At 37.3% G+C, this 60,948-nt stretch overlaps 6 protein-coding genes and 1 non-coding gene across 8 annotated transcripts in view; 2 read left to right on the forward strand and 5 right to left on the reverse strand.

Moving 5' to 3' along the window:
• LOC145787337 (transmembrane reductase CYB561D2-like) overlaps positions 1-2,156 on the forward strand; it is a 5,232-nt gene extending 3,076 nt beyond the window's left edge. Inside the window, exons 2-3 of the mRNA XM_082599061.1 lie at positions 379-497; positions 904-2,156. Coding sequence (XP_082455187.1) covers positions 379-497; positions 904-1,338 — 554 coding nt within the window. The 3' untranslated portion in view covers positions 1,339-2,156. The remainder of the gene's footprint in view (positions 1-378; positions 498-903) is intronic.
• A 766-nt stretch (positions 2,157-2,922) lies between these two features.
• On the reverse strand, positions 2,923-7,629 carry LOC145787335 (transmembrane protein 115-like). Its single transcript, XM_082599060.1, has 2 exons — positions 6,728-7,629; positions 2,923-5,961 (listed from the first exon to the last, which is right to left on the reverse strand). The coding sequence occupies exons 1-2, from the start codon at positions 7,582-7,584 to the stop codon at positions 5,739-5,741; spliced, it is 1,080 nt and encodes a 359-aa protein (XP_082455186.1). The 5' UTR covers positions 7,585-7,629; the 3' UTR covers positions 2,923-5,738.
• A 12,205-nt stretch (positions 7,630-19,834) lies between these two features.
• On the reverse strand, positions 19,835-19,941 carry LOC145788010 (U6 spliceosomal RNA). The gene has a single exon (XR_014291472.1). It is a non-coding gene; the product is annotated as a U6 spliceosomal RNA (small nuclear RNA).
• Positions 19,942-21,900: 1,959 nt separating this feature from the next.
• Positions 21,901-25,258, reverse strand: LOC145787923 (NXPE family member 3-like). Its single transcript, XM_082599760.1, has 3 exons — positions 25,190-25,258; positions 24,573-24,700; positions 21,901-23,671 (listed from the first exon to the last, which is right to left on the reverse strand). The coding sequence occupies exons 1-3, from the start codon at positions 25,256-25,258 to the stop codon at positions 22,666-22,668; spliced, it is 1,203 nt and encodes a 400-aa protein (XP_082455886.1). The 3' UTR covers positions 21,901-22,665.
• Positions 25,259-27,972: 2,714 nt separating this feature from the next.
• On the reverse strand, positions 27,973-31,477 carry LOC145787747 (uncharacterized). Of its 2 annotated transcripts, none has more exons than XM_082599557.1 (4): positions 31,343-31,477; positions 30,582-30,722; positions 29,576-29,614; positions 27,973-29,196 (listed from the first exon to the last, which is right to left on the reverse strand). In XM_082599557.1, the coding sequence occupies exons 1-4, from the start codon at positions 31,424-31,426 to the stop codon at positions 29,002-29,004; spliced, it is 459 nt and encodes a 152-aa protein (XP_082455683.1). In that variant the 5' UTR covers positions 31,427-31,477; the 3' UTR covers positions 27,973-29,001. The 2 variants fall into 2 exon arrangements, with proteins under 2 accessions (XP_082455683.1, XP_082455682.1); XM_082599556.1 differs by having other exon boundaries at positions 30,555-30,722.
• A 12,367-nt stretch (positions 31,478-43,844) lies between these two features.
• LOC145787487 (uncharacterized) lies at positions 43,845-47,725 on the forward strand. The gene is made up of 3 exons (XM_082599237.1): positions 43,845-44,034; positions 44,199-44,366; positions 46,484-47,725. Exons 1-3 carry the CDS (start codon positions 43,912-43,914, stop codon positions 46,646-46,648), a joined length of 456 nt encoding a protein of 151 aa, XP_082455363.1. The 5' UTR covers positions 43,845-43,911; the 3' UTR covers positions 46,649-47,725.
• Positions 47,726-48,710: 985 nt separating this feature from the next.
• LOC145787150 (serine hydroxymethyltransferase, mitochondrial-like) lies at positions 48,711-59,652 on the reverse strand. The gene is made up of 13 exons (XM_082598880.1): positions 59,537-59,652; positions 58,861-58,980; positions 56,610-56,682; positions 56,251-56,373; positions 55,872-55,956; positions 55,170-55,251; positions 54,772-54,894; positions 54,051-54,211; positions 53,033-53,177; positions 52,502-52,601; positions 51,875-52,030; positions 51,372-51,479; positions 48,711-50,807 (listed from the first exon to the last, which is right to left on the reverse strand). Exons 1-13 carry the CDS (start codon positions 59,609-59,611, stop codon positions 50,680-50,682), a joined length of 1,479 nt encoding a protein of 492 aa, XP_082455006.1. The 5' UTR covers positions 59,612-59,652; the 3' UTR covers positions 48,711-50,679.
• Between the last annotated feature and the right edge of the window lie 1,296 nt (positions 59,653-60,948).

Consider the following 60,948-nt stretch of genomic DNA (forward strand, 5'->3'; position numbering starts at 1 on the left):
CGTTTTCCAAATCGTAGCCTATAGCCTACATATAAATGAAGAATAAAGCTACTTTCTTAGGTTTTAGGGGGGGCAATCGCCCCAATCGCCCCCCTCTGGATCCGCCCCTGTGTCCACATTACAAAAAAATCAGTGAAACAAGATATTCCACTTTCCGTATTGTTGCAACCATTCAATTATACTTAATTTGATATTACTTGGGTAGAGAGGTTATTTTTTCAACCATAAACAGACATAGCTCAGCAACAATACGACATTTAACATTGTAACACAAAAAATAAAATAGCCTAAAGCAAACGTTTTCGACTATACTTTACATTTATATATATTACTATAATATTCGTTTTAATAAAACTTTGTTTTCTAAATTTTTTTCAGGTTTATTTTCTTGGCATCCAACATTGATGGTTCTTGCATTCAGCTTGTTAATGATGGAGGCTATTCTTGTCTTCAGTCCAGAAAGCAGTCTGTTCCTACGAGCATCAAGAAAAACAAAGGTTTGCACATTTTGTGATGTGATGAACATTGAACTATTATATTTACCTTATTCGAAAAGAATTTGTTAATGTCTGTGCTGTGACATATAAATAATCAACTTCTTTCAAGCTTATCAGAAAGTAAGAGTTCATTTATTTGACAGAATATCTCAGGAGGAATTTATGGTTGCTCAATAATGTATGGCTTGCTTATAGCTTTAGTAAAGTTAGTAACTTATGAGTTTACGTATGTGATGGATATTTGTGACAAATATCATAACCTTTCTAAAGCTTTATTATGGTAATTGGTAGTTAAAGCATGTCTGTGTATTTTACTGAACAACTTATATATCATATTTAGTGACTGACAAGAACATTAACTTCCAAAAGAATGTAACCAAGTAACAGAAGTGATTGTCTTTTCTAGGTCCGTGTTCATTGGATTTTGCAATGCGCTGCCATCACTTGTGCTTTGTTGGGATTTATTATTATCATTATCAACAAAATTCAACACAATAAAGACCATTTTAAGTCCTGGCATGGACTGTTAGGTTTAATTACTGTAATATACATGATGATTCAAACATCTTGTGGAATCCTCTTGCTTTATCCGCAAATTGCTCAGAGGTGGAATTGGAAATTAATTCAGCTGAAAGTCTACCACGCCACGTTTGGCCTTCTTGGGTTTACTTTGGCATGTACTACAATTGGACTTGCCCTGTTTTCAAATTTTATTGCTTCGTCCGTTCATGGATTTGTTTGGGCCTTGTGCCTTTTTTGTCCGTCTTGGTGTGCTTTGATAATAATGAATCAAGTAACTAACGCGTACTTATCCAACGCACGAAGACCAGCACCTTTATAAAGCATGTACTCAGTTTAATATTGTTACCAAGTATATACAATCACCTGGGTTACTAGGGTGTAACAATTCAGCTGGAATGAATAGTGAAATTTGTATGGACCGAAATATCTATACATAGATATGGGTAAAATTTATGTGGCCAACTTTTTATCAAAGCTCTAGAAATCTTACTTATGCACACGCAGTAGCCTACTTGCTAACTGAATAGTTTCAAATCAACCAGTCGTTGCAATTGCATTCTTTCACGGCTATTATCAGCGCAAGGTGCCTATGCTACGATTATATAGTTGAATTCTTACAAAATCTTGATGTACCGTACTGTAATTTGTTTTTGTTTTCTTTGACCGTGTCGACCCGTTATCGTTTTATTCTCATCTTTAATCTCAGCTTGAAGCAAAAGTGTGTTTTCCACCAGAGAATATTTTGTTTGTAGCTATATCGATGTACCGTAGTGTTATTACATGCAGGCCCGGATTTAGGGGGGACAGAGGGTGCAGATGCCCCGGACCCCCGACTTTTGAAGGGCCCCCTACGAGGAAAAAATGTGATTTTGTGTTATTATTTTTTCTTCGTTCAGCCTTTGAAGTTTCTTCAAAATGCTGTGCAGTGCAGGATTGATGCTACTGTAGACGTAGAGGTGTGTTTTCGCGCCGTAGGCGCAAAAACTTTTTTGCACGGGGGCCCCCCATCTAAAAATGTCCCGGGCCCCCCATCAGCTAAATCCGGCCCTGACTACATGGACCACTATTTTTGTTGTCTTCTGTTTTATTGTAATGCGATTTTTCGGGAACGAGAATTGAGAAAACGAAAAGTTGGAACAGTGTTGTCATGTTTCGATAAGATGATAAGCCTACCTCATCATCTTCATCCATATTCAGTTTTGTCCCCTTTGGTAGGGGTGGCCGATTCTTTTCTTGCAGCGTTTCTCTTTACTCCTATTCCCCATCTCGTTCTTTCTTCGGTCCGACTTTGCCCCATTCTTCACCTGTTCTTGTTAGTTGTCCTCGTTTCCTCTTTCATTTTGCAGTGCGGTAAGTCAATGTCTTCCGAAGAAAACTTCCTGATTCCCTCTTTAGTACATGCCTTGGTACGTATACCCTTCCAAGTTGGTATGTGGTCTCCTTCATTTCTAGCATCTCCACTAGTCTTTTTCTCTCCTCGTTTTTACTGCACATAGGCATATTGCACTTTCCGTTCTCAGAATCGCCCGTTCACTTATCTTAGCATCCATGTCTCGCCCCCGTACAACATTGCAGGCCGCACACAACTTCGTAAAAAAACTTTTGTTAACTGGCAACTCCTGTTGTTTTTGTTTTGTAATTTTGTTCGAAACAGGGATTTCTACAAGTGCGATGATGCTAAGCTACCTGGTGCTCAGTAGGGTGCGTGATGAAAAAATGTTGAAGTAAGTCGATGCTTTCTTGTTAAACCTAGTCCAAAAATTTCAAAAGCTTTAAAGATTAGGCGAAGTGGCCTATATGAAATAATTTACAGTCAATAAGTAGAAACAGTGTTTTACCTCGGTGACTGAACTTGCATCAGCGGCTCAATGCCCCCACAAAGGGGAAAATTACCACCAGGATGGAATCCACAATAAGATTCTCTTCTTAAGAGCACAATTTTCACGTCAATAAAAGAAGACACTAAGATTTAGCAATAAAACTTTAATCGTTAAATAGCACAAGTCTTCGCCATCAATATACGATAATCACTCTTTACATTCTGTATTTATAGAGAGTGAATTATCCGGCTTTCCATATATTAAAAAATGACACCTGATACTGTGTGGATCAATAGCCGCTGACAGGAAATAACGCCACTCAAAGCCTAAGCGTATTTGCTTAGTCGAAGTTTTCTCCCATAAATTTAGAGGGCGCAAGTCAACCTGAGAAGTCGTATTGTGATATTATTAAACAAAAAATATGCAATTTTTAATTTGCGATACTGACAGAAAAACACGCTTGTATTATGAGGCCAAAGTTTGAAAAACCCAACTGCAAAGCTTTGCAAGCAATTTGCTCTTAGGATTATACTGTAAGATTGAATTTCCTTCTTACTTACTGCAATTAAAATCAGCACAACAATCAAATAAGGTACACCAAAGCGCGAATATATTTCAGTACAATTGTTAAAGTGAAGGTCTCCAACAAGGTGGCTTTCGTCGCATTTCTAAATAAACTTTTAGATTCTTTTGCTTAAATGAGAAGGTAAAGTACGCTTATCGACAAGTTGGTTGCAATTAGCATTACAAGTTATAAAATGAGGATTTATACAGGGTCGGTATAATCAAAATTGGTTGATAATAATCAGGCATCTGTTTAAGTGTCTGATGTAAATTTAACAAAAGCTTAAAAATACATGTTTTATTAAATGTTGTTTGATTTTATACATTAATTTGAGCCTAAAAAGCATCTCAGTTTTGATGACTTATATTAGGGAAATACGGTATGCAGCCTAATAAATATAAGCCTCTGTCCTTTTCTGAACACTTAGGCGCACTGCTTCACAACTTTTTTCAAGAGACAGGTATAAAAATATCGATGGCACAGATCGACGAAAATTGTAGCTTAATAAAAATATTGGGAGTAAAACAATTCTATAGAATTTAGGTAAGAGATGTTTCTGCTTACCGTACTTTAATAATAAACAATCACAAATCTAACACAAACATTGATAAAATATGAGTTTAGTGAATTTAAGGACTACAAGGAATTGTTCCTAGGAGTTTGTCGTGCCGTGGCACAGCGGTTCTGAACAGTGCTGTTGTAAAAAATTCCAACACATCAGATTTTTTTTGTGAGTCAGTCATCAAATGCATTTGATTGGCTTCAGATGTGTAACTATCAATCTGTCCAGATGTTTAACATTAACAACAATTTATCAGACGCGAATCAAGGACATAAATAAATGAACAAAAAATGCGAGTCTAATTACAATGTTCCAAAATACTGAGCACAAACTGACATCAATATATATCACCATTTTATACAGCAAACGAAGCAATGGTATGTAATTCTTGCCGAATTTACAATGGTATATAATTTACGAATTACAATGTTATGTAATTCTAATAACAACTAACAATGGTAAGTTCTCATTCTCCTTGCATCGTCAGAGGCATACATGCCATACGCGTAGTATTAATCTGATTTTCGTCAGAAGTGGATAGAAAAACAAGAACATTGAAAGCAGAATTGGACCTGCTACTTCAAGTTTAGATTAATTTCCTAGGGAAAATGGAATAAGATGGTATGGGTTGAATTAAGGAGGAAAGAAGGAATTTTTTTCAAAAGTCTTTGACTTTGAAGGAAGATTGGAAGAGGAAACAGAGACGTCCAAAAAGAGTATGTAGATAGAACAGGTGAAGGTTGAGGCAGACAAAGTCGGACTGAAGAAAGATGAGATGGAGAATAGAAGTAAACACAATCACGGCAAGGAAAGGATTGGCCACTTCCACTAGTAGGGACAGAACCAAAGTTGGATGATGATGAAGACGATTTTTTCCGTGCAAATGTGTAATCTTACCAGCCGGCGGTAATGCTTCAAAAATTGTTTGAAACTTAGAAGCTCTATTAGTTTGTGAGAAAAAGATTATCATTTACTACAAGCTGGTCACTTGAAACTAGGCAAGTATATTACCGATGTCCAACTCATAAGCACTTTTTCTGTTATTTGGTGAAAGTATAGTTAACCATTATTTTCAATTCCTTCTGATGAACTTAGCAGCATTATCGCCAATGAAAGTGATCTGTACAACAAATCAAGTACAGCAGAAAGAGAAACGATACAATGCGTCCCAAGGGATAACTTTGCAAGAATCAAAAGATGATATCTAAGTAGCAGAGGGCTGTGGAGACGAAAAGATTTTGGCGTGTCCGGAGTCGGCCAGTTATTAACCGAGGATTCGGAGTCGTATATTTTTCGCCAGGCTCCACAACCTTGCTAATTAAGGACAAATGCGCAAGACTTGTGCATCGTTTACATTACGGACCACTTATAATCTGATTCTTTTCACAACTCGGTTTTAGTACGGTACCTACACTTTGTTTTAGTGGTTTTAGTAAACCTTGTTGCTGTAAGAAATGCATGCGGTTTTTGTTTGTAATTTGGACATTGTCTCAACCAGTTATACAATGGTAGTCAACTGCATGGTAACATATAAAGTTCACTCTTAGCCAGAAAGATCCCAAAACTGACTCTGCAGTCAGCACAGTTAAGTTTGGACTTCGTATAAAGATCACAGATTGTTTCAAATGTCTTCTGTCCAAACAAAGATACGGTACTCAAAAAAGTAGTTACTCTATTCTTTGAATGAAATCTACATAGCATATACTCTCACCACTTTCAGGAATACAAGCTTAAAATATTTGTGTAAAAATAAAGCAAAAATTATTAGGATGTCAGTGCGATGCATTTTCATCAGACGGCGATGATGTTTCCATGTCGATTCTGACAATGTCTGAACGAGAAGATGCAGAGGATGAGGATAAAGCATCATCCACAGGTTTGACTGCATCCGGCTGTTTGTTTTGCTCATCATCCATCTCTGGCCAATCTGTAGTTTCCTCTGCCACTGACTGTGACTTCTGTAGTCGTTCGTCCAAAGCCTTGATAGCTTTATTTCTACAGATGCAAAATTGTATTGAGATTGCCTAATTTATTGTAATGCAGCCAAAATCGGTTAATCATCTCATACACATTAAGAACATGAGCCATTTTATCGTCCATAATTCTTAAATCCTATAAATTAAATGAATATACTGGTTAAGCGCAAAAAGGTTTTGTCTGTACCTACAATGTTAGTTTTACTTCATAAGTTCTTAAAATTGCTTTCTGTAAATACTACTTCTACATAGCTTTAACTTTTCTATGAAACAACTCAGACAACAGTGTATATAAAATAAATACATAAATAAATATTCCAGGCCTACTATCCCTACATATTGACATTTAGTATTAACAACATAAAAATAATATTTTATTTGAAGTAAGTTTTAAAGAATTCTCCAGCATTTGATCAATGTAGCATCCAACACAGTTTTGCATTGCCACTTTGGAGTCAGACCATGTTGACATCAGACCAACAGAAGGATGTCTGATATGAAGCTTGGTTACAATAGCAAAGTCATCTTTTACCAATGCATATTCTATATTAATGAAAATAAAGACTTGCTGCTTTCTAATAACCTTCCAGTGCAGTTGGGAACATTATGAACCTGGGGTGGTAAAAAGATAGACCTGCGGCTCAAGCGAAGAAGAATGTACTGTATATTCTGGTTATTCTGCTGAGCTTTGTCAAATAAACGTCACATCATGTTTTTGTCGCTGAGCTGTGGATCCTAATCAATATACAGACAATATAAAATAAGCATAGAAAACATTCACAAACCTTCGTCTTTCAGCATCAAGAGCATCAACTCCGGATAAGGTGATGGTAATTTTGCTTGGAGCACCCACATCATAACGATAGGAAGTCTTGCGACAAATCTTAAACTTGAGCAGCAAATTAAAGACTGCATTCCCCACAGTCCCAACAGGTGAATCAAGGGGTTTGGGAAAAAAGGTCTTGAAAGCAAAGTTTTCAGCTGAATCTCCTCGACCACGGTTATGGCTTTGATAAAACCGAAGAAAAATCCATGCAACCATTGTTCCTGAAACTGTAAGTGCCAAATAACCCCCACCAACCAGCCCAACTATACGAAGCAAGAAAGATAGCAAAACATTGACCAACGGAAGATGTTTGACATAAAGGCCAATGGAGCCAATAAGCATCTGGTCTCCTCGACATTGCTTCAATGCAACAAGAAATCCACTTGTAAAACCAGCAAAGCCATAGATATTGACATCAAATAAATACGAAATGTTAAAAGTAATCATATAACAAACCAGATAAAACGAGCCGGATAGTAGGCCAGATACAATTGTGACTACCAAGAAAAAGGTTCCCAAACCAACAAATCCCCACAATGGTTCCAGAATGCTAGAAGACTGAACAAGAATAACGAAGCTTAGACACAAAAAGATGAAGTTTATTTCTATTAATTGATGGGTGAAAATGGTCCAAATCCAAAAGTTTGGTGGAATTAGATTCCCAGGAGTGATGCCAAATGGAACTAAAGGATTGAAAACATAAGACAAGGCATAAAAGAGACTTAGAACAACACATCCAAGCTTGGCTACGATGCTGGTCTCATGAACAAAATTGGTAAGAGACAGTTTTGCATTTACAAGCACTCCAGAAGCCATTTTGTCAGCTGTATTTTTATTTATATTATAACCAAACTTTATGAGAAATATCTGCAATGTACGGTAAAATATTGGTATTTAAACTTGTGATTATACAATATTTAACTATATTTACATGTTAACACTAATATACCAAAACCAATAAAAACTATCATCAACTCAAGCTTTGTATAATATGATATATAAAGCATTTTTCATGAGAAAACATTTAGTCTATTATCTATGCAACGTTTAGTCTAGTCTAAAAGGCCTACCAGCTATTTCCTAATCTTTAAACATTACAAAACTAAACACTTCAATCAAGGGTTACCGGTACCTAGGTAGGCTGCATAACATGAAAATAGCAGTATTGAACTGTCAATGTATGCAGTTGATCAACACACTTCAATCAGAGTGCCGTATTCGCTACGGTATGATTTAATTTTTTTTTAAATAACTAGCGATGGAACATTGGAACAACCTTAGCTCTGGCCGTTTTTTCAACTCAGATCTCCAGCTAGAGTTTTGGTAACATCAAGCCTTGAAGCAGCCGGCAGCCATGCCCGCCAAGTAGTGCTTGAATGACCGCCAGTGATACCTCCTCAGTTGGCCAATTTGGCCGCCAGTTTCTTCTAACTAATTATTTAATTTTGCTAATTATTTAATAGAATGATAGTGGATCAACTGTCGAAAATATCTAGTATCAAAGAGTGACGCAGAATTAGGTCAGCACGTCATAATCACCACTGTTGTATTGTGCGGAAAGATTTGTTATTGTATGGAAAATATCCAGCTGCGATCACCAGTCTTGTTTGTAATTCCCGAAGTTTATTTTACCAAAGTGTTAATCCGAAGTGCTAATTTACATCGGCTGGCAATATTGTCGTTTTTATGTAGATTCCATGTTGTCGGACATTGAATCGTTGTTAAAAAGGAGAACTACCCAGACATCAAAATTCATCATTTTTACCCTGATTTAACGACTGCAAACGTAGAATCATTGTAAAAATGATGGATTTTGTTGTCTGGGGTAAGGTTAGTTGACTTGAGAAATGTTTCCTCCGTATGTTAGTGACTTCACACCCTAAATGGTGACATCATTAGGGTATAAATGGTCCGGTTTTATGAAAGGCGGTATGCAGTTGAAACAATTTAGTGTCGTTAGATGGTCCCGCAATACCGGTTTACAATCCCGATAAAGCAGTAAATGCGTGCTACAACGACTTTATAGCATTGTTGCAAGTTGAATTCTATTTATGTACTTGTGCTATCGTTATTGGTATTTTGTCCTCCAAGCAAAGGAGATTTGGCCGCCGAGAAGGAGCTCTCGTTAGGCCACGATGGCTGCCAGGAAAAAAACATGAGTTTTAAGGCCTGTAACATAGGGTATGTTTTTTAAGGAATGCAAATCGAAATTGATATGATATGAAAGGGGTAAAAGTTGGCGGTTTTAACATATATAACAAATTTACACTATATACTGATGATGCTGTTCTGTTTTGGCTGAATCACAAGGAGATCTTCAAGAAATATTGGACAATGTTAACTCAATTGGTAAAAATTTAATATGAAAAGAAATGCTAAAAATACCAAATCAATGATAATCTCAAAATCACCAGACACTCTAAATTATAACTGACAATAAAAATATACTAAAAGTGAATTATTTTTCCTATCTTGGATATTTAATAACTGAAGATGGGAGGTGTGACCATAAAATACTAAGATAGATAGAAATTACAATCTGAACTACATTTGGAAAAATGTTTTAATCAATCATAGTTTAAATTTATCAATGCGCCTAAGGATCTGGCCAACCCTTTTATACATACAATTCTGAAACTTGGACAGTGTCACAAAAAAAGCAGAAACGAATCGATGCCTTCGAGCTCTAGACATACAGGTGTATGTTAAAAATTTCATGGAAACAAAAGATCACTAACGATGAAGTAGCCTATCATCCAAATATAAGCAAACTTCTCAGTACAAATAGTCAAAAGAAGAAAATTGAAGTATTCCGAACATACAATAAAGCAAAACTCGTAACAAAAATCATTAATAGAAAGGAAGATAATCGGTAAAAGAAACAAAGGTAGTCCAAGAATGATTTAGACAACAAACAATTATTAAATGGACAAAATTAAGTTATAAAAGTGCAGTACGAACACGAACAGCCCATGGTCGAGAACAATGGAGCATTGTATCCAATCTTCAATATGAGGAAGAAACATAATGATGATGATGAAATTAAATTGATGACTCACCGTATAGGCATAAGCCATTAAACAATAATAATAAAAGCCATGCTTTTATTGGCACCCATGCGATAACATACAATACACTACGATCACAGATGCGATACAACAGAAAGAAGCAAAGTGACATTTGAGTCAGCTGCTCTCTTTGTTTTGGTTTGCCAATAAGTGTCTTTCAAGGAGACACAGCCGCATGCTTTGGAGTGGTGTGGCACCTACAACCTATGGCTCCTTTCGCACATCGCGAAGATGTTTTCATCACTTGGCTACACAGCCGACTTAAACAAGGCAGGTCTCAAAACATTTTTTTCCGGCAGCCAAACATGTCTAACGGAAGAAAGCTGTTCAGCGGCCAATCACAAGCACATGGCAGCCATGGGATTTATTGCATCAATAAAGTGTATTGTGATGTCACTTGCATCCTGCTTATCGTCATACATCAGTTGCTTGGTCAATCAATAATGTTAACAATTCAAGCATAGACACAGTGTGTATTGTGATTTATCGGGTGCTTTGACTGCTTTCTAATCCTTTGTGATTATAAGTAGGGCAACCAAAAGTCAATAAAGTCAAAATTTTTCTGCCTTGTTCAAAGTTTATAAAACGTCCATAAACTAAATTTCAGGCTGACACGAAGAGAGGTTTCAAAGTTATTAAGTCAAAAAAAAGTCAAATTTCATGGTTAGGTCAAAATTTTCTTTTAGTGTAGTTTTTCTTTTCTTTATTAATATTTTATAAAAGCTACACAGATACTGATTTTTTGTTGCAATTTCTGACGTAATAATCCATTTGTTGCAATTTCTGAGGTAATAATCTTGTTTCGTCCACTACTGACGATTGAATATGGTAGGCGTGGAAGGCAAGTAACGTGGTCTTTGTTCTTGGTTAGATGAATGCTCAAACCACCACTATACATATAGTATTGAGTTTTACCTTCCTGATGTTCTCAAATTTGTCTTTGGCTAAAATTAATACTGCAGAATCCTCTCAATAATTTCGGGATATTTAAAGACACTACATATTTATCTTTTGCAGTTTTTCGAGTTACTTTCATTACCTGTTCGTTAGCTGTGGTGTCGTTGAGTCCTGCACATTTTTCTTTTATTTTATTAGAAAAAGAAGATATCTTTACCTAACAGGTTGATTTCTAATATGCTTTGTATTTCGCATGTGGGTTGCAAACGCAGAAAGTTATTAGTCAAAATTAGGTCAAAATTTGTAAATTATAAAATCAAAATTTCAAGTTTTTAGGTCAAAAAATTGGTTGCCCTAATTATAAGTGCATAAAATTTTCTTGAAACTTCATGGCGGGCAGAGGTGGGTAGTAGCGCGCTACTTTTTTGGTAAAAGTAGCGGTAGAGGCGCTACTTTTTCGTTGGAGTAGCGGCGCTATTTTTATTCCAAAGTAGCGATAGCGGGAGAGGCGCTACTTTTTTTCAGTCGCACTCCCGCTACCCGCTACTTTTTAATTTAAATTGAAAAAAATGCTTGTTTTTTTTGCAATACTGGCGTGGTCAAGCAGCTATATAGGCTAATCGGCTTGGTTGCAAAGTTTCGGTCTTTTCTAGCTGACGTCAACTTCTTCGGCAAAGATCTCCGTGTGATGAAGCCTATCTGCCAGGCTTTAGACATTCTCCAGGGCGAGTTCACGGCATATTACGGAGTCTTGCTTTCAACCATCACAATTTGCGGGAAGAAGTTGACCGTGATCAGTGATTTTGTGACCTGTGAGGAGTTGAAAGTAAAGTCCTTGAAGGGGTGAAAAAAACGATTCAACAAGTGCTTCAACAACATGAAATGCGTTATGGCATCTTGTCTTCATCCCTCCTTCAAGACGTCGTGGCTACAATTTCTGCACTACGTTGAATGATGTATCCGTGGGATGACGCACTGCGAGAAAAAGTCAAGACAGATGTAATTCGACTGTTGCGGGAGACATCAAGCCAGGTTGATACCGATAAGAGTGACACACCAACACTAGTCATGACTCCGAGGATGTATTTTTTAGAGTGTTTGCGCTATCCCATGAAACGTCGGTGCAGAAGGAAGCAACAATTGTGGACGCCTTTATTTCGGACAAGAGCAAGTCCTTGAGCTTTTCGAATACCGAGTTTAAACATCTGTTAATTAAATACAACACCCCCATTCCTTCCAGTGCTGCGGTGGAGAGACTTTTCTCTGTTGGAAAAGATGTGCTTAAGCGAAAGCGGGCAGGACTTAGTGACTCTCATTTTAAAATGCTGTTTGATCGTGTTTTTGAAAGATGCATAACAATAAATTTCCATTAGAATGTGTTTTCTATAATGACGTTAAAATGACAGCGTAAACAAATGAAAACATTTGTTTTCAAGGTCATTTTGTGTCACTAGGGACTTGAGTGTTTCCTAGTGTCATTTTAGACAAAAGTAGCGGAAGAAGTAGCGGTAGAGCGCGCTACTTTGGCCCGAGTAGCGGCAACGGATAGCGCGCTACTTTTGTAAATTGGTAGCGGTAGCGCACGCTACTTTGGCCAAGTAGCGGTAGCGTGCTACTTTTGTAAATTGGTAGCGGGTAGCGGTAGCGCACGCTACCGTACTTTGGCCCAAGTAGCGGTAGCGCGCTACTTTAAAAGTAGCAGGTGCCCACCTCTGATGGCGGGCAAATGCAACCGACGGAAGGGCGAAACCTGGCGGACAAAATGTCAGTTTTTATAGATGGCCGCCTTCAGTTTCGAGGCCTGTAAGGTGTATAGCCTAGCCTATTTAGCCTGAATTATGTGTTAATTGCCTGGTTCATTGTAAAATGAGACCTTTCAATTATGCAAATCACTTTGTAAGTCAGATTTTCTGTGTGCCAGTGTTTTTAGTACCATATCCAATAGCATGTTGTGTAAATGCTCAACTTTTCTTCCAAAACTTTCTACAAAAAATTGCAACCTTGCTCAAGGCTTCATCTAGATAGGCCTTTTGCCTACTTTTTTTCAGTAGAACAAAGGGAACATTTGCTTTTTCAATTTTCAACTGCCAGCATATTCCTAGCGCAACTATCAATTATGTTTGTCGCATACTATCATAGAAAGCTAAAACCTCAATTGCTAAGGTAACAGGGATCAGTTGTCAGTAAATGTTACAAAAAATATATTTCGCACTTATTCAGTGCATCGTCAGTTCTGATCCAGAACCAGATCAGAACTGACGATGCACTGAATAAGTGCGAAATATATTTTCTGTAACATTTACTGACAACTGATCCCTGTTACCTTAGCAATTGAGGTTTTAGCTTTCTAGATATGGAACAGGGATCGTTTCAGAATAAGACTAGGTCAGAAAGCGAGGCAGACTCCGACGCAGCTCAGCATCAGCCAAGAGCAGTTAGCTATACTATCATAGCCTTTCAAAATGGGCCAGGGTAAGGGACTTGATCAAATTTTAATGATTTGATTTTTGGAATAAGGACTATCCTCTTCCGCCGGATTGTAATTTAAGCGGAAAAATCTTGTTCATAATTCTTGTTTAAATCATGTCTAAGCGTTTAAGCATAGATATCTTACATTATAGATATGCAACTCAGCAATCGTGGAATTATCGTCACGCTCGACTGACTTTATGGACACAATCAACAATCAAGGTTGCCAGCTTGGCTAGCGTATCTATGGTAGGCTATTATTGTACGGTTTGGGCTTGGCGAGTGGTGGCTTTTGAGCTCCTTTGGAATATTTTGTTTGGCGTATATTTCAAGTTTTCACAAAATAGCCTACTATGAAAAATCAAGACAATAATCTTTCTTCACGTAGGTTATGCAACTTCCGTTTCATGATCGTTGGAACTATCATTTAAGCTTATTTCTAGTGACTCATTAAAGCTTGTTGTAGGCAGTTTACAAACCTGAGATAGAGGGGCGCCGGAACAATTTTAGGACGAGAGTTTTAGGATGAGATATAGCGATAATGCTGGGCAACTCGTTCGTTTTCCCGCTATTAGCCATGAAAGTCGAAATGTGAGGCAGATGAATAATTGCAATAGCTTGAACAAGAAACGAAAGGTAAATTTCACATTCATAGCATCACAATCTGCTGCAAAGTATAAAATGTGTCCACGGGATAATTTGTGTGGGCCTACTGTAGGCTATAGGCCCTATAATTTGGCTAAAAGCGAATAGCAGAAGTTGTTAGCCTATATTGCAAAATTTGCAGTAGCTTACATGACCTTAAAAGGGCACCATTGCCCCCATCCAGAGAAAATTTGAGGGCAGGGGGCATCCTCCCCCCTGCTGAGACAGCTTCATTAGCATCACGGATCCAACCGCCAAACCAAGACAATTTTAATGTTTGGTACACACCATAACTAGGCAACCAAATGCTATAGCACAGCTTTCGGTAGCCAGCAGTAACTTTCATTTTGGTAACACTCAGTAGATTAATTGAATAAAACTTCAGCTTGTCCTGGAACTACAGCTCCAACAAAGGTCTTTACCTACTTATCAATGGTTGACAGGCTTGTTGTTAGGCATTGTCGGAAATTTTCAAGCATTTTCGGGGGTTGTCAGACATTGTAGAGTAGCTACTTTCAGGCATTGTCTAGGATTTCCAGGCATTGTCGATCATTATCAGTGGTTGACGGGGTTGTTAGGCATTATCGAACATTTTCAGGCATTGCCAAACATTTTCAGGGGTTGTCGAGGATTTTCAGGGGTTGTCAGGCATTGTAGAGTAGCTACTTTCAGGCATTGTTGGGAATTTCTAGGCATTGTCTAGGATTTCCAGGCATTGTCGATCAATATCAGTGGTTGACAGGTTTGGTAGTCATTATGGAACATTTTCAGGGATTGTCGAACATTTTCAGGGATTGTCGAACATTTTCAGGGGTTGTCGAGCATTTTCAGGGGTTGGCAGGCATTGTCGGTAATTTCAAGGCATTGTCTAGGATTTCCAGGCATTGTCGATGCTAGACAACCCCTGAAAATGTTCGACAATGCCTGACAAACCTGTCAACCACTAATAATGATCAACAGTGCCTGGAAATCCTAGACAATGCCTGGAAATTCCCAACAATGCCTGAAAGTAGCTACTCTACAATGCTTGACAACCCCTGAAAATGCTCGACAATCCCTGAAAATGTTCCATAATGACTACCAAACCTGTCAAACACTGATATTGATCGACAATGCCTGGAAATCCTAGACAATGCCTGGAAATTCCCAACAAATGTCTGAAAGTAGCTACTCTACAATGCCTGACAACCCCTGAAAATGCTCGACAATCCCTGAAAATGTTCGACAATCCCTGAAAATGTTCCTTAATGACTACCAAACCTGTCAAACACTGATATTGATCGACAATGCCTGGAAATTCTAGATAATGCCTAGAAATTCCCAACAATGCCTGAAAGTAGCTACTCTACAATGCCTAACAACCCCTGAAAATGCTCGACAATCCCTGAAAATGTTCGACAATGCCTGAAAATGTTCCATAATGACTACCAAACCTGTCAAACACTGATATTGATCGACAATGCCTGGAAATCCTAGACAATGCCTGGAAATTCCCAACAATGCCTGAAAGTAGCTACTCTACAATGCCTGACAACCCCTGAAAATGCTCGACAACCCCTGAATATGTTCAATAGTGCCTGAAAATGTTCGACAATGCCTCACAAGCCTGTCAACCACTGATAATGATCGATAATGCCTGGAAATCCTACACAATGCCTAGAAATTCCCAACAATGCCTGAAAGTAGTTAGCCTACTCTACAATACCTGAAACCCCTGAAAATGTTCGACAACCCCTGAAAATGCTCCACAACCCCCCAAAAAGCCGACAATGCCCGACAATGCCTGACAATGCACGACAATGCCTGACAATGGGTATTTAGAGGTACCCTCTGTGACTGTGATTTGTTTTCAATCGCCAGAATCTCCATAAAGCAGTCCATGCGGAACGAGAATGTGACGTCATCACAAGCAATCCATACGTCAACTTGAAAACGAAGAAAGTTTTATTTAAACAAAATCCAAAAAAATATATTAAAAATAAAGTTGTTTTGCTGTGCCAAGTTTGAAGTCAATTCATACAGCCATAGCTACGCTGTTAGCCTTCAAACATCGTTACGCACCACTGAGTTGCATATCTATATGTAAGATATCTATGGTTTAAGTCAAGTCAATTTATTTAAATTAAAATCTCTTCAATTATTTAAATTTTATTTAATCTCTTATTTAATCTCTTCAATTATTTAAATTTTATTTAAATTTAAATCTCTTCAATGGTTCGTCATGAGTACCCAAAGCTCTCAATCTTTTTGTCTTTGTCTCATTCCTTTTTTAGTGCTCCTAAAGCGGTCGCGGATCCTTAAACAAATTACCCAAAATTTCAATTTAATGCGTTTCCTTACGGAAAGAAATGTTTCATAAGTTACGAAGCGACACACTTAGAAGAATTTGCTGAACGAGCGACGCACTTTTACCGATTGATGACATTGACGAAGTTATGCTGTAAGCTATATGTTGACAGGCATGATCAAACATTAGTAATCTACCCAGACAGCCACTTTACCTAGTCTAGATCTTCACCAGATCTAGGTATCCCTGACCAGATCGGATACGGATTTGACCAGATCTAGGCCCGATAAAGTATCTGTCTTTGGGTATAATCTGATTTAGGCTAATGCTTTACTATTACTTTTTCGAAAAATAATACGAGCTGTATAAAGAATCTTGCTCTTTTTTCATTTAGGCTAGGCTAATTGATAGGCTACTTTGTTGTAATCGCTATCATGGTTGGTTGGTTTTGAATCTTTATCCTCGGACTGACAAAGCCTTGATGATAGGTTATTCCTGGTAGTTTCGCATACTTGTAGAGGCTCTTGACACAGGGCGGTTACCGAGATTGGCAAAGTGAAATTTCCGATTGTTGAAGTGTTGTTTCCGGAGAATTATTCCATTCACTAGGTGCCGCTGAATAGAGAGCTGTCCTGAAATGCGTTGCTCAAGCGCACACCCCGAGAGTCGAACCAGCGCCCCGTGATCTTGAGCCGGCGTGTAACCACTGAGCTAATGGGGCGGACGATCATGGCAAAGCTGTGAGTGCTAATAAAATGTTGACTAACGTTTGCACTTCTAAATTTAGCCTTGATTAAGGCTTAATCTGCCGACACAAAAAAACTTAGTCGAACAATTGAACATGCATAGCCAGGGCTGCGATTTTTGCCTTTTTCGGTGACGAGGTCACTCGACACGCGCCATCACTATTCGACAAACGCCGTGCCTTACGAAAAAAAAAAAAACGAAAAAAAAAAGGAAAATAAAAAGGAAATAAAAAAAAACTGAGAGAGGACTAAACGTAGTCAGGTCGAGGAACAATCGGGGGGGGGGGGGGGAGGGGGGAGGCATCACGTGATGCAATCATAAGAGTGCTGACTTACGCAAACTTTCTTGCACCAGGTACTTCAAAGCAAGGTCTAAAAGTGACGCTTCACACGAGAAACTCCCTAGGCGTCAGCGCCGCCATTTTGAACACTGCGGGAGAATGCTTTGATCGAAGTTCCAACGCCTGGCATCAAACATTTCGCCACACACGTTTTGTGCTATTCGACACAACGGGTTTCTTTTATAGATAAAATAACCGAAGTAGGCTACTTTAATTGTCAACGTGTTTGCAAGTTTGTATTTATGTCTGACTTATGCACTTGTTGTTCCAAGCTTGCAGAAATGTTTTGCAGTGTGAATAAGGAATAGTAGACAGATAAACACGGTTGCAACTTGACTTCCATCCACTAAAAGGGTTTCTGTGATTACGTAATGGGCGATTTTGCATTTGCATTCACAAAAGCACACAACCCAGCTGGCAAAACCCGTCGTTTTTACATTGATTCAACGTCTGCAGACGTTGAATCAAAAAAACGAGAAGCGAAAAATATACTGGAGTAGTCTATCACGAGTCACGACCGCACTGTTTGATTTGTAGTGATGTAATAATACCAAAAGTAGCGATACGCACGCTGTTACGTTAAATAACTCAGAGGGAAAAGTAAGTTAATTTTGGGTTGATTCAACGTTCGAGTCAGCACAAATCTATTTAATTTTCCTGGCGGGTTACATTGCGTACCCAGACAGCAAAAATCATCATTTTTACATTGATTCAACGTCTACAGACGTGAAGTCAATGCAAAAATAACGAATTTTGCTGCCTGCGTAACACTGCCCAAGAAGAAATTTACGTTTGTTTTACATTAATTCGACATCTAGCGACTTTGAATTATCATAAAATAACGTTAATTGTTCAACCAGGTACCGGTAACAAATTAATATCTCACTGCGAGATGATTGCCTCGATTTACGTTTACACTAACATAATTTCGGCACAATTGAGATACTGCGAGCAAACACAACACGAGTCTGTTTGATAAAGAACTAGTTGTCACAATCGGAATCATAAGACGCTGTATGCAAGGATGAAGCTGTCGCATCGTCACTGGAATACTTGAAGACGCAAAACTGCCCGTTCTTGAACGCGCAATGCCATATGATCAAAAGCATTATTTTTCTTTTCTGCCGAAGAACCGTTTATCCAATTTCGTATTACTATTTTAACTTGACCCCGTAGCTTTTCTAATTCCGATTTGTTTCTGTCATAAAATTCTTTACAAATTTTGCAAAATACCACACTAACTTTTCCTTCTGTTTGATAATCTATAGCAGGTAAATTCCACTTTTTAACTGTATCTTCTTTCACGATGATTTATATTCGCAACGACACCGGTAAACAATAAGCATTCGATGAAAAAATAACATTTGCGTAACAATTAAGCCAGTATTCATAAGGTGGCAAACTTTTTACAGTTCACAATTGAGCATTGTCAGCGCATAAAATAGCTTGCGTGATGCTCTGGGCTACCGCCGTGTGACACGCGATGAAGAAGCGCATAAAATTTCGTTTGATTAAACAATAAAGCATAGGGCAATTGTCGCAGCAATCCAACGTGTGTTGATTTGGCGACGGCAATGTTTTTGCCGTCGTAGATGGAATCACTCAACCAGCGTTAAAAACTTAAAGTAAGTGACTCTGATACCACACAACTTGTGCGGTAACTCGCGGCCAAACGCTTATAATCTGACTCTTGTGGTTGTGGCGTCATATTACTATTCGACAAACAAGCGTAGAATTTTTGGTCGTTCGACAAAAAAGAAAAAATCGCAGCCCTGTGCATAGCTTTTAAAAAATATACGCTATAACTCTTTCATATGCATTTGTTTTAGTTCTATTGCAATTGCAAAATTATATTAAGTAGGCTAAAGCGTAGGCTAAATATTATTTTGCGTGTTAACTCTTTCGCGACCACGGACGTATACACACGTCTTGAGATTTTAACCATGATGACCAAGGACGTATCCATACGTCCGAGTTTAAAAGGTGTTTCAAGCAAAAAAAAAGTAAATGATGGCTGATCCATCCATAGTCTTTACCTGTCCTTATTCATTCTGCTGTAGGCTATCTCCTAAAGCAGGGGTCACCAAATGGCGTCCCGCGGGCCGCATGCGGCCCGCCACGCTGTATCGCTGCGGCCCGCGGAAGGTATCAGCGTACAAGTATAACCAAAAATACTTTTCTTGAGGCGTTAAAGAGCACGAAGGCAAAAAATACCTTCCGGGAAGCATATTTTTGCATTGCATACGATTCCACCGACCGACCAATCAGATTGTAGTTCTAGGTGGGGGTTGCTTAAAGTTATTCCAATGCGATGTACAACCACACTGTCCCAGTGGTTGATTAAAACGTCTGTTTTCGAATTTCGAAATTGTCTGTGAGCATAGGGTTGCTTATTTTAAGTTTGCAAATGTCATGTAAACACTATTGCGAGTTTCACCGTTATTGTGTTTCACGAGCAGTGTTCTCTTTATGCAAGTTTTTGTGGGCAACATAGGTCTTTGTGCCAACTCAATTTATAATAAATTGGCAAAATATTATATATAAATTTAGAGACTTTTTCTGATTGTATTATGAAAAAAATTAACTTATCACTGCAAAACGTTTTTTTTTTAAAGAAATATGGAACGCTTCACGATTTTGCGCGTCATCCTTGCGCAGGAGCCATGCTAATCTTCTCCGTATCGTTCCGATTATAGTATATGTACTGCCGAAGCAAGTACTGCAAAATGTTGTTAATCAACAAATTCTTGCCACGCTGATAAGCACCGCAAGTGACAGTTGTCTATAATAAAAGAATGACGGTTTTATAGACTCTCACAAAAAGGATGAAAAACCAACTCATTGCTTTTTTAGAGGGAAGACTGCTCATGAATTACGATAGAATTACGATTTTTCGGTGATTTCCACAAGCGTTTGTTTCATGGTGCCTGGTTTCTTTTTCCCTGTTATTGGAGCCTATTTTTCGCTGATATGCACAAAACTATAAGTGCATATCAGCGATATGCACAAAACTATATGCACAAAACTGTAAGTGCACAAAACAAGTGCCCTCGTTTATTAGGCATTGTTAAAAAAGTCAAAAGCGTTGTAAAAGGAGCTTGGCCTGGCAGTAGCGTTGTTGGTAGGCTATTCTAACATAAATATGAACAACATGTGACGCTGGATACTGGGTACGAAATGCGTTCGTTTCTAGCATAAGAGTCAACCTATCTAACATTTTATTAGTGCGGCCCGCCACAGCTCTCCTTAGTGCCAAAGTGGCCCGCATGCAAAAAGGTTGGTGACCCCTGTCCTAAAGCATTGCGCGCAGAAACAAAATAAAATTTTCTCATGTGCAGAATTGTTTTGGCATTATATTAAACTACATATATTATCATATTATTGTATCATGCTTGGGTAGTAAAGATTATAATGAAGTATACTTTTCTGCCAATTTTTAATTTATTTAGAAATTAGAAAAAATAATTACTGTTTGGAAAGTTGCTAGTTGTATATTGAATGTTTTGAATTTTATTGCAAAACTTTTCATCTTCGAGTAGCTGAAGATGTATGCTTTCATTTGATGTCAAGATTGTGCGTCTACGTCGACCACATGAGATATTATTACGGCGTAAATACAAGTTTTTGTGAAAACTGTCTGGTTATTTAGATTAAAACGTCGTGACCTCGGTGGCTGTGAAAGAGTTAAAAGTATCAAGTGGCAAAAAAATCACACTCCGGCTCCTGTTTATGCCAAGAATTTAAGACTCCGACTCCACTCCAATCAAAAACCGATACTCCGGCTTTTGGCTGGAGAGTTTGGAATAGGCTACTCCAAAATTCCGGCTCCTGGTAGACTTGGCCAACCGGCCCTGTGTCACTGTTGTGATGGTTGAATGACACTTTGATCTAGAGTTGCCACGTTGGCGGCTTTATTCCAATAGAAAAAATATATAATATTACAACTGCGTCAAACTAATTCCGCCCGTTAGATCAGTGGTTACGCGTTCGGCTAAAGATCACGGGGCACAAGTTCGCCTCACGGGGTGTGCGCTTGAGGAATGAATGTTAAAGACTGCTCAGTGCTCTCCATTCAGCGGCACCTAGTGAATAGAATAATTTCCCGGCAACAAGACTTCAACAATCGGAAAACTTCACTCTGCCAATCTCTGTAACCGGCCCTACGTCAAAGCCTCTATAAATATGCGAAACTACCAGGAATAACCAATCAAGGCTTTGTCAGTCCAAAGATAAAGATTCAAAATAAACCAACCAATCGAATTAAAATTCTATTCTAACTAAGTCAAGCACTTGACAAACTACAAGCTGTCAAATGTAAAATTAAATTTAAATTCATTGAAGCCAAACACTTTACGCATTTGGCGATGCCTCCGTGTGTAACTGCAGTTCTAGCTCAGGATTTTGCTGGTTATAATCCGGGTCCTATCGCTTAAGTCTTCCAATGAAAGTTCAAATTCAATGTAGGCTACAACATTTTTTAACCAAACCCAGACAGCCTTCATTTTGTCCAGTTCTTTATTAGATTTCGACCAGATTAAGTGTCTGTCTGAGAAATTGTGTCTGGAAAAAAATTGCTGTCTGGAAAATAATTTTTGAAAAATAATGCACTATAGGCTACTTTTCCATTGCTACCAGCAGCCTACAATAGGCTAATCATGTTTTATTTTATATTGCGGCAACATACAGTAGGCACTGCGATTACAGATGCAACATAACAGACAAAAGGAAGCAGCAAAGGGACATGTGGGCTTGGAGTCAGTTTCTCCCATTATTTTGGAAGGTCATAGGCTAAGTGTCTTTGCCAAGACATTCAGACGACGAGTCGGCTATAGTCAACTGGCGGCTTTATAGCAGATAGTCGGCTGTATACCAGTAGTCTAGGGAAAATATGTAGCCTACTTTTTCCACTACTTTGCCAACTTTACTTTGTCAACTATTGTGCAAAGCCGTGAGAACAGTAAGGGGGAGGATGTCAGTGGTGATAACAGTCGTGGATGCAGTCAATCCGCATGCACCCCCAAACCTGTGTACTTAGGCCTATGCAAAAATAAACTCTGGTTTGTATATTTACTATGCTGCAGGGCAGCTTTCGTCTCACCATCCACGCCCATGATAAAAAGAGCAAATTGAATTTTGCAGTAGCCCATAACAAAGCATGATTTATGTTTGAATTTATTGTTACCAAAATAAGGATCAACAAAAGTTTTAGTTTGCTGGACAAGGACGTAGCCACGTGGAAATGGGAATTTTGAAGGGGCGATCGCTCCTTAAAATTTTACCTTGCCCTCAAAAAAAATGTGCTTTAATACTATTACAACGTTTTAGTACCATTATAAGTCATGTTGAATAATGTTTGCTTCCTCCAACAATTGCTTTTGCCCTTAAAAATTTTTTTCTAGCTACGTCACTGCCGCTGGTAATAAATTTACTGCTGTCTAGTTTGGCTAATCACATAAGTAGCTGAACAAAACCAAGGCTTGCTGGGTTAGTAGTGACGATGGTGGATGATTATCGTCGGATAAAGGCCATAGTGTGGTCATATCCCACAAGTCAACATATGCAATATTTTCAAAACCGGCAAAGAGTTCACGCAATAATACATGGTATCTATAAATGAGCCACTCAAATGGACGTTTTTTAAATTTGGTGACATTTAACCCTTTAATGACAACTCTAGTGTCTGAAAACTTTTCAAGATATCTAATCAAAGACGAGCGTATTCCTTTCAAACGATGAATAAAAAATGCAGAGTCATATTCTAGGAGGTGTAAACCTATTCCGATCATTATGAAAACACTTTTACCGCCTGTTTTTATTCCCTCGATGGAATCAGTTATGTATGGTCTTGTTCTCGGAGGTCCTGGATTTCGAAACGGTGGCCCATGTCCTCTGTAGTATATAGTCACGTTGTTAGCAAAGCTTCGTCCGACGAGAGGTCTTGACCAGATTTTACTCTTTTCGGAGCTTTTGGTGTAAAGAAAAAACTGTTCCTGCGCTAAGAAATACAATTGCCGTATTGTTGAATCGCCAAACATATAGACCACTTTGTCTCTAAAACAATGCCTGTAATCGTGGATCGTAGTGCGTTTGAAGTTCCTTACTAGTGACACCCAGGATCCTTTTTTGCTGTAGCCAGATATTGGAAAAAAGTTCTCATGGTGTCGTTTTGGCTGCGCGTTTAATCCCAGATCAAATGAGTTTCTCGTTTTAATTCTGGAGTCATTTTCCTGCAGCATTACTTGTATATTTAAGATTTGACCGGTAGCTCTCTTGTAAGACTTGTACAGCTGTTCCATTTCATAGCAGACATCAAACGGCAAATGGTAAAGTCTCATTCTTTGAGTTTCCATATAAATAATCGGCGAACAGTAGTTGGATAAATTAACTTCACAGAACCACGGCTCACCATTTCTTGGGTTGCTGTAGTCACAAACCTTTTTGTCTTTGAATCTGCACAAAAAGTACAATTTTCATCTCTATTCTATAAAAATGAGCCTCCTTCAAAAAAGAGTGTAGGCTACGTATAGCCTATCTTAGGCTAAATCCGTTTAGCTTAATTTAATTAAAAGTTTAGTGATGTACGGTAATAATTTAAATTCAATAATTTTAATATTAAAAGTTTAATAGCCTACTTTAATTTAATACAAACGAATTTATTTTCACACGAGTCAGTTCAATCATAAACAGCTAAAAATCGATTTCGATCAGCTTGCAGCTACATTATCTTCAGTTAAGCTTATTCAAATAGAATTATTTAAGATCAGTTAAGCTTACCTTCAGTTAAGCTTACCTTCGGTTAAGCGTATTCAAATAGAATTTTTTAAGATTCTATTTGAATAAGCTTAACTGAAGATGATGTAGCTTCAAGCCGATCGAAATCGATTTTTAGCTGTTTATGATTAAACTGACTCGTGTGAAAATAAATTTGTTTGTATTACAATCATGCATGCCTAACCGAGTCGTTCATATCAAGCATTGTTGTGGGTTTGACACCTGTTAGCAGATATTTCATTTTCTTGATAATTTAATTTAATTAACAAAAATTTTAGTTTAATTTTAGTAGATTTCAGTTAAACCGTCAGGCTTGCCTGAAGGTAGCTTGCGTGTCAACTCAAGTGTCAGACAATTCCGCGTGCTCTTAAGCGGTGCAGAATTGCGTTTTTGTGAGCAACGTACAGTAGGCTACTAGAGCTCTCATTACTCGGCTATGCAGACGACAAAGGTTGGGTGCCTTCAAATGCAACGAGAGATGTCATCAATTTTGAATGATACTGCCGTTTCAACTAAAATATAAACCAATCAACCAATTACGCATAGCAAGTCAGAACAACTTATACAATCGGGCACTCACCTTTCGTATAAGACTAGGTCATTACTACACAGAACTTTTTCATTGGAACGGAGATGGGCGTGATATAGCTCGCTTTGGTGAATTCTACCTGCGCTCCATTCTGACAAACGATAAATGCCTTCCAATGTCTGAACCAGAACTATATCTAACCAGAATTTTCCTTCAAATAATAAAGGGGCTTTGACTGTGTAAGTACCATCCATGTGGTCTTCAATGGCACAAGGAATAGCTGAATAATTATCATAGTTCAGCAACTTTGCTCGGAAATAATCACCTCCAAAAGTTTTATTGTTATTTTGACCATCTATACTTTGAATTTTTGCCTCGAATCTGTCCCCAACATTGTATATTTCAGCTTTTTTGGAAGACATAGAAAATGATTGTGTATAAAGACTAGGATCCCTTTTGGGATTAAATTTGTCAAATGCATGAAAATTTTTTTTTAATTTCGGAAAAAAATACAGCCAATGAGGTAAGTCTTTGACAAACGCTGTATAAGAAAAGTTAGTTCCTCTTTTTTCGCGAATTGAAAATCCATAAATGTCTTTATATATAACTCCAAAGTATTCAGAACTTGGATCTAAAGATTCCTTTGGAGTCGTAAAATTAGCAAGTACCTCGTTGAAATAGCCATCAAGGTTGTTTCTCCCATTTGCCTTTACATAATTGCGTATTTTGAAGACCATAACCCAAACCTCAAGGTAGCGAATGTGATAAAACGTCACAAAAGTTATTAAAATGAAAAAAAATAGTGTTGCCTTTTTATTTGTATTCTTTTTATGTACCATCGTCTGATGATAACTACTCCTGGCAAGAAGATAAAAGTGTATTATATTGTTATGCCTGCATTTGCACAGCATTTCATTTTAGCCGTCAAAACAATCGAATTATCCTACGTAGGCTACAAAGCAAACTTGACGAGGAATTTACAAAATTAACATTTAAGACTGCTGAAATATTGTCTAATTTCTTTCCGTGCAATACTTAAAACAAATAAGTCAATAAAACCTGCTTTATAAAGTATTTTCAACGAAAATGAGAGTTCTTAAAAACCATAAGATAACCTAAGTAGGCTATTTTGAATTGATTAATTTTTAGACCGACAAACTTATTCATTTAAGTAAACTTAGTTTCAATTTAAAACTCATCCGATAATTTCGGCAGTCAATTTGTTTAAGAATTAATCATTTATGCAAAAATTACATAAAATCTCTGCTGTTCAACTGAAAAGTTTATAAATAACTGCAGGTCTAAGCTACTTACGACGCTTATAAAAAACTAAAAAAAATAATTACAAATTCAATTTTAGCAATGAACATCAACGACCTAAAGCTGACTGAAATCATACATTTTTTGTTACATTTCTCATGCAAGTTTTAAAACTTAGCAACGAAACCAAAACATTAGGATGAAAATGCAATCGGATTATGACGTCATAAAGCATTTACTTACTTTAAAACAAAGTCTCTGGAAGATGTTGCACCTGAACACTGAGAAATAATTCCAAACACTAAGTATTGCCAACTAAATAGCTATCTTTGAAATGCGTTGCTCAAGCGGACACCGCGAGAATTAAAGTCTCACTGCTTGATTTCGTCATTTTTTTCTTTGGGAAACCGAATGTTTACCCATTCCAGACAGCAAATTAACGTCTGCAGACGTTGAATCAATGTAAAACACCTTTGCTTTGCTGCCTGGGAAGAGGTCAATTAAGACAGGGCAGCTTCATGTGTTTATTTATTTGTGAGCATAAATATAGACCTACTGTAATCTATCAATCATTGTCGTTGTCGCGAACGCTTTCTTTAAAAATTACATTTCTCTCTGTGGTCGCATGACCAAATTCCCTTGGACCGCTGCTGGATGAAAGCCTAGAATTAAGTTTTTAGCTGGCCCATTACCTCAAGCCACTTTTTAGCCAACTAATGCAATGCTGTAAGAGTTTTTTACAAGTCTGCTGTTGAAAACTGAGCAAGCGACAAGTGAGCAAGTGACAACCGAGCTAGCAACATTTCAGCAAGTGGCTAAAGGTAAATGATGAAGCTGAGCAAGTAACAACTGAGCAAGTCGAAACTTGACATGTCACAAGTCAGCAAAATGAGTTTAACAAGCGATGACCAAGCAAGTTCGACGTGAGCACGTAAATCTCATTTGCTGACTAGGCAGTAGATGAAATGTACTTTCTGAGTTGAAGCACTTGCTGAGTTGTCGCATGCCGAGTGGTCCGACGACCAACTGAAACCCTAATTCAGGGGTGCCCAAATTTTTTATCTAGGCCTACACGCCGCATTATGTTTGCAAGTCTTAGCGGCGGCAGTAAAATTGCCACTCACTCTTTCTTGAAATTTGGCCCAAGCTTTAAGATTGTACAATGTACATTCTGGAGCCCAGATGAGGGCCGCATATAGTGTTGATACAGTCAAGCAGATAGCGTCCAGCGGATTGCGCTAGGGCACCGCTGCACTAGTTTATAGAATTTACTTGAAAGTTAAATTGATTGCACACTTTCGGTATAGCCATGGTACAGTAGCAATAAAGAAAAAGTTATATATTGTAATATCACGGCTTTTTCTTTGCGCAACAGGACTTCCGTGTTTCGTTGGTAAAAATAGATCGTGAGGTAACGAGTCACAGAATGTAGAAAGCTCACGTAAGCTGTGTTTCTTCTTTTGCATGTCACAAACAGGTTTGTTGATCCTATATGCTCATACATTTTTTGTCTTATCCGGAGTTACGTTTTAATTTTTTTGTCCACCTTCAGGCATGCCTTAGTGTCTTGCTAAAGACACAGCCGCATACTTTTGAGCGGTGTCGAACCATCACCTCGACGAGTGCCGAGCCACAACTCTCACCACTTAGCTATGCAGCCGATTATGCTGATAGATGATTTGGCTATATGCTTATAACTAATGTTCCAATCGCAGATTTTCACAATTTAAAATCAATTTCAGACAATTGTTTTTTTTTGCTTGAGGGTCTATCTAAGCTAGGGCTTTGCTAAGTTGATGTTTTTTATAAAGTAAAAGAAACGGTAATTTAAACCAATATTACTTTTAAGTATATAAAGCAGTATCATATCAATATTTTTTAAGTTCTTTTTTTATCTTACATTTGGTCTGGACAAGTGAATTTAGGTATGAATAACTGAAGCTTCTCACCCTAAAGCCGTTTAGAGCTAGCCTGAGTGAAAGTGTTTCAAAATTACTGTTAAATACATTAATTTTGTGTTTAAAATTTCGATACTTTGTCTTACAGTCAATGCATTCATGAACCCTCTTGGAAGTTTTCTCGGTTTCCAAACGATCCGCAGACCCAGGTTGGAAACCATTGGTTTGTAGGTCAAAAGCTGCAACTTCTGTCCGAGTAAGATTGAACAAAAAAGATCAATTTTTATAGGAAAGCTTTTTCCTGGTTATATTTGTATTGAAATACGTCAATCTATCAGTTGCCAATCATCAAACGCACATCACAGCGCTGCGATGAAATAATGTACAAATTTTCATTCCGCAAGCAAATTTTTTTACAAGGTGTCCTAAACGAGAAAGCAAATCAGTTACTTTTCACATTGATTGAACGTCTGCACACGTTGTGAAAAATGTAAAACGTCACACCCAATGTCAAAAATGACTGATTTTCTGTCTGGAAAAACATTGATTGAAGCTGTTTATGGTAACTTATAATTGTTATTTCGATAAAGAGTTAGATGTAACGAAGTATAGGTGCAGTTGGCTACAATAGGCCTATGCATGAACATTGGCGGTTAGGAATGTATAAGTTCTTAGGATTATTTGGCAAGTGGCTACACAGACTATTCACAAAAAATTTCAATTAGGCTACACGAACAACACTTAAGTGCAAGCATAAATGAAAAGAAAATATTTCTTGATGGTTCTCAGTCAGAGAATTTCAATAACTTTCTTTCGACAGTCATATTACTCTATTTTTTTGAGTTTATCATGGCCTGGTAGCCATGAGTCTATAAACTTATTTTCACAAGGACAATCAAAAGGCTAGGTATAACATATCCAAACCAAAATTTTTCATCAAAAAAGTTAATTTAAAAAAAAAAAATGTCAGCACATTTTTTGACACACAGGAATTTCAAGCATTCTGAAACCAAAAGAGTCTACATACGTTCTTTTGCACAATCACTTTTCTTTCTAGGCCACAAGGACATTTAATTTAAAAAAGTTTAAAATGACACAGCCTGTTTAACCGTCCACGTATAAACTTGGAATTAAAACAGATGTACAATTACAATGTCTATGTACAATTTTTCATCTCAGTCAAACCTTATACACAAAGTTAATTTGCAATTTTCATGAGTAGGGAGCAAACTTTTAGACCGTGGGTGAGATTACGACAAAGTTACTGTTAAAATTCTTCATTTTGCATAAACAAGAGAAAGATCAAGGACAAATAAATGTGTTTAACCACGCCTGGCGGAATTTAGCATCTTTATCTTCTTTTTCAAGCACTCTGAATCGAGCGTGTAAAGTGACTCGCCTTTGATTTCCTCGTGTCCGTTTCGTTCTATATCGAGTTCAAACTCTTCTAAGCCATGCACGCAGTCAGTGGCGATGGTATTTGCAAGTTGTTTCCATTGGGGATCCGTGACGAGATCCTGTGGTTCAAACAGAAATAAATCAATTTCTTCGAAGACTTTTTTAGCTCAGCTTTTTGTACAGTTTTTATTGTAGACCTACGCATTAATTTTAGATGGACAATCTAGTTTCTCCATGTTGAATAGAAGCAACCAGTTTATTTTTCAGTTATTTTCTAAAAAAATTATATAAAATTTACTGGGAGACAAGAGTAAATATTTGAGTTGATTTTGTATGGAGTCATGAAATCGTGACAAAGAAAATATTTTTTAAGCTTGTAGCTGCAAAAGTAAATGTGTATCTGTTTCTTCGTAGAATATAGCAGAAAGCTTAAACAAATAGAATGTGAATCTATAAAAGATTCGTTACGCTACTTAGAAACGCAGTATTCGTTCTCACCATTTTGAAGCTTTTGTATTTTTGGTAGTGATGCATTTTCTGTAACGAAAAACTTTCAGTTAAAAAGAATTTCAAACTTCTTTTTTGCTTTCGCAAAACAATAACGTCAAACATCGTTCGAATTTAGCAAACTAATAAAAATTAAGACACAGTGTGTCTAAAAACATTGCACCTGGCAAAGAAGCTGTTTGTAGCCTGCTTCAGCCCATTGACTTCGTTATTTCACTTTTGCACCCAATGTTTAGATTGTAGAGTAAACGTTTCAATGCTTTACATAAGCTTCCCACGACCAGCATAAGCTACTTTTGTTTCAGCAACCTACAGGTTCATTTGAGCGTTGACTGAAGAAACGGTGGACTAAGAAAGCCCCTTGATTTTGATGATTTTGTATACTCGGAGCTGTGTTAAACCACTGACGTGGGCCACAACCGTTGAAATCGATAGTTTAAAGTTTTCTCGGTAACAGGGCCTGCTTCAGTGGTTCAACGTGTCAAAACTGCTGAGAATAACCTATCATGGCTTTCTCAGTCCGAGAAAAAAAATTTAAAACCAACCAAACCGATTGAAACCATGATACCGTACATTAGTGAACCAATCTCTCTGCTTGGTGCTGCAAAGTGTAAACATTGTCATTGCAATTCATTGAGCTCACTATTAGTATAGGCGCCCACGTGGACTTCAGTTGTTTGATGCAGTGATATCTTTCTTTACAGAGTTACGTATTAATTTTTATGGATTTGCCTGATGCAAATAAACGAGACCTAACGAATTTTATAGAATTTATTCAAATAAACTTTCAAGAAAAATTTTGATCACTTTTATAAATATGCAGATTTTTATCAAATATTACAATTTATCAAACATACGCTTTCAGTACGATACAAACTACCAAGATTATTTTAATATTGGGCCTATCAAGTCAAAATCATTCATGTATGCTGCAACATAGTCCACATACTAAAAAGTTTAAGTTACTCACGCTTAGAAGAAGAGGGCTTTTTCTCACCAAAGACATGTATTGCTTCTTGTACTCATAGCCTTTGAAGCCAAAGAAGAGACACAAGGCCACAAGCCCGACAATCAACAAGAAAAGCAAAACTATACACGTTTTCTTCTGCTTCCTTTTTCGCGGGGGATCGTCTGATTCCTAAGATTTAAAAAAAACATTTTAATCGTATCCATGACTTCGTAATAACTGTGAATCCAACTACCATCAGCAATTGAACAATGAACATGCACTATCGTTTCAAGGGGGTTGTCGGCCTATAGCCGCTTACCACTGTCTACTTGAAGAATTGACATGAGTTGTAATTTTTTACTACGACAAATTTCCGGAATGCTGCATTTAGTAGGACAGCAAGCAGGCTATTTTCAACACTTGGTTTTGAAATAATTTTTATTATTATTTTCAAGTCATTTTCACTTTAAGTTTTTATTGAAGAAAGAGCTTCAAAAAAATGCAAAAAATATTGATTATTTGCTGAATATATTTATATTATAAAAAAACGCTGTCTAGAAAATTTAATGATGACAGTTATTCTGCAAGATCAACTTCGAAACATTGATAAGGGCCTACTCATTTAAGATAAGCTTTCGATGTTTAACAGTTTTTGCTCCTACAATTCTCAAGCTGAGAGTTAATTCTTGATCTTGTCTTCATTATTTAAGCTGAAATACCAGGTAGCTTATCATCATTGAGCTGTCAGAATATATATTTTAGAAATTTGTTTAAACATTTAAAAAGAGTAGGCTAAATTATGTACGAACCTGAATGGTCAATTGAGGTGGAAGCTCAAATTCCTCTTCTTCTTTCTCTGGATCCTTTACTGATTTGGCGACTTCAATAACCATTATTTCAATTAACTCTTCGGCTACTTATAAGTTATAAAAACGCAATTTCCTTCAAAATATAAATTTATTGAAATGACACTAAAGCCAAAGTTGAAGATACCATGAATCGTTTATAGGTTATTCCAAAGCGGATTACTTTAAAAGTTTTGATTTTTCCTAAACTTTAGCAATTAATTGATAGACTTCAATATCATAGGATTCCACAAACTCCACTGATTGATTGATTCTGTTCATATCTAATTTTAGAGTGAAAATCTTTTTCTGATGAAGCTTAATATCAATCTTAGACTTTTTTTAACCATAAATAAAGGCTGCTTTAACGTGCGGTATAGTTTACTGTAGTGAAAAAATATCGCGTATAATAACCCATTTGCAAATTAAGACTCGTCTACTTTATTTTATAAGTACAAATTACAAATTTGGAACCAATCATTTATAAAAAAAAATTTTCTTTTTGTTCCGTCGTCAGTCCTTGTTTACAATAGCCTAATCCTGCCCTTGCTCATATTAGACTTTAAAAAAATAAAAACACTGCATCAAAGCACCTCGTTTTGATGAAAAATCTGGAAAGACTCACAAACTCAACTTATAAACTCAGTTTGTGGAAAACATCGGCCATGACAGCTTCCTCGACAAAATTAAGTTTTGTCTATTGAAAATAATAATAAGCTTTGGCAAAGTGTCCTTGGCAAAAGGCATGCCTAAAGGTGGACACGAAGATTAGCTTCCTCTCCTTCCCGTTCACTTTATCTAAATCTTCTACCTCCAGGTGTAAACCTGGATACGACAAAACAAATAATGATCGGCGACCTTGATGCAAAGTCTGTCTAAATATTGTAAGAACAGAGTATTCTTTTGGAGGTGCTAGAGAGTTTGCTGATCTCCTTGTTTTTACTTCTTTCCAAATAGATTGTTAATTGCGTGTGAAAGGTACATCAGTTTTTAATAGATGTAGTCTATTTGTTTACACTTCAGCAAAGTATGGAATTGCAATATAAAGTAGAGCTCATAACTGACCTGGAGACAGTCTCAAGGATTGCTATTGAAAAACATGTCGGATGCTAACCAGCAGTTTAGAGAATTATGTAGCCTTTTAAAAAATTCAAACATTTTGACATAATAATTAAAATATCTATTATTCAATTAGCAATAAAAATTTCTTAGAAACTGAATTGATTCTTCTGCTTGGTGTGTAATCTGACTACTCATAAAATTGTCTATGCAGCCCTACTTTGTCTAATCTGAACGCTTGTTTTTTCAAAATAACTTTAAATTTTAATAACCTATCATTGCTATATTGCTGCTCCTTCACAGAAACAGGAAGCTAAATATATCAAACCAAAACATTAAATTCGGCCTCTCATAACGAGCTAACTTTCATCATTCCCTAGCCGTGACGTCACTTCTTGTGACAGCTTTTTCGAAGAAAAACAAACAAAAAACTTGATCTTATATCAAAAAGTATCAGCCGTAAACAATAATTATCCAATTTACCATGACAATGCAAAGAACCTCTGACGTAATTAACGGTTTATTTGCATTAGGCTAAACATAAACTGGTCACATTTGAGGCAACTAGCCTTCCTCATTTTTGACGGAATTTGTAAGCTGAACAAAGATAGAGGATTCTTCTCCGTCAATTACAACCAGTGGCGTAGCCAAGGGGGGGTGGGTTGGGGGTTGGGTCACAGGGCCGGTTTTAGGCCGATTTGACCGATTAGATCAAATTGGGCCCCGCACCTTGAAGGGGCCCCGCGCTAGCGGGGGTCTTTCTGTATTACGAGGTTTAAAATACTACTGAAACGTAAAATAAAAATTGAAATAATTTCAAAGTTGAAACTAATTAAAACGTACTTGAGATCTACAATCGCGCAAGAAAGACTTAACAGTTTGTCAATGCTTTCTATAGAATGCGAGATTGCTAAAGCCATTGACTTTGAAGTTATTTTGAATGACTTTGCTAATAAAAAGGCAAGAAAAGTTTTTTTCTGAAAAACTAAAGGTTAATTGCCTAATTTTCCTTTTTTGCTATTAAAAGTAAAACAACATATCGTAAATAAACATCCACATTACCTTTAATTTGTTTTATAGCAAGTAATAAATGTCTATCTTTGTAGTTTGTATGTACTGGTATGTATTTTATGATATATAAACACCCATAAATTTTGCTATGAAGAGTAGGGGCCCCGTCATCACATTTCTAATTGGGCCCCGCGGTTCCTAGCACCGGGCCTGGGTTGGGAGTTTCAACCCCCCTTTGGCAAGCGTGTGACGTCACGATATTGAGAATGATGCTTTCAGTCTCTTTATTTCTCTAAAACAAAGTTTGCTTAATTTTAAACGAAACTGCAACAAAAAAGCGAGTTTTTCCAAAACCAAACATTCAAATATGTCAGCCAGAAATTAGCAACAAGAAAACATAGAGACTTAGCTTTATTTCCGAAAAATGCCGAAAAAAAAACATGATCTTACCCTTTTGCTATGCCACCGGACAGCACCATTTTACAGGAATATTTATACCCACATTTTTGTTGAAAATTCTTTCAGAATGAACCAAACTTAAAGTAATTTTTCAAAAATTTTTGGGGGTGGCCCCCCAGACCCCCCGCCGCTGGGTACGCCCGCCGCCCATCAAAAACAAACCTTTCAAAAATTCCTGGCTGCGCCACTGATTACAAACAAACATGAACTTGTCCAACTGTAATAATTAATTGCCTATCATTTATTTACAATCTTCTTTTGTCCCAAAGCACACCAAGACTTTGGCGTTTTGGCATTTCAAACTTTTCTAATTCTTTATTATGCTTGGCAAATTGTTATGAAATAAACATAATGCAGCAGGTGTGTTACCTTCTTCGAGAAGACTATTTTTTTTACATTTTTTAGCAAAATGCTACCTCGTCAGGTTTCAGAACATCTGCCATACTTCCAAAATAAGATACAATGCTTCTGGTAATTCCTGGAGCTGAAGCCAGTCAGAAGAGAGTACCACAATTTTCTTTCCAAATATACAAACATTAAACAAGATAAAGATCCACTCTATCAGGTTTAAGCTTTTCTATGGGGACCTGGAGCGTGTTACACGAAATCTTCAGGATTCTGTTGTTTTGCACACAAAATTTAATTTTTTCTCAAATTTTTGTGACAATTGACCAAATGCCTGCTTACATCCGACATTGAAGTCAACCTTTAAATATGTTTGGTGGCGCAGCGGTGTGAGTGCTTAAAGGACATCTGATCAACACCGATTGACAACTCACTACTGTATCTTAACCATACACGTAACTTCATGCTAGATGAACACTGAGGTTCACTTTTTTGCCCAAAAACCTAAAGTTTGATCTATTTTTTCATCTCTAAACTTTAATAAAGGATTAGTAGATTCAACATCTAGAAAATGGTTCCTCCTTCCCTTCAAGTTGGTGTCAAATGACTGGTTGAAACTGGTTTGATTATTTTGTTGTCTCATCATGAAAAACTCATGCAGCATACAATTTTTAAGAATAACTTACTTTTAAAAACTTTTCTTGAGCTAGTTTTTAATGTGTGTCTGCTAGACTCAGCATTCCAACAACTGAGCAGCCGATCGCAAAACTAAAACATCTCAACAGCTTCTAAATATAATTTACTGGCATTGTTTCATGTTTTCGCTATTCCTGACCAATCTGTTCTGGTGCCCATTGCAGCCATAACATCTGTTTTTAGTAATTTCTTCCTAAAGCAAAGTCACGCCATTGTGATAAAATTAAACATCTGATCTTTAAACAATGCTGAATAACGTATTTGTACAGTTTTAGTCCAATAATTAATTTTTAAGTCAAACTGAAACTTTAAGAAAAGATGAATAGTAGGGGAAGGTCGGGTTAGTTGAGCCACTGGGTTAGTTGATCCACCCCTTTTAATTCTCAAATGTAGTGAGGTAACCACATTTTATCATCACGTGATCTTAAAGTTTCTCATAGCGTGGTCTCTCATCTGGTTTGAGTTGACGATTGATATTAAATGTGGTGCTGAAGTTAAAAAGTTGTGTTTTAACCTTGGAAAGTAGATTTTGAAAATAGAGCTATGTCCAATAATATTTTTTTATACTTGGTTACTGAGACAGTTTCATTTAATTTGTTTGGTAGCTTACCAAACAAGCTACGTTCTGAATAAAAATTGGCATAGTGTGCTATGAAGTTTTGCTGTAGTTTTAACATTGGCTCAACTAACCCTTACCGTGGTGTTAGTTGAGCCATTTGAGTACTAGATTTTAAACACCTGTGGACCCGGTTGTCGTCGTTCGATAAGGCTTGTATACAAATATTGTTTAATATACCCAGAAGGTAGAGCACTGTGAATGAAGAAATAAAAGCAACTCATATAAAAAAAATTGCAAAAATGCACAAAAAGTGGCCCAACTAACCTGACCTTCCCCTAGTCCACAAAAAGAATCTTGATAGCAATTGGTATGGACATAGACTACTACCAAGTCCAAGTGTCGTGTCAAATGGTCAGCCGTGAACTTCGAAGCGATCTTAATAGTCCTACTGTACTATGAAGTTATTGCATCATTCCATGCATGGTAAAGAACGTGATATTTTAGTCGGTTGTATTCTGACTATGCATTTCATTAGCATCCTCATACTTCAGCAATTTCATATTTACAAAAACTGCTTTGTACTTTCATGCTCACTTGGCAAGCGGTTTACCGAAAGTCTTCATGCTTATACTTAAAACATAATAAGAAAATGGCATTGGCAACATAACACTTGGAAAACATATAAGCTACTTTTAGAATAGATCAAACGTGTTTGCAGAAACGTAAAATTTGAACCAATAGAGCAGGGGTTTTTAACCAGGGGTGCACGGCTGCACGCACCACTAAGTGGTGGTGCGAGACCTGTGCCTGGGCGGTGCGGGGATGCTGAATTATCAAGGTTTGTTATAATATGACGAGAGAAGCAAAGTTGTTTTACCAGGTTTTAACAAAAATTGCGAACTGTAGGCGACTATTACTTTTCAGCCAATCCCAGGAGGGGGTGCGAGAACTGGTTGGTAATTTCAAGGCAGTGCCGACAAGGCAAAAGGTTAAGAACCGCTGCAATAGAGCTAAGGCGAGAAAACACATTCTAAATGACTTTCAAAAAATTAAGTTTCGCCGCACAGTAAAAAAATCTGACAATATAAGCCAAAGTAAAAAGGGCAATATTGCAATCGAAGAACAATCACGTCATTAGTTTTTAATTGCCCAAAAAAATAACAATACATAATCGAAGTACCGGTATGTCATATTTCTCAACTGTTGGAAACTCATTGTTGAAAATTTTTTCATCGGCTATACTGTAAAGATGCCAAACGTAGAATGAAGGAACTTTCTAAATTTCCTGCTGATAACTTAAAGCAGTCAGCAAAGAGTAGCGCATCGAGGTCTAACGATGTAGACCCTAACGGAGGTAGAGATGGGGAGGGGCGGCGAACGCCTCTGCCATAGTTATATGCTAAAACTGGACCTTTCAAACTCTAATCAGAAAATTGGGGATTGAATCGTTTGTGAGAACAACGATCTAATATTTACAATGCTTGATCCCTTATCGGTACACAGACCTTTAGTTACACTGCCTCGGAGTAACACTGTGGACTGAGAAAGTCAACCTGTTTGAGTTGGTAATGAATTAAATGAGGAAGCTTTTCAGCTTGTAAGTTGTTATGTTTAGCATATTGTAAAATGTTGATCAATATTAAAAATTTTAACTTGTCTTTTTAAACAAACTTAGCCTACTTACAATTTAAGCAATCTGCTTCACCAACAATGATATTATGGCTGAGTCATAACAGTGCTACTGTTGTACTAATAATTACATTACATTGATTTTAAGTTTAATAGAGTAATGTACCATGCTGTTCAGTACTAACAAAAACACTAGCAGAAATTGGTGTGTAAGTTGCACGTCAGAACTGCTGTGTACGTGTTTTGAATGTGTCACATTTATATAAGTTCCGTGTAGAGTTTGTTTGTTTATTGTTTATTCAAATAGAATATTTAAAGGTGGAGCAAATTACATCTGCGTAGTTGTCACAAGATTTCAGTTGCGTCCTGAACACGCCTACATATACGCCTTTTGTTGCTATATTCAACCAATCAAATGCTGCCATTGGCAGGTTACACAATGTCCAGTATTCAGAATTAAATAAATCTATCGCAAAGCATTGACACTTGTTTTAAAGTTTATATAAAGTTTATAAAAGATGCTTTAAAAAAACAATCTTGCAAAGTATTTTTCGTGACAAAAAAGTAGTCTAGTTAGTTATCTTGTAGTAGCCCTAGTAGTTTTTGCAACTATTAACTTACTGTAAAAGCTTAAAACGTTAGGCCTATAACGTAGCAAGGAAGGTAGATAGGTTGTTATTCTGCATTGTGTTGATTCAATGCATATCATACGAAAATCGTGAGAACGAATGCTATCGATAGCTTAAAGATGAAATGACTACTACTGTTGCCTTCCAAAAAACTTTTTGTTTACTTCCTCTTGTAGCCTTTGATAGACTGTGCCCGAAACTTAAACTATCCAGAGTTGGGGTTGCTGACTGCTGAGGCAATCAAACCAGAATATCAGTAACAATGATCATGGCCAAAACACTGCCTGCTTGAAAGCATAAGCTTTCAAGTGCATTAATTGTTCCAAAAATGTTTCTGTTCGCAAGCAGGCCTACCACAGGTAAAAGTAGGCTATGCTAGAGATTTTAAAGTTTTTATTTAACGAAATAACGACCTTATATATTTAGCATGTATTTCAGAATTTAATGGGTCGCTAACTGATTTAAAATATGTATCTGTAAACGTCTAGAAATAGTCTAAAAACACAGAAGTTTCAGTGTAATTAAACGTGTTTTTGTTTTGTATAGCCTACTTAGTTCAAGCCATAATACATAACCAAAACAACCATCATGAAATTTGTTGCTTGAGGAGGGTGAAGATTTCGTGCTTGAAGTCCATAGCACACGCTGATGCAAAAATAAGCATTGACCACCACGAAAAGCTTGTATTGTTACGAAACATGAAATGCCATCAACGTTATGTAACTTGTGTTGATGTGATGTAACGAAATGTTAATTGATCAAAATCATGTTAATGTACAAAAATCAGATGTTAACAATTTAATGTGGTCAAAAATAAATAAGTGTCACCAGTGTTATACAACTTCAACAAGTAGCTCTAACTTATTAGCGACTCCACGTGACAGAGCTTGTCTCAAAACAGCCCAGTCATTTTGTTTTTATTAAATAGATCTTACTTTCGTCATTGCAGAGCAGGTTTTAATTGAATTTAAAAACGTTTGGAGGTACACCGCATAAGTTGGTAGTTACTAAAATATTACTTTAGTGGGCTAATGCTTTGTAGGTTTGTCGCTGCAGTACATAACAACAGTTGAAATACATAGAGATACAGTAAACTATCACTTACTTCAACTTTTCACAACCATTTTGCTAATCAATGTCAATAAGGGCCATGGTAAGGAATTTACTTGGTGTATCACCAGCGTACGAAGTCTTGCGTTAATTTAACAAAAACAACAAAGAAATGTGTTGACCATTTTTAGTTTTAATGGATCTTTCATCAAAACATTGAAATAAACAATAATATGTACCGCTCTTTTATTTATCTTTCTTTTGGTACGGTACTCAGTATGATTGTCCAATTATTTGTAATTAATTCATCTTGGTTAACTTCGGTGAATATTGCGGCACGTTTTCTTCGGATTCATTTTAAACATTTTTTTGTCAATCAGATTTCAAACATTCTCAAAGCATTAAGATAACCAAAATTAACATCAAGCAGGCGTGACTGTGCAAAAAAGTCATGACAACTGTCATAAGACCAACTGATGACGGTCCAATTACAGAGCGAAACAAAATTAAGGCTACCAATTTGCTTATTTTCTTAATGAATAGATGTTTAAACTCTGCTAGGATTTTACTTCTTTTTAAAAGGATCGCAAAAATGAAAAAATTTATAGGCTAAAGGTCTGAAGGTATTTAACGTTCATTGCATCAAATTTTTTAGATCCTTGTTTGCATCCTCTGCTGCACAATAACTACTGAAGCGATTAAACCTGCGTTTTAGGTCATTTTACGTCACAATGTTCACTGTCAAACATCCAAACCTCACAGATGCTGGATGGGAGACAAATAAAATTAAATCTTTCAACCAGCATGCGTTGCCATTTTTACATCATTTTTTTCTCTAGCGACGTTGAAAGGATGTATGAAATGACTGCTTTTGGTGGCTCATTCATGCGTGTCAAACCTGGTGACCTGTAACTTGTGTTTCTTTACAAGTTACCTTTTTAGAACATTGTTGTGATGGAGCGTTGTCATAGCAAACAAAGTTTTGAAGATTTTATGTAACCACGACATTCTGTAGCCTTGGAATTCACCACCTTTTCTTGATTAAAATGTTTATTGGGTTGTTCGTATATTTAAAATTTTGCCACTTCGTGTAACTGTAACTGGACTGGATAAAACCAAGATATCCAATGGGATATGCTCTTAAAACCTATGCCATACAACAGACAAAATTTACTGTATCTTGTGTTAACAAATAGTAAAAAGAAAGATGCGTATTTTGACAGTTGTCATGCCCTAACAATGCTGAGGCCTTAAAGCAAACGATTCTGTTGTATGTTTTGTAATGTAATTAAATTGATTTGTATTTAGCTAAAAAACCGTGAAATTAAATTTTAGCTAATTGGAATAGAATTGATTCGGTTGAAATATATTCATTACCGTACAAAATAACTTACCATACATATATTGTACACTATGCCTATAGTGTTTTAATTTCTTTCTGCTGTGCTTTTGTGGCCAACCGTTTGCCCTGGGTCACTTCTTTGGCTGTAGAACTGTTAATCTTTTTTGTCGGGATTGTTTTTAAAAAATCGGAATTCCCCCATTTTAGAATCTTTTCTGAGCGAATATTTTCAGATTTCGCACTATGATGACGCCACAGGATCTGGAGTTTGACCAGATGCTAAGTAATTGTGACGGGACTATTACGCACTTTCTGTCAGTTCAAGAGACTTCTTTTGCTTCATGAATGTTTTTCAGTACATTTTGAGCAACGTTGAACAGTGGTAAGATGTAGAGTAGTTGCCAGCTGTTGCTTAAATGTAGTTTTATCAATTACTGCTTAAGTTATGAAGCACTGTCAGTCGGATTGTAAAATTCAATACATCAACAAATCCTTATTGTTTTAATTTCAGGATATTGTTAAACTTTATGCTGCATTAGCTGCAATGTTGGGAAAAGGTCAGAGAAGTTAGTTGCGTTTTAGAGTCGTACTTGTATTTTTTTTTTTAAATAAGGTCAGATGATAAGTGCCTCAAAGTCAGAATCAAGTCTTTCCATCACTGTGATAGAACCTATAGTTTGTCTTTAGCACATGACTTGACGATAAAACCTTTTCCTCGGTCAAGAAAATTTCATTTCACGGTCTCATAAAATTAGATGTTTTTGCTTACAGATTGGTGTCGGAAATTTAATTAAACTACGTCATCTATGTTTTGATGATTTTTTTGTACGAAAAAAAACTAGGAAAATGTGGCGGATGCAGCACAATTTTTAAAAATATTTGAAACGCATACAAATGGTTCCGTTTAAAAGATAAAAAAAAACGCTTGAGATAATTTTAAATAAGTCACGAAATTTAGCTTCCGAAGCCTGCAATTTTTCCACTAAGAGAAGACACACCTGAGAAGATTTGAATAAAAGATAATATAGGTTTATGTTTGATTGACCACTGTTGCGGAGCGCGTACTGCCGTACTTTACGCTTCAACTGTTTTTTAGTCCTTTGCTGGAAAAGCGGAAAAAAAAAATGAAATTTTTCCTGAGCAAAAATTCATTAAATTGAAAGAAAAGCATTTTGCGATGTAACATATTTCCATTCAAACAAGTTTTGCCTTAACTGTTAAGGCTTAACAGGTAAAAAGTTTTTTTGTGGCAAAGTAGGCTATAAAAAGGTATGAATTAAGAAAACCAAACTGAAGTACGTTTAAAGTTTTTTAACGTTGAATCAACATAAAAATGCTCTGTTTTATAAACTGGCAAAACTACAAGAGGTTTAGAATTTTGAATTTATGGTTAGTTTTTTTGTTTAGCTGAAACAAAGACCCCAGTTTGCTTCTTAACATTGTGAAAAGCTTCATGACAATTGTAGATTTCAGATTTCATTTGTTGCTGCATGTGCTTGATTAATTGACTGCTGTGAATCATGCGCACAGATTTAGGCTAACTACTATACGAAGAACGGTTTAACGATTATCGTCTTAAACTCAACGCTTCAACTATGAATCATGAAATTGAGTTTGATTTCTCATTTTTTCCTTAGTTTGATTTTTCAGTTTCGTACAACTCAGGTTTAAAGGCAGTTTTGATTTGACAGATAATTTTTGAACTTTCAAAAGTCACTTGTGAAGAATGAATGCAGGTAGTCTGAATGCGTGACGTCAATCACCTCTGAATGAGTCAGCAAATTACAAATTTAGACTTACGTTGTCAATCTTCCTGCAACAGGCTATGACGTAGTCGATTGCACCAGACCGTAATCTGGGAGATGGTTTTACATGAGATCAGTTGAAAAAAATCAGTCAATGTTTCAAACATGTTTTCGTTGTAATCTATAAGTTTAACGTTTTTCTGTAGTCTGTTGTAACATTCAATTGAAAATTGTTAGAAATCCCGCGTTCCTAAGTTATGCGTTCGAACAAGAAAAACTTAGTAAAGTTTTTTCAGCTTAGGTAAATCTTGTTGTTACACTATGTAAAGTTTATTTCGTTAAAGGTCCAATTGCGTTGATATTCGTGAAAAAAGAGTTCCATTTTATTAGAAACACTTGTGAGAAGTTGCAAGATATGCGAAGCATTGCATCAAAACTCGTAATACTAATGCATTGAGTAGGCCAGGGTGACTCAATTAATGTTAACAAAGGTCCGGTTTTACAAGTTGAATGTTTTTAGCGGTCCGGTAAATAAATTATTTCATACGCAACCACGAAAGTTAAACTATCAGTGGCAGTACCGAACCATTTGTTTTAGGTAAAATGTATCTCGACTTGAATTTGTGACAAAGTGTTCAGGGGTCTTGATGGCTTAGCTACTAAGATAATCACAGAAAATTTTGTTTTCCAGTAGAAATATGTTTAAAAAGGCCCTGAAACGTGGCAATGAGGCTATTCTTCGACAAGCCCGAGGTCCACCATCAACACCCAGAAGGTCCGGATTCGGACCGCGGTCCGCTGGTTGAGTAGACCTGGAGTAGGCTATACCAGGTTATGTTCTGCTCACTAGTGTTAGTCAGGAATGATGGACAGGGGACAAATCGCCCTTCTTGCCAAGAAAATATGAAAACTACCTAATCTTCTACTGCTTATGTTTGTATCAAAATTACAGCGCTTTAACTAATTATTTGGAATGACGATGGCCGATGGGCTTACAGTAATTTTTTTTACTTGGCATGAACCTACAGTTAAATTTCTGGCAAACCTGCGTCATTATGCGTAGGCCTGGAAGAATTTATGACTTAGCTATGATTTGACGTCAAATCCAGCTAGCTAACCGTCCTTTTAATATAAAATGAACGCCTGCAAACGCTGAACCAATGTAAAAAGGACGAAGTTAGCTAGCTTGGAAGTGTAGGCTGCCTTGTGAGTTTATTTTGAAATTATTGCATCATAAACTGTCACAGATGACACCAGTTTTCACCACATTAAAAAACGAACAAGCTGAGTCCAGCGTAGGAGGTCTAGCTCAGATGTTATAAAGAAATGCTTGGCTAACTGTTCTGCTAGTATTCGAAAGGCCTATTAACTTTAAAGAGGCATTAAACTTTCTGCATTTCGCAGACACTAAAAATTGAATCAAGATAAAGTTGACAGTGATGTTCAGCCACTTATATCGGATGTCAATATAAATACCTGTTACAAACAAACATAAAGTAGGCTATATAATGTATAAGATATAAAATAGGCTAAATCTCGTTAAACATTTAAAAAAAAGGTAAAAGCCGGATGTCTTGTCATGTTTAACCGTAAGCAGTAGCCTACTCTACAAAACGACTCGGGTACTACTTTAGGAACATGGAATAAATTTTGCTCTTTCAGTAAACAACTGTGTTTTGACTATAAACTTCGAAAGCAGGATCTTTAATCAAGCTTATTTAAAAAATCTTTAGCTTACTTCTTAACTGAGCGAGTATGACGACTTAACTTTTGTAGTCTACATCACAACTCAATCAGCTGTTTTCGTAATTATTCGTTTTTCTTCGGTGGTCAAGGAGTTGTCTTCCAAGCCTCTCTGTCATTTAACAGAGTTACGAAATCATTGGTTTTGAACTTTGGAGAGCATTTAAAACAATAAAATGTCGTATTTTTTTTCTAAGATTTCTAAGTTTAGAAATATTGATCAACTGTGACTAAGTGCTTTAACATTTAAAAACTTATCAGTCAAAATGGTTGTCGACGTTGGTATGAAAGGAAAAGAGGCTGAGAAACTTTCTGAATCCACCGAGTTGCCCTCTTTTGTGGCACTTTCTCTTCCGGGGTCCCCTGAAAAGATGTCACCATCATGTGAGGTATGTATTTGAGGAGAAATGTATTTGCGCTTTACTTTGCTTCGTTCAAAAGGTTATTTGCAGCTTGAAACCAGGCTATTTGAATCTCCTCTGTAATCGACGAATGGGAGCAGCCGTAAATGTGAATTGCTTTTTCGCTTATTCTCAAATCTTCTTATTTTCAGGGATTGGCAGAAGTGAAATCCGGTTCAAGATGCAAACGCAAGGGGCACTGCCTTGTCATTGTCCTTATCATTTTGGCCCTGATAGGAACGTGCGTCTACTTCGCCATCTCAGCCCACAAATATAAGCGCCATGCCTTGGAGTGTCGTACCCGGCACAGACTTGACGAAGTAAGTCAGTGAAATAGTTGAAGTCGATATATAACCACTAACCAGTTTTAGTTTTAATTGGAGCTCAATCTAGATTTTAGAGCCATTGCATTATGAGACCTCAATCTTTGGTTTAGATTGGAGAATCATGACAAGTTTTACAATAATTTTGAATATGGTATTTAAACCAATAGTTACCAACCTGGAATGCACGGCCTCTCCCTTCCGGGTGCGTGGAAAGTTTTAGAGTAGTAGTAAACACTCCCAGACAGCCACTTAGCCTATTCAACTAGGCCTATGTCTTGCTTTTGTAGCTGAAAGCTATACAGTAGGCTACAATAGATTTTGGCATGCCAGCAAATATCGATCTGGGCAGATAATTCCCAAACACTTCCTATCTTTTTGCCAAGTGATAAATTACTACAGCAGTAGCCTATTATTGCTATTTTTCAAAGGTTTGTTGTTGTCTATTTACTGAACATATGTAGGCTAAGGTTTAATATAGCCTATAGTACAAGACGATAATGGGTGGAATGCCATCTTTCCAGCATAGAAAGGTAAACTTAAATTATGATTAGTTAAGTTTTTTTTGACTTATTTGATCAATGTTTCCATGTTTGGCCTTTAGTAAGCAGTTATAGGTCTAAATAATTAATAAAAAGATTTATCTATTAATAGGCTCAGTCAGGCGCGGATCTAGGAGTTTTTTTCGGGGGGGGCCAGAAAATTTGAAAATCAATTAAAAAGAAAGAAAAAGATAAAGCACATATGAACAATAATGATACTACGACATATAGCCTAGATATGATATAAAATAGACATTAAAACAGCCATTTTCATCAATTGTGAATGTTTAAAAAATAAATGTTGCTTCAATAAAAATTGCTAAGCATGCAAAGTAAACTTGAAATCTGGTTTAAAACCCTGCATGGAGTATCCATGACCAATTGGATATATTTTATGTTTGCAGGCATATACGTAATTGATTGAAATTATAAAGAAGACTAAAAACTATAAAACAGGCATTCCAGTGGCGTGGCTAGAAATTTTGAAAGGTTTTTTTTTATGACGTCGGGCGGGCAAAGCCCGCCTGCGTGTTCGCCTAAGACGACACCCAGCAGCGGAGGTCTGGGGGGCCTCCCCCTGAAAATTTTGAAAAGTTACTTTAAATTTTGTGCATTCTGAGAGCATTTTCAACAAAAATGTAGGTATGAATATTCTTATAAAATGGTGCTGTCCGGTGGCATAACAAAAGGATAAGATCATGTTTTCTTCGGCATTTTTCGGAAATAAAGCTAAGTCTCTATGTTTTCTTGTTGCTAATTCCTGGCTGAGATATTTGAATGTTTGGTATTGGCAAAACTCGCTCATTTAATGCAGTTTCATTTAAAGTTAAGTAAACTTTGTTTTAGAGACATAAAGAGACTGAAAGCATCATTCTCAATATCGTGACGTCACACGCGTACTAAAGGGGGAGGGGTTGAAACCCTCAACCCCCCCCTGGCTACGCCACTGAGCCATTCAGGGGTTTCAGATTGTTGCAACTGACGCCATTTGGTTCAGCGTTGGTTTCAGCTCCAACAAATGTTACTATTAAAATGTATTTGAAGTTGTATGAAAGAAAATAACGGAGTCTGATCGATGGATAATTTCAACCATAATAAGAAAAAACTATCCCCCCCGGGGTAAGTTAAGTCCGCCGTGGGACTAACATCAGCTGTTTAAAAGCATATCAAACCATTTGATGCGGAAACATACAATTTCAACAATTTCTCACAAAATTTCGGGGGGGGCCCGGGCCCCCTGGGCCCCCCCCATAAATCCGCGCCTGGGCTCAGTAGCAGAGAAGCCTCCGATCGCTTTAAAATGTTGTACGGTATAGCTCATGCAAGCATTTTCTAATGAACCCAAACGAATAGATAAAAGTAGTTGAAAATTGTAAACTAATGTTCTCTTAGAAGCAAAAATTATCTATGTTTTAAACGTTTTCTGTGAAAAGGTAAAAATGACGATGAGTCTGGTTCTCTGACGCGTTATAAAGTGTGAAATAAGAAATATTAAAAATTGTGCATCTGCTATCAGCTGATGAGGACTGATACAACTTCATAACGCTTCATTAAAAACCTTGCTGTATGCAGGACTCCATGGATATGAGGGAAAAACATAAAGATGGAGACAAATGGGAACAGATTACGAAGATTATTGAAACATGCGTGCGTGCACAGGATGGGACCCGAGTAAGGGTCGACGTGGTTTGTCTCAAGAGAAATGTTCAGAAGATATTTAGTCCGTTTCCTTTGTAGGCTATCGAATATCTCATACAGCATCAATTGGAAGAAAACGTGATCCACTATAAAAACTAAGTGCTCTTGAGACTTTTCGTAATCAAACAGTATTATTAACCACAGCTTGTACAAAAACTAATCGACTTTTTAAAAGAGGTGGAGTGAAGAACCTTTTGTGACAAAAACTGCTGTCTTTTTATTGTGTCATGTTTGTAACATAAAGATGTTCATGCAATCGCTTAGCAATATGTTTAGGACTTTTCAAGTATTTAAAATTGTTCGCTTTGGTCAGGTTTAACCTAAGAAAATTAACTTATAAAAAATAAAAAAGAATAATAGGATTGTTCCAAATATATTATTAGTAGTTGTCTTAATAATGAAGCCTACTCCGACTCTGCTTTAACGTTACAATAATCTCTTAAGGTTTACATATCAAACTGTTTGCTTCATTCTTTATCAGAAAAGTTGTGGAAGTTCTTTTAAAATGACTTGTTAATTAATTTAAATTAAAAGAAAAACTACTTAACAAATCCCGCGCAAATAAAATATATAGTTTTTATAACAAATCTTTCTACTTTTTCAAAAACATGAAATTAACCTTTTTGTTTTGAAATTTTTTGATCAAACGTCGTGTCAACTATGCAGTTGTTATTCTTGTAAATTGATCCTTAAATATCATTTAACTTCATCCGTGATTGTGAGTGATGTAATGCAATGCACCGTTGCACTTATTGTAAGCCCATTATATGCTATTACGGTGATTCCCAATGATTTAAACATTTAACATAAGGCAAGGGTCATTTAACATTGTAATGGTATAAAATTGTGATAGTAGACCTAGTATTAAAACATATTTTTAGAGAAAAGCCGAGATAATATTTTGGGGGGTGATTGCCCCCCAAGACTTCGTGTCTGGTCTAGCTATGAACATCCGAAAAGTCTGTGTCATCTGGCATTATAGGAGCGATTGTTTTAGCGTTTTTATTGTACAGATAAGTAACTTCTCGTACGTGTTTTTAAAAGTTGGATTGCGGCGTCTATGGGTTACATCGTAATACAAAGCGTATTGTAAAGAAAAAAAAAATGGATTGTGGATTTGTTCGTTGTTGGTGATTTTAGCAAAGTCACAACCGTTTGATTTCTCAAGACAGATTTGCCATCTTCCTAGTGGTTTGTATTGCGGCTACATGCGCTGGAGCTTGGTCTCCTCCATCACGTGGAAAACTAACAGTGGTCAATAGAAAGACATCTTGAGCGGGCAACGTTATGGTACAGCAAGAAAGCACCTGATCTTCATTACCAGTTAATATGCTACTGGTAATGTTTATCCTTAAACAACTGATGTTGGCTGCTTGAGTAGAAAGAAAACAGCAACTGATATATTTTTAAAGACTTCGGTGACAAAATCTTCGAGTCTGACAAGAAATCGAGCCCACGCCCATTAGAACCAGCGGAGAAACACCCACCAGCCAATCCCTAAGTGTCTGCCTTGTTCAAAGCGCTGAACGTTAAGTCTAGGCTACACTAGGTGTTTTAAAGCGTGGTGTCTTGAAATCAGTTTGAAATGGTGGAATTTTAAGCTATGGTGCTGGCAACACTGTAAGACAAGATCGCTAACATGGTTGCCACTTTAACGGGAAGAAATTCTGCCACTGCATCTAAAACCTCGAACCAATCAGAAGCTACGTTGTCAGTGACGTCAACCAATCAGAACATGTTATAAGAGGCTACCGTCCAATTGTGACCTTTTTAGCAATCAGCCAGAGTTGATTATCACTTTGAACTTTGTTTGGTAACTACAGAAGAAAAAAAAGCAATAGCAGTGGTGGGAATCAAACCCACGTAATTGAAATGACTACTTTTTAGTCCTAACCCCTGAGCCAACCAGCTGACAGAAAATCCATCACTTCATTTGCTTTGTATCATCATCTTTTGGCCCTTTTTCACGTCACGGAAAACGTAGCTTATGATTGGTTTGAGGTTGCAAAAGTTTTTCTTGTTAAAGTGGCTACCGCTAAGATACCATCTCAAAGTGAATCTAGCTTTGATCAACTAACATTCAAAACCAATGTCATCCATACAAGGTTAAGTCAATGTATTCACCGATCCACCACGTCACTGGAAAAGTTAAATGTGCACCACATGAAACGATTCAAAGAAGTTACATAACGTAAGCAAAATCAACTATGAAACATCAGGTGGATTTACAGAATGCTTTCCAGTGTTGGATAATTGACCAAACACTGATGCAACTTTTGATGATATCACCGGTTGCTTACTTCATCATTACGTTTCTGTTGCTTTTTAAATAAATTGTGATTCAGATTTAAGTGAAAGATTCCAACTCGATAGCGCCACCACTCGGTGATACTTAATCATGATTCAAGACAAAAAAAATGACTTTTTTTCAAGCGTGCCTCGTATTGTGACGACAAATTGGAACGATTAAAGGCCTGAACGATTTGTAAGGATTGTCAATTTACTTATGAACAGTCAATTAAGAAGCTGCAAAGATGGCAAGAAGGAATTAGATCATTTGGGAGATTATTCCGTGCACATTTCAATTGGCAAAATAATTATACGATAACTTAAAGCAATGATATATTAGGAGGTAAAAGTGATGTGTGTTTGTGGGTTTCAAAAATTTTGTGTATTTCTGGCTACTATAAAATACAATCCCTATAAGTCGCAACAACATACTAAGGCAGAACTTGGCAGAGCAGATACAAGTTACGTTCAGTGACTATTGTGGGCTTAGCCTCTCGGCAGTTCATTGTACTGTAGCAAGAATTGACAGCCTTAGGCACGTGTTTCGCCATGAGATTGGGCTCATCAGAATCGCACCACTTATTCATGTCACAGAGTTATCGACTGCTGCATTTACTAGTCAATTGAACTTTTGCCGTTGTGAAGCACCAGGAAAGGAATTATGTGGAAAGGAGCGTTCTTCCTGGCTCTCAGCACAAATCTGATTGTTCGCTATTCTAGTGAGTACTCAGGCTTGTGCAATCTGCCAGTAAGAAGGCTACTTTCCACATATTTGGTGTTTTGTTGGTTTAAAAATGAGGTGTTGGTATATTTCACATTGATAGAAAAAAAAACACGTTGTGAAACTTATCCCAGCGAGTATGTGTGGTATAAACAGGGTCTCACGAAAGTGTTAACATTCAGGGGTGACAAATTTTCTGAGAAATGCCTTGCTGGCGGTTAGTCTCCATGACAACGCAATATAACAACAATCGTCCACATTAGATTCCAGCTGGATTGAATTTTCAAACAAAACCGTCCCGGACGGCAAAATCTGTCATGTTTACATTATTTTTACGCTATCCAGACAGCAAGTCGGTTGTTTTTTTTATGAAGATAATGATCGAATTCTGGCAAGGTAACAAATGAAGCTCGGCGGGCGCAAAGTGCATTTTGATCGATTTAATGTAACAGGATGTCAAGCAGATGTCATTTCGTTTAAGCTGATACGGGTTGTAAGGCAAGACAATTGATGCAGCCGGAAGGCAAATACTGAAGGTCTGTGGGATAAAAAAAATTGGCAACTTTTGTAGAAACGACAACAAGAAATTAACAAGAACATGATGTGCGATTACACGTTAAATCAAAACTCCTTCTACAGAATTAAAAAAATGTTAAAATTATGATAAATGTTTAGAGCGAAAAATTACCCCAAACCATCAGCATGACGACATTATTTCATAGCGATTCGAAATACAGCAACGAAAAAAACAGATTCTTCTTAAAGGGTGGCTAACGATCAATAACAAATTCAACTTTTGGCAAGTTACAGTTAGTGCTTTTCGAGGTTTGATAGTTGATCAGACAAATACAACAATAAAGTGGCAATGAAATCGAGAGCTCACGATCTCAACATTATTTCTTTTTGAATTGAATCAAAGTTGCGCTGAATTACAGAGTCGTATTAGTGATAAGCCGCCAACAAAAAGAAAGGGTGTTTAGCATAACAAGCTGGCTGCTGCTTTAGAATCAATCCCAATTATGTCGGAATCGTTTAGATGAAATGGACATTTTGGAATACTTTAGTGGTCTTCGAACCCAGGCATCGGGAAAGACCTAGCGAAGGTCTCCACATCGTTTCGGAGCTCTGCTATCTTCTTGACGGTAGTAGGATCTTCTTTGATGAAGTTAAGGAAATCTGATAGTTTGCCTGGAAAAAAATTCGCATCGTTAAACCAAGGCTTCGTTTCAACAGCTGGCACACGTAGCCACATAAGCGGCAAACCCCAGCTGGCAGTCTGTCTTTTTTCATTGAAATAACGTCTTCAGACGTTAAATCGATAAAAAAACCTTTTCGCTAAACAGGCATCTTAGGAGCAAGAAAATACATTCTCCCAGCAACAAACCGAGTGCACGGAGATAGAAGATGAACGACAAGGAGCGAGCATCGGAAAATAAAGATCTGGTGGATATCTTCGAGCGAAGGAGATGAAGCGAACAAGCTGGTAGGTTAGCGTTGGGCCTTTTAACATGAAAACGACAACTTTTTATTTTTGCGTAACACAAGTTTGTAACACAGTGTGTAACACAATGTGTGTAGCACAGTATTACACAGTGTGTGTGTGTAACACAGACAGAAAACACAAGTTTTCAAGCTGATTAAATTCATTGAACGTTTTTTGGTTACCCCGAATCAAACAAACAGAAAGTGAATGACAAAAGGCTTCTTGATTAAAACACAGATCTTGTGACATAAGGTCACTTCGCTACTTACTGGTCTGCTTCTTCGCATCAAGAGCAATTTCAACACCTCGGTCTAGAAACTCGACGACATCAACAAAATCCTTCTCCTTGAATTGTCGAGACGTCAAAGCAGGAGCACCTGGAGCACAAAGACACACACGAAAGGTAGCAGTTAGTTCTTCGCACTGCGGGAGGGCGAATTAAAGACAGTAACCTAATAAGTTGACTATAAACGAAGCAAAACTGTTAAGACAGTAGCTGCCGTGCTTGGTACTGTTTGCTGAGGTAGAAGAGCCACATTTCAGCACATGGGTGTTGAGGATAATTTGGGCCCGGTACCAATAAGATCCTGGGGGCCCAAATCAAGATACTTCCTCAAGTTCCCAAAACCTTTGGAAAAGTTAAGTGCCCCTAATTTAATCCCGGACCCGAATCCAACAGTAACCTCTGGACCCCCCTGTCAACGGTAGTGTTTCTGGAAACAAACGCCAGTCACATTTAAAAATTAAGGTTAGAAGAACATTACAATCCAACCTAGTCTGAGACCACCGGGCACCAAGGCACTTTTATCTCCAGGCACGCTGTTCTTGTTGACGGTAACGGAAGCGAGTTCTAGAACCTTCTCCGTCCTGGCGCCGTCGATCTTCTTGGGTCGAAGGTCAACCAGAACAAGATGGTTGTCAGTTCCACCTGAACCAAGCAAGTTTCCAAGATGAAACAAAAGAAATTCTATAGGCGATGGAATTAATATTATTGGATGTAATCTATTAAATCAGGGGTGGACAACCTTTTTAACACAAGGACCAGTTAGGAAAATGTAATGCTTACAGGAGTGCTGCTCATCAAATAAACACTAATTCATATTTTCAGCAATGGAGTTTATCTTATTGAAATTTTGTACAAGGATGTCATCCTCTTGCAGTGAATTCAATTCAACCTAGATTTCTACAGGCGCAAAACTTATTTCACAGGTACAGGGGAGTGAAAAGACGGTCATATCACTTTTTAAGCTTCGAATTTGTGTAAATCGAAATGAAAATAGCCTTATTTGGGGAAAAATAACTGGAAGAAGATGAAGGGCCGCACAAAACATGGAAAAGAGCCGCATGCGACCCGCACGTTGCCCACCTCTGTATTAAATAAACACTTGCTACGTGATACCTGAGATCAAGGTGTATCCTTTCTTAACCAGTGTCTCAGCCATTGCGTTGGCGTTCTTCAAAGTTTGGATCTGGTAATCTTTGAAGTGAGGTTCCATGGCCTAAAATGAAAATACTTTTCGTTAACACATTTAAATTTCAAAAAAGTCGAGATAAAGACCAAGCTTTTTTAAAGCAAAATGAAGAGAAAAATTTATTGCCCACACAGTCTTTGCATTTCCGTAAAATGTCCAAGAAAAAATGGTGAGACTACATTGGCAACGTCATGTCGATTTTTGGTTTGACCAATTTGATTCTAAGAATGCAAAGGTGAAAGGCCGAAAATTGCAGCAGCGACCCCGCAAGACCAGCTCACAGGAGAAAAAAACTAAAGGTAGTGGAAAAAGAGAGCACGCACCAACAAAACGATGTAAGCAGTAAGCTTTGCTCTGTTCTGATGACTTTCACCGGCAAAAATAATTTACTACTTTCTGTGAAATAAAGCCACCGGCGGAATAATACGAAACACAATCCGCATGGTACGAGATCTCACTTGTTTAAGAGCCACAGCCACTCCAGCAATGGCAGGGTTGTGTGGGCCACCTTGCAAGCTAGGAAAGACCGCGAAGTTGATGCGGTCCTCGAGATCGTACATGACTGGTTTTCCGGTCTTCTTATTGACACGGCGCACGCCCTTTCTGAGAGAATGCATGGAGCAGATGATTGAGAAAGAAACATATTCCCAGACAGCAAATCAATCGTTTTTTACATTGATTCAACGTCTGCAGACGTTAAATCAATGCAAAAAATGATAGATTTGCTGTTTGGGCTACGATAATACAACACCAACTGACGTTAAATCAATGTAAAAGAGCAGTGCACCACATTGCAAATGTTGACTTTAAACTAAGCAGTCTTTTAAAACTTCGGTATTAAACCACGTTGAGACGAAAAGCAATAGCCACGTCACTGGTCACGTGGTCGACTTATTGTTTCGTCTGCGGCAAAAATGAAACACCACGTAAAAAAATGAAACGTGCAATAAAGTTGGCAAGCAAACATTGTCTTCCAACATTAAACATTTTCAATATTAACTGCGCCGTGAAGGGTGGTTTGCAACATTATTAATACGTTTCAGAACAGCAGCGCAACATGCTTATAAATCAGACGCAACGACGCGCCATTGAACCATGAAAGTACTTAGCTTAAGCTTTATTGCTAACTTATCGAATAGCCGGTCTGCGCTAATGTTGTTGTAACATTGCTTAACATCAGTATTTCAAAATAACGTTCAGCTTAAGGAATAAGATGAATCAAAAAAGGAACCTTGTTGCGATCAACGTTCAAGTTAGGAGTGCGAAGAAAGCCGCCAGCAAGCCGGATCGAAATTTGCTGACGTCCAATCCTTACACGGGGCATAAAGAACGGAAAATCATGAAAGAACTAACTAACTAACTAATACCGTACCTTATAACTTCAATTTCTGAAAAATTTCGAATGAAGATCAGTAGGACGCTAAAACTGATCACTACACGGTAGAAGATAGACGCTAAAAACAAAGAATTGCTAACCTGAAGAAGATAATACCAGCTCTTGGGCCACGCAGGGTCTTGTGGGTAGTCGTGGTCACCAAGTCGCTGTACTCGAAAGGAGACGGGACCAGCTTAGTAGACACCAGTCCACTGATGTGCGCCATATCAGAAAGAAGATAGGCGTTGCACTTGTCCGATATCTGTAAATCGATCAAGACCAATTCAAATAATACAAAGTTTGGCTTTACAGGAGTAGAGTTGGGCTTTTCCCGCCTTTTTTTGCCATTCTAAACTACTTTCAAAACACCAGTCACGTATTTGCAGCCGGCTTGACTAATCGTAAATACTAAAACGGAAATTAATAGCATGAAAATGATACTTTTCCACAGCTGAACATAAGAACGTTATGACAGCCTTCGGTTCCAAATTGTAAAAATAAAAAAAAATTACAATTTTGGTAGTGACAATACTTTGTTGAATCACACAAGCAATCACACGAGATCTCATACGCCATCATCATCATCATCACACGAGATGAAGAATAGAATCAGCACTGCATTTATCACTTTACAAAACAAAAATGTAATTTCTTGTAACTTTTCTTATTTTACAACATTATAAATGCTTTATCTAACGCTGGATAGTTTCGTGTGCTTATAAGCAAGTTCACTAAAAGTTAAAAATATTTTACGAAAAACTGAAGTTTGGATGCACATCAAAATTTTTTACTTCCATGAGGATGCTTATTGAAGCAACTTACTTCTCTCATGCCTTTGTAGTCGATGAGGCGAGAGTAGGCGCTCGCTCCCGCGATGATCATTCTCGGTCGAAAGAGCTTTGCCGTAGTGTCAAGCATGTCCATGTCAATGTACCCGGTTTCGGGCTGTGGAAAAATAGTGACAAAAAATCTTGTTTAAAAAATATGGATATTTGAATAGTTGGGGTCAAAACTTAATGGAGGCAATTAAATTAACCCGTGATAATGCGTCTGAATTAAATAGCAAAGCCTTTCAACCGAATCTCGGTCAGCCAAGCTTGGATCAGTATAAACCTCTGTTTTACTTTTATGTAGATGAGTCTTTGAGTGGAGCTTTCACCAGAAAAAAGACCGATTTGCAGCACAAATGCAACTACGCTACTAAATTATCATACACTCACATTCAGTCGATAGGGCATTGACTCGAAGTAGATGCTTGTTGATGATATTCTCTTTGCATCAGTCATAAATCCATGAGTTAAACTAAACAGTAAAATATAATTATTAATTATGAGTTTGTGTCGTGTCCACTGTCCACGCATCTCCATTGATTGAAGATTTTGAACAAGTGGACTGGAAACTAGTTTTGTGTTTTCCATGCATGACATTGTCTTGCTAAGACACAACACATGTTTCAATCAGGGTCAAATCACCGGTACCGCCTTTCGGAGTGTAAGGAATGGAGTGTCCCTACTTAACCACACAATGGATAAAATGATTTCATTTATGACACTATATCCATTGAGTAAGAAATACTGCTGTCAATGTTTGCTCCACTTTCAAAACCAAAAGGTTAACAATAAAATAAAACTTCACCAAAATATAAACTAAATACATTTCATGTTTAACATACGCAAATTCGAGATTCTACTCATTAGCAATTAGCATCAACAAAAAAAAAACACGACACAAAACACCTCAAATAAGTACGCTTTTGTGGAGACGTGTATCAAAGCAAATAGTAGTGCAACATGCTAATTGTTGAGTGCATTGATTGCTGTGGGAGTTTGTCATTCCACATCTATCAGCAATGGCTAAAAGTGCAACATATATGTAAGTACTGTATGTTGTCTTATGATCACTTCAAAACCATTCATACTTACTGGCCGCCATCAGGGAGATCCAAACCCATGACTCTGTCATGAGGTTTCAGGACAGCAGTGTAGACAGCAAAGTTTGCCGGAGATCCTATTGCGCACAACACACAGAAAATGTTATGGCTTTTATTATAATCATGCATATGCCTATGAATTGTATAGGGTCACATCTATAGCAAAAACTATATTCCAGAAGCTCAGGATTTTTCGTTAAGTTATGAATGGTGGTAAACTTTACCTATATAAAAATCTTAAATTGATTGATTGTTTTTTTTTTGTAACTTTCACATCTTGATTTATGCAAACCTTGCAAGCGAGCACACATCCCAAACCATAATGTCATCACGCAACAATAATTGCACTCTGTATATACAAAGTTACTCACCAGAATATGGCTGCACATTAACTCCCCACTCATCAGGGTTGAGGTCAAAAGCCTGGAGTGCCCGTTTTTGACATAAACGTTCCAAATCGTCCACATTTTCAGTGTTGCCATAGTAGCGACGCCCTTAAAATGTGACATTAAGCTCAATAAACTAAATGTCGCTGAAAAACATTACAAATCAACTGTTGTGCTAAACAATCAGACCAGCTAAGGATACTTTATCCACGACGATAGCAAATAGCAGTAAAATGAAGTTAATACAAAGCAAATAAATCATGAACCTATAGCCAGAATAAATTGTGATAACCAATGCATTTACTTATAAAATGTCAAATTGTCATGGAAGAGTATCTACATACCAGGATATCCTTCTGAATACTTATTGGTGAGGCATGACGACATGGCCTCGGTGGCAGCTCGAGAAGCGAAGTTCTAAATAATGTTAATGTCATAAAAATTAAAACACTTGCTCAATTCAAGCAAAGTGAAACACTTAGCAGATTTCATATGGATACTTCAGTCTGTCATAAGTGGAGCTTAAATCTATGTGTCCACAACTAAATTTCAATTTGATTATAAACATTGATTATAAACAAGCAGCCTGCCATTATAGGCATTGTACCAAGCCTTAAAGCAGCCGGCGGCCATCGCCGCTAAGTAGTGCTTGAATGACCGCCTGTGCTACCTCCTCCGTTGGCCAAGTTTGGCCGCCGGTTTCTTCTAGCCAATTATTTAATTTTGCAATAGAATGATCGTGGATTAAATGTCGAAAATATGTAGTATCAAAGAGTGACGCAGAATTAGGTCAGCGCATCATAGTCACTACTGTTGTATTGAATATATCCAGCTGCGATCACCAGCGCTGAAAGTCTTGTTTGCAATTTCCGATGTTTATTTTAACGAAGTGTTAATCCGAAGTGCTAATTTACATCGGCTGGCAATATTGTCGTTTTTATATCGATTCAATGTTGTCGGATATTGAATCGTTGTTAAAAAGGATAACTATGTTAGTTGACATCCGTGGGTAAAACAGGTGTCTTCATAGTTGAGAACGCTGTGGGTTAGTGACTTCAGACCCTCAGTGGTGACATCATAACGGAATAAATGGTCAGGTTTTATGAAAGGCGGTATTAACAATTTACTGAGCTGCGAGCAGTTAAAACAATTTAGGGTCGTTAGATGGTCCCGCAATACCGGATTACAATCCCGATAAAGCATTTAATGCGTGGTACAACGATTCTATTGCAGGACGTCGCCCAGACTTCAACAACGCTAAGTGATCATTTTAACATTGTTGCAAGTTTAATGCTATTTACTTGTGCTATCGTTATTGTATTTTGGCCTCCAAGCACGCAGATTTGGCCGCCGAGAGGGAGCTCTCGGTAGGCCACGATGGCTGCCGGAAAAAAAACACGAGTTTTAAGGCCTGTTGTACTAACCATAGGCGCCTAACTATTTTTTTGGCCGCGGGGGCGAAAGCCTGTTTTATCAACCGCAACATAAATTCCGCAAAATGTCACTCAGATGGATGATGTAATAAATATCGCAACTTATGACCAACCTGCTTTCAACTCGCTGTAAAACACCCGTTTTCATGTTGCAGATGAAACAAAAGCGTTTGCTCATACTCACACCTTTGATTGGGTTTCTATGGCAATAGTCATGTGTACGCCATGCAGCTTGCGCAAGTCCGTTGTAGCATTGATTATGCCGCGTGTGCGCAATGCGGTTTGTACCAGCCCTTGTTGCGTTGGTTATCGGCCGAGACTTCATTTTCACAGCGAGCGATTCACTGCCGTGACCATTCAAAGCAGGGGTTTTTCACAGCAGAGGTTTCGACTTTCGAAAGCGTTAAACATCGAGATAGAGTCGGTTTGCAAGCGCATAAAGCTAAACGCACGCTACGTCTATGCAGCAAATTGTGTTGTTTTTGGATGCATTCAACATCTGATGACATTGAATCGATGCAAAATGGTAGATTTTTGCTATGTGAGATTGTAGCATCACTACTCGCTTTAGTGATTATTTATCGCAAAGCTGTTGCGGTTTACATTTAAAAAATGTTTTCCTGCTGCCGATCGCTAGTTCATCTATTGTTTTATGTAGGCTACCAATACGGCATAAAAAGTTGCTCCCACGCAGAAATATGCGTGAGGGCCTGGCACCGACGCCCCCACGGCTTAGGCGCCCATGGTACTAACTGAACTGGTAAACATAATCTGCCAGCCAAAACACAACAACACAGCGGATGATAGGTGAAAGTTTCAAAAATTAGAACTGCAGTGTGCTTGAACTCATGCCATTTATCAGGGCACCATGTGTCTGTGCATCTGTAGAAACTACAGCAAGCGTAGGAAGCTGAATAGCACAATGTCTTTTGAAATGACATCAGACAACCAAACTCACTGGGACATTAGGTAGTACTTGTTACAAAATTCAACCCACTTTAAATGTAATGGCCTACTAGTAATAAAACTGTACTTTTCCAAAGTATTCAAGTTTCTAGTATTATACTTACATTCAGCTGTCAAAATTAAATATCAGACCACTTTCTTTAAATTGCTTCAACGCTTCAAACGTTACAAAAACTGCACCAGCTAGATAACTTACCTCTGATGCTATAAGTTCCAACCCACGAATCTGACGATCTTTTTCCTTTCTAATAATAGCAAGAATCTCAGGATCATCTTTTTCCAAAGGTTCTGTTCCAGTCCATTGAGAAGCACTTCTCTAAAAGTCAATGCAAGAATTATATGTAAACCTTTATGCATAATGCAGACAAAAAAATCTCTATACATTTCACAATTGAAAACAAATTATAGATACGGTTCCAATATGAATTATTATTTAACTTTGTCGTATCCAGGTTTCCACCTGGTGGTTGAAGATTTAGATTAAGTGGACGAGAAGGCAAGGAAGCCAATCTTTATGTCTACCTTCAGGCATGCCTTTTAAGTGTCCTGCCAAAGACACAGCCGCATGCTCTAGAGTCTAGAGCGGTGTCGAACCGGCGCCCTTTCGATTGTCGTTCCAGGACTCTCACCACTCGACTATGCAGCCAACAATATTTAATAAAGAGTACAGTACAATGTATTAATGCGGTTATAGAATAATGTGTATAAATAATTTTAGAACATTAAATATTTATTTGAACTTTCACATCGAGCAATAAATCAAAACCAGCACAAAAGGCAAGTCATGGCAAAAAGCAGTCAGGCTACTAAATAAGCACAATTAAAAATGTTATGGTACCGGTACTAATCTGAAAACACAAGTTTATACAAACCAGTGATGATAACAGCCTTCCACTTTCAGTAGCATTTTGAGCACATCTAAACAAGCTGACAGAAAATCTATGCATTGTTCTTGGATAACTTATAACACTACTTCACCAATAAAGCTGTTAATACAAAACATTAATTTTTTCAACGCTATTTGCATTAGACCAATTATAGGTCCATGTTTATTACCAAACATGCAAAAAATAAAACATACAATACAAGTAATACGTGATCACGATTTAACCCAGTTAACAGATACCGTAATTAATCTGGGTTTTTTTTTGCTGAGACTTTTCGGTCATTTGTCCAAAATGACTTGAAAAAATTCAATCATTTTTTATTCATTTTTTCTGATGAAAATATTTCTTTTCAAGTACAAACCAAAATTTGTACTTCCTGACTAGCTACAACATTAAGTTTCACTGAGAAACGTTGTTTTTTTCAGACATTTTGACCGAATTGACTATATATTTTTTCGGACATTTTGACCAAATTGACTTATTTTTTTCGGATATTCTGCTAAAAAATCGGTCAATGACCGAAAAAAAAACCAGACCGTAATGCTGTTGTGAAGAATTGTCAACGAGTTAATCACGAATGGCACCATTAAAATACCACAATTTAACAAGAGGGTCAGAATAGCAGAGAGCATTCATGTTACAATTTTTTGAGGATTGACATCTACATAATAAGTTGTAGATTTGCAAAGTTGGACTGCATCAAAGGTCAAGATATTTCGTTCAATTTGAATAGTGCAGGCACTAGCATAGCGAAGTAAGCCATGCAGCATACCAATTACCAAAGGCATCGTTGTATGCAACACGCAAATGGTTACAGGCACAAGAGAAATTACACCAAACTTGATTCCAAATTGACTTAAGCATGAAGTCTGTTAAGCGCATCCTCAATTCCTTCTGCAGTTTAAAATGTGGATACAGTTTCGCTTATCATAAACTGACCTTTCACTAGCATGGTAGACTATGGTAAACTATGTGTATTCTTGAACTGAGAAAGCTTTGCTTTGCCTTGCTGAGTCTCTTATAGCATCACTTTTTTTTAATGCTTTTGATGACTCACAAAGCGAAAGTTCAGGAAACTTGTCATCTTTTGGATTTTTTTCTTTGTGTTAAAAAGTTTAATCGCCCTTGCACTTGTAAGTGTTAATTGTAATTGTAGGACTATTTTCCCAAAAAATAAAGTTTTTTTTTCTATTTCGCTTCTAGGTTTGGTGGCTGTGCAATTTTAAGATAGTGGTAACACTGTTTTATCAATGTATATTTTAAACTTTTGGGTTTTGCCATCTTTCCCTTTTGTTGGTGTCAAATTCGTATGTTTACTTTGCCGTTTTGTACATGTTTGCGCCAGCAGCAAAAAATAAATTGAATTGAAAAATAAAATTGTTGAAAGTCTAATCTTG

This window comes from Aplidium turbinatum, chromosome 18 (assembly GCF_918807975.1).
Source record: "Aplidium turbinatum chromosome 18, kaAplTurb1.1, whole genome shotgun sequence".
NCBI classification, from domain to species: Eukaryota; Metazoa; Chordata; class Ascidiacea; order Aplousobranchia; family Polyclinidae; genus Aplidium; species Aplidium turbinatum.

What these genes read in the sequence shown, in the direction of transcription:
- LOC145787335 (XM_082599060.1), bottom strand. Translation starts at nt 7,584, where the DNA reads ATGGCTTCTGGAGTGCTTGTAAATGCAAAACTGTCTCTTACCAATTTT. An exon ending in CTTGATGCTGAAAGACGAAG is followed by an intron (nt 5,962 to 6,727) that starts GTTTGTGAATGT and finishes TTGCATCTGTAG; the next exon opens with AAATAAAGCTATCAAGGCTT.
- LOC145787923 (XM_082599760.1), bottom strand. Translation starts at nt 25,258, where the DNA reads ATGGTCTTCAAAATACGCAATTATGTAAAGGCAAATGGGAGAAACAAC. An exon ending in TTGATGGCTATTTCAACGAG is followed by an intron (nt 24,701 to 25,189) that starts GTACTTGCTAAT and finishes GTTCTGGTTCAG; the next exon opens with ACATTGGAAGGCATTTATCG. An exon ending in GACCTAGTCTTATACGAAAG is followed by an intron (nt 23,672 to 24,572) that starts GTGAGTGCCCGA and finishes CTTTTTGTGCAG; the next exon opens with ATTCAAAGACAAAAAGGTTT.
- LOC145787747 (XM_082599556.1), bottom strand. Translation starts at nt 31,426, where the DNA reads ATGGTTATTGAAGTCGCCAAATCAGTAAAGGATCCAGAGAAAGAAGAA. An exon ending in AAAGCCCTCTTCTTCTAAGC is followed by an intron (nt 29,615 to 30,554) that starts GTGAGTAACTTA and finishes TTTTCGTTACAG; the next exon opens with AAAATGCATCACTACCAAAA. An exon ending in AATACAAAAGCTTCAAAATG is followed by an intron (nt 29,197 to 29,575) that starts GTGAGAACGAAT and finishes TTTGAACCACAG; the next exon opens with GATCTCGTCACGGATCCCCA.
- LOC145787487 (XM_082599237.1), top strand. Translation starts at nt 43,912, where the DNA reads ATGGTTGTCGACGTTGGTATGAAAGGAAAAGAGGCTGAGAAACTTTCT. An exon ending in AGATGTCACCATCATGTGAG is followed by an intron (nt 44,035 to 44,198) that starts GTATGTATTTGA and finishes TCTTATTTTCAG; the next exon opens with GGATTGGCAGAAGTGAAATC. An exon ending in CCCGGCACAGACTTGACGAA is followed by an intron (nt 44,367 to 46,483) that starts GTAAGTCAGTGA and finishes TGCTGTATGCAG; the next exon opens with GACTCCATGGATATGAGGGA.
- LOC145787150 (XM_082598880.1), bottom strand. Translation starts at nt 59,611, where the DNA reads ATGCATAGATTTTCTGTCAGCTTGTTTAGATGTGCTCAAAATGCTACT. An exon ending in TGGAACTTATAGCATCAGAG is followed by an intron (nt 56,683 to 58,860) that starts GTAAGTTATCTA and finishes AACATTATTTAG; the next exon opens with AACTTCGCTTCTCGAGCTGC. An exon ending in TAATGTGCAGCCATATTCTG is followed by an intron (nt 55,957 to 56,250) that starts GTGAGTAACTTT and finishes TGTGCGCAATAG; the next exon opens with GATCTCCGGCAAACTTTGCT.